The sequence below is a fragment of the Alligator mississippiensis genome, chromosome 7 (genome assembly GCF_030867095.1).
Source record: "Alligator mississippiensis isolate rAllMis1 chromosome 7, rAllMis1, whole genome shotgun sequence".
Taxonomy (NCBI): domain Eukaryota; kingdom Metazoa; phylum Chordata; order Crocodylia; family Alligatoridae; genus Alligator; species Alligator mississippiensis.
Genome location: NC_081830.1, coordinates 33868788 through 33940644, shown reverse-complemented (window position 1 = coordinate 33940644; position 71857 = coordinate 33868788). Strand labels below are relative to the sequence as shown.

The window sequence follows — 71857 nt, the reverse complement described above, 5'->3', positions numbered from 1 at the left end:
CCAGGTTGTACAAAATGTCAGATTTGATAGCATAGAGCTCATTAAGTTAAGTACCATATGACTGCAGCATAGCAAACTTAGTACCTCTGGTTAAAAAGGCAGGGGGAAATGTTCTGGACAAGTACAGGTCCATTAGTCTGACCTCAATATAATGCAAGACCCAAAGAAAGTACTAAGGCAAAGAATAATTAATTAAATGGAGGCAAAGGGGTTAAAATGCAATAGTAAACTATAGTAAATTAGCCTGAAATCTTTCTTTGCAAGGAAAATAGGTTTTTTAAACAAGAGAAAAGCAGTACATCTAATCTGTTAGATTTTGGCAAAACATTTGACACTGTGTGAAATTGAAACTCAGCTGAAGAAGATTGGGATTAGTTCAAGAACTGGGAAGCAGGAGAAGAACTAGCTGAAGAAGAGAAGACATTACATAGCATTGAAAAGATTGCTGTCAAGCTGGATGGAAGTTCCTTATAGAGTTCCTCAAGGATTGGTAGTCTGGTTTTGGGACAGATCTTATTTAATATTTTCATCAGTGACCAAAAGCGTCCGTGAGGGGATGGCATTTGTGGATGATATGAAGTTGGGTGCCATCACCAATGCAGAAGATCAGAATATCATACAGGAAGCACTGGATGACCTTGAGGACTGGATTAATGGAAGTGAGATGAAATTTAACAGCATAAAGTGCAGGGTCATGCACTTAAATATCAATAATTTCTGCTATAAGATGGGAGCTCTTCAGTTGGAAACAACAAAGGAAAGGGAAAGCATAAGGTGCACTGAATGATCACATGATGACTATGAGTGACCAATGCCAATGTGGCCATGAAAATGGTAAACAAGTTCCAAGGATGTTTCGGGCAAAGTATATCTAGTAGAGATAGGGAAGTATTAATACCATTGTTTAAGGACTGGCAATGCCTTACCTAGATTCATGAGTGCAGTTCTGGCCACCCATACTCAATTGCAACTGAAACAGGCTCAGAGAAAGGCTACTAGGGCAATCAGGGGATTGGAGAGACCCTGTTAAGGGAAACAAAAGAGACTATAAGAGTTTGCTTTAGTTAGCTCAGAAAAATGGAGGCTGAGAGGTGATATGATTGCTTACTATAACTACATCAAGGGGGTAAACACAAGGGAGGGAGCAGAGTTATTTAAATGAAAGGATAGCATTGGCATAAGAACAAGTCAGTATAAGCTAGCCGTGAACAAATAAAGTGGGAGATTACAAGGTATCTAACCATCAAGGACTTTCTGCAATAGCCTGCCCAGAGGAGTAGTGAGAGCAAAAAAACCCAAGCAACCTGTCAGATGGAGCTCGACTGGCTTAGCCAAAAGATTCCATGATGAGGCTGACTATGGCAGCAGGGGCTTTGCTGAATGCAGCATATGTAAGCATATGGTGTGAATGCAGGCTGGCTTGCAGGATGACTGCAGGTGGAGGTATGTGGAGAGAATTTGGGTTGTGTTCAGTGGAAAGCAGGTGGTGGAGCTCTCAAGCCTGACAATGGACAACCGAAGATGGGCAAGTTGCTGTGGGCTCCATCAGCTCAGCTCACGCTTCTTGTGCACATGAGGGAGGTCAGGTTTGGAGGGAGGAACTGAAAAGGACAATTCCAGGGGCAGGACTGAGGAGAAGAGCAGGCAGCCAGGCCACAGCTCCTGGAGAAGGCAGGAACTCCTTATCTCCCTGCCCAGAGGAAAAGCAGAGCTAAACACTGAGCTACTGCTTTGTGACTGTGAATAGAAGACTGGCCTGGGAACCTGCCTGTGGTCAGGGGCCCTTCAGGGGTTTTCTGAATATGAGGTTTCTGAAGAAGAGTCCTACCATGGCCTGGGCTTGGTTTGCTTGGATCACCATTCACACTGGAAGGGGTGAACTTTCACAGTCCGAGGCAGGGGGCCAGGGACCAGATTCTCATCCATTCACTGGGCCCCTAAATGGACTTTGGTGCCTAAGTATGATTCTAGTCCACCCTGTTCAAATCTCTGAAAATCCATTAATACATCTACTTTTGTAGCACCCCATCATCTCCTCCTTAAGACGGAGTCACAAAAAGGCAGTGAGGAAGAAGACGACTCAGCCGCCTTTGCATTCATTTTCCAGGGGCTCAAGCAGGGTGAGAAGAATCGCGCTTACGCACCCAAGCACATTTACACACCTAATAGGTGGAATGGCATCTGACCCTAAGTGTCCCATAACCAGAAGCATGAGACTGACCGGGGCAAAGTGAATGCAAGGTCCTTGGCTGTGGATTGCCCTGGGAGGGGAACACTGTGAGAAATTGTTTGGGAACAGTGAGACCCTCATCCCCTTTGATGACGCTGAGAATTTCAGAACAAAACCCATCTTGAATTCTTGATAAAATGGATGTCTTGGAACCAGTCCAGCAGCATGCAATAGACAATAGACAGCTCTGGTGGCAGGTGAGAACCCAACCACAGCAGCAAATCTCTGAACTAGGAGTGAGACACCAGGAGCGGCAACAGCTGGTTCAACAAGCAGTGGCCCTGCTGCAGTGGCAGGGATGGGGACCTGCTGGGGCTATGCCTCAGGACTGTGGGCCACAGTGATGGCTGCTGTACCAGGACGTCTCACAAAGACAGGTCCAGAAGATGACTTGGAGGTTTTCCTCCTGGGAGCTCAGGGTCTCTCTGAGCAATGGGCTGTCCTGGTACATCCTTACCTGGTGGACACGGTGCAGACTGCGCACTAGGGACTGAATGCTATGGCAGCACCTAGATTGCATCTAGGTGGAGGCAGATATGGACTGCCTTGACATAAAGGAGGAGACATCTACAATATCTTCAGGAAGGAGAGTAGGCCTGAGGAGATCACCCTCCTTGTCCTCCCCCCCCCCAGAACAGCCCAGAGGTTGGGGGACTGTGGCTGGAGACGGCTGAAACTAGCAACTTGAATGGGTTCAGGTCCTTGAACCCATGTTGGTAGAGCAGTTTGTCCCCATCCCCATGGCTCAAGGCAGGGGCTGGGTGCTGACACACCAGGCTGAGGTTTTGGTTGATAGTTCTCCGTGAGCTTGAATACATCTGGCAGATGCTGCAGCTTTAGAAATGCCACAGCAGAAGTCAGTGGAAGTGAGGGAGTAGCTGGATCTAAGGGAGGTCAACTTGGGAAGCCCAGTGACTTGAAAACTTCACTCCAGGCTCTGATGTGCAACTCTCAAGGACTCCTTCCTTCTCTTTCCCAGTACATGTGGGCAGTTGACTGTAAGGGGCACTGCTAGAGGGGCTGGCTGCAATGGTGCCCTAACCAGTTATTTTTGGCCAGGGCTGGGAGCATTTCCCAGATGTGATGGGTAGGTTTGGAGGGGCCTGAGAGCCTCTAAAATGCTGACCCAGAAGGAGTCTAGGAGTAAGGGGCAAGACCCCACAGGCACCTTTGGTGGGAACTGGCAGGAAGATGGTCTGGGAAAGGAGGAACCTCCCCCAGATTTCTGCCCAGCTAAGGAAACAGTGCCCATTCCCTACATAGTGTTCTTGCCAAAGAAGAAAAAAGGAACAAGATCCCAAGCTGGGCCTGAGGACAACTAGCTGTGTTAAATGGAGAGGTAAAAGGCTCACAGCCAGGCATTTGGTGCTGCTGGCCTGAGCTCTAGGTAGAGCACCTTCCCTGCTGGGACACCCGATGAAGGAAATCCAGCCACAATTCCTCGTCCCATGACCTCATCAGCAAGAATTTGCGGGGTTGGCTCACAGTGTCCCTGCTGTGAGTTAGCTTGGCCATGAGAAAAGCCCAGCCAGAATTTGGGGCTGTGTCTACTGGCCCCTGTTTTGTCAGGAAGTCACAGACTTCTGTGCCTTGTCACCTGTTGGCCCTAAAGGGGTGACAAGGATGCTTTAGCCCCTCTCCCTCTGCCACCCATCCCCTTTGAAAGGAATGGGTCCACTTGGGCTCTTAGAAAAACGTGCAGCAGGGTATCCATACCTATACGGAATATTTCAGGATGTCACAAGATACCCAGCAGCAGCTCCATTGCACTAGTGTTTGACGAGGACCACCGACAGCAGATTCATGTATGCTCATTCTAATATATGTAAAGTAGGCTTTAATGTGGAGAGTGTAGTGGGTACATGTGCTATATACATTTTCACAACTTGCTCTGGGTTTCTGGTAGAGGGTTTTTTCTTCACATGCTTGCCTCTCTCTAGCAAGCCCAGATTGATCTGAATAGAACAACGGACAGCAAGGAGTGCAAACAGGTAGGCCTCATTGTGCTGAGATCATTATATGGCGATTCAGCAATGATTCATAGAGCTGAAGGCCAAGAAGGTTGCTTTAGTCGGACCTCCTCTACATCACACACTGCAGAATTTCAGCCCAGGTACTTGATAGGAAGAGACATCTACAGCCACCTTTTGCATTCGTATTTGCATTATAGACCTATAGGTTTTTAAGGTACATAGGTTGAAGTCTACTCCAGCATTAGGGAGAATTACAGTAGTAGTTTCTGGAGGGAGTGCTGAAGGACTCCACTGTGGGACCTAGCATATCTCCTCCGATACCTTGCAAAATTTGTCTAGAATGTTCTCAGGTCCTGGAGTTTTGCCATTTTTTTTCAGGCTTATCATTGTCTTGAAGATAGCTTCCTCTTCTGCCATTTCTGCAGCTGAAGTTTCTTTATTACTTAAAGAAGCAAAAGCTTCACTTATTTTCACTTATTTTGACTGCTTGTTTCTAACTGAGGAAGCTAATCATTTATTCTCCAGGATGAGGACTTTGGGCTTGTCCCTGCTAATCCAATATGACCTCCAACAGAGCACAAACTAAACAGCTCCTCTGCAGGTCCTCTACCTTCAATAAAAATGGCAACTGAATCATAATCTCCACGAGTGATATCATTCCCTCTGGTGAAATGCTGTTCAAGAATCTGAGAGGCAGGATTAAGATTATAAACAGGATGGAACCTTCCCTCTGGGCATGATTGGGGTAAGTACAGGGTTTAACACCTGATTCTTCCTGAAGACTCAAAGGTGGCCTGGGAATTTGGTGAGCCCCATGGAGGTTCAGGGTAGGGTTGGGGTCACTGAGTGAGAGCTTTCTAAAATACAGCCCCCATGTAGTTCAAGCCTGGGTGGCAAATGCTATGTGATGTTGTTCTGTGGTAGACTGAATCAGTGGAGGCACCCCAGAATCAGTGGAGGCACTCAGTCTTGGTCACCAAGTCTCTGAGTCTGCACTGGCTGGTGATGGATACTGCTTGCCAGAGGTTTGTTGGGAAGTGCTTCCTCAGGAATTGGGCTGTCTCTTTAAGACCCAGTATTTGACAAGGCTCATACTCAGATGGTCCAGAAAAGGGCTAGCCCTTATCTGAGCAGGAGATAGAGTTACTGCTGTGGGTTTCAAGTCATTGCTTAGATACAGCCTGCCTTAGAGTAAATTGAACTAAGACCTGCACTCACCAAGAGAATACCATGAACACTGGCATGCTGCAATGAGGACTTGGAACAGAGCACAAATTGCTAACGTAGGATCAAGGAACAATCAAGCTATGGCTCTGTCAACCACCAATAGAAGCCTCAAAGCTCTGCAACCCACACACATGCAGGTGAGGCCATGGGGGGAAGTGACAGCACTGTGCAGCTATCTTGCTAGGGATCCTGAAGCTTGAGGCTGAGCCTGGCTCTAGGCTTATGCCCAAGGCTGTCCTTCTGGTTGACTCGTCTGTAAATGGATACCTGGTTGGCCACACTGAGGAGTTGAAGGTGGCTAGACCCGATGCTGGCCACATCACTCCTTTGTGTGTGACTAGCTACAGGAGGGGACATGCCTTAGCCCTACTAGCCAGATGGGTCATCTAGGCTGAAGATTTGAGGTTGGCCTTTGACCTGAGATTACCTTCGACATAGGCATGGGGCTGGGGTATACTTCATGGTGCAAATTAATGGTCCTTTTGTCAATGGTTTCCAAGCATATTGTTCCTCCACAGCATACAGGGAGCTGCTGGACTTTGGGAGGGAAGGAAAGGTGGCATTTCCTAAGGTGAACAGGGCCACTCACACCTGGGGGATTAGGAGGACAGTTGTTGGTGGTGATTCTAAAGTGCCTGTTCTCCACCAGGGTGCTCAGACTATCCTGACCATTGCTGTGCTTCACCAAGGCTGCAAGGCGAGTTTTTCCTCCAAGTTTGGGGCCATTTGGTAAAATGGCTCCTCTAATGCAGCTCCTCCAATAAAGAGCTGAATTAAATATCAAAACTGCCCTAAAGCCCACGTGCCTAGGGAGCTGGTGTGTTCCAGGGGGCACTGTGGGAGACTTGGACCCAACATAAATGGGAAAGGTTTTCCTCTAGAACTGTCTTGGTCAGGAGGATGACTTCTTTGCCAGTAGTCACACAGGTAAAAGCTGTAGGATCAGTGGAGTGATTGGGACTGTGGTGGACCAACAGTTCTGTTGGGTTGACTGGCACTGTTGGTCATAAGAGGAGGGTGGATCAGCTTGTGATGGGTGACAAAGGCGATAAAGGGTTTGGAAGACAAGTCATATGGGGAAAGGTTGAAAGAGCTAGACATGTTCATCTTGTGAAAAAGCCAGTTAAGAGGGGCATGATAGCAGTGTTCAAATATCTAAAGGGCTGCCATTAAGTAGAAGAAGAGGACTTTTTCTCTGTTTCTGCAGAGAGCAGGATCTGTAGCAATGGCTTGAAGCTGCACCAAGTTAGATTTAGCTTGGATACCAGGAAAAATGTCACTGCTGTTAGAGCAGTGAGGCAGTGGAATAGGCTGCCTAGGGAAGCTGTGAACTCTCCATCATTGGACGTGTTCAAGAAGGGGCTGGACAGGCATTGGTCAGGGGTGATTTAGAAGTAGCAATGCCTAGAATGGGCTGTAGAGAGCAGCAGTTGGATGCCCAGGAGACAGTAATGTGACAATGGATGGGCATGTGAGGTGTGAGCCCTGGGTGCTGCCTAAAAGGGGGGTGCTGGAACGCAGCTCAGGGGTGCCTCACCTTCCCATCTCCTATGCCACCTCCCACTGGCACTCTGCACCTCCCCTGCTCTGAGTCCAGCTCTGCCTCTTGACTCCAGCAGCAGGGATGGCAGAAGTAGCAACACACGGAAGAGAAGCAACTGCTGAAAACCATTTGACACTCATGTCAGGGGCAAAAAAAAGGAGGTGAAAGAAGATTCAAGGAGCTGAGGTAAGATCATGGAGGGGAAAGGAGGACAGAAAGATGTGTGATGTGTGGAGCACATCGTCTCCAGGTTGCAGAGCAGAGTGGACGGCATTTGGTTATCTGATTCTTCTGGGCTTTGCTAATTGCCACATGGGGCTGGGATGTTTTTTTTTCTCTTCTGTTGGTATTGATGTTGGGGAAGGGGATTGCCTTTGTTAGAAGCACTGGGGGTTGGCTGTGGCCAAGGGTGGGGATAGTCACTGGGATGTGCTAATGTTCTTGCTGGAACTAAAACCCAGAGGTTTCAGGTTAGGTCAGGAAGGCATTTTACCCTATAGTCAGACTGGCACAGACAGTAGCATTTTTGCCTTTGTTTTAGTGGGGGGCATGGTCCCCTTGGATCTCTCAAGTGTATTTTAACAGCCCTGGGGGTTCAGATTGTAGTGCATCAGGCTGTCAGACTTAAAACAAACTTTTCCTCAGAACTTCACATCACCCCATAAACTAGCAGGTAGAACACAAATTAAAGGCCAGGTTCATCAACGCACCCTGCATACCTCATGCTGCTCTGGTGATAAGAAGCTGCAGGCCTGCCTAATGGGCCAGTGCACTCTGGCTACCACGTGAGCTGATGAAAGGGTCTTGAAAAGATAATGTAAGACTGATGTTGTGTCTCCAACTCAATAGTCTGTTGGATGGAAGCATTCTCTTCGGGTGTGTTGTCCCATGTTCACAGAGGAAATGTTAATGTTCAGAAACGAAGAAAATCCCCAGTCTAAAATTTCTGTTAAGGGAGAGGTAGGGTGCAGAGTCCACGTCAGTAAGTTAAGGATGAAATGCATTACAGGGATGTCAGTTATCTGCAAATCAAGCACAATAAATGCAGGAAATTCCAAGCTAAGGTTTAAAAAGTCCAAACAGTTAAATGCAAAAATTCAAAGTTCGGGCAAACAAACAAGCCTTTAGTGTGCTCCATAAGGAATTCAGAAGGGGAGGAGGAGGCAGGAAGGTGGGGGTGGAAATCAAATGCATCTTTCAAAATGAGTTCAATCAAATCTGCAATCCCAAACCCCAAGACGTTCTGATTGCATTTGTACATTTATAGCACGGCATCACTGCAGGGCTGAGTTAAGGCTATTTAGGGACCTTAAACATTTCTCTCAGGCATGCAGACAGACTCTCTCACCAGAGGATCTGAGCTACTCACAAGTGTTAGGGAATTTTTCTTCACAACGGTAAGGCAGTCCAGGTGTCTCATTTCACAGATAGGGAATGGAGAGGCTGAGTGACTTGCTAGAGCGACTCCAGCCCTTGGGGCAGGCATGTCACCCCCTAGTGGCCCCTCTACCCAAGGTCCACTGTCCCAGAGCCCTAGGCTTTCGGGACCCCCAGCCCTGGTCTCACACTCCGCAGGCTCCGGGCCCCTGGCCCTATCCTGTCCTACCCTCTCATGCTCCCAACCAGCCCTCTGGGTCCCCAAGCCCAGGCTGGGCTGTTCTCTCTGTAGCAGCCCTGACCTGACCCCAGACCAGGCTGCTCTTCCTGAATCAGTCTTCAGCCCTCTGGGTCCCCAGGCTGGTCTTCCTGTCACAGAGTGCCCCACCAGGGACCCCTCTGTCCCTTTACACCTTCCCCATAGCCACAATCTGGTCCTCCAGTACCCAACTTAATCACAACTGAACTTCCCCCTGATCTGAGTTACCGCCTCACCACCGCTATAAGTCCCTCTTGACTCACTCCTTCTGGCTCTATAGGACAGCTCAAGGACCCGGCAATCTGTCTCCTACAGGCACCTTCCTCAGGCGCTTCTCTCCCTGCAGGGCCAGACTGCTGCCTTTATCTCAGGCCTTGGGCTTATATACTGCTAATCTGCACCCCTTCCTGTCATGTGGCTTCCCAGCCACACACAGGGGGTTCCCTTTTGCCTGATGGCCAGCCTGTGCTCCTCTTCTGCAACCCCCATGTCACCTGGCTCCCTGTCACCTTTGCCCAAGATCATGGGTCTGTGACAAAATGGGGTCTTGGAAGCCAGGTTTTCTCCATCCCTGGCTCACACAAGCTCATCTCCACCTGGACTTCCTGGTGGTCAGGGTGGAAGTCCACCTTCCCTGCCTGCTCTGGAGAGACATGAGGCAACATGACCTGACCTCTGCTCCCAGAGTACGTTTTGGGAGTGAACAGCTAGGTCAGCTCAGCATCTTCCTTATCTCAGGTTTGACCTTTAATTCAAAAAGCTCTGTGTTTGGCAATATTTGCCTCACTTCTCTTGCCTTACACTGAAAAAAATATACCTCTGAGATCCCTCATGCTCAGAGTAGTCTCGATGTAATTCTGCGAGAACTGGGTTTCTACCTGGGGTTCCATCTATAGGCTGCAGGAACTGCCAAGTGACCCAGTGGATAGTGGGGGCACTAGTAGCTCATAAAGTGCTTGCAGGTTGCTTGCTTCATGCTGGCAGCCTTTGGGGATGTGAGCAGACAAAAGAATGCCCCTTTCTGGTCAGGGAAGTGTATGTGCCCCTTTAACCATGGTCAGTCACAGAACCACCAACTGGTAGAAACGTTCCAGCCATACTTTCTGTCCAAAGATGCATGCTTTCCCTCCCCACAGTACGAGTGAAAACCAAGTCAACTTTGTCATACTGGAAATAGACAGTGCTGAGGTGCATCCTCCAGACAGCAGATGGAAAAAAGCTCTCTTGCTGAGGGTTCACATTGGCCAATACAAGCTAAGGTGCTGTGGACCAGCTTAGCCCAGCAACAGGAGAAATTTGGTCTCAACCCCAGGCAGGAGGAACTAGTCAGCCTCACGTAGCAGTCAGCATAGGAGGAGGAAAATCTGACTCCAGAGTAGAGCAGATAGGACATCATAACATTGGAGGCCAGCACCCCTGAGGAGGGTTACTCTGGAAATCACCCTGCATTTGTGGTAGTTGCTTGGCTCATAGCAGTTTTTGCAGCAATTGGCTCATGTGACCAAGGGTGGGATCAGGACTACAGGCCTTTGTCCCATCAGAATCCAACCCTGTGCACCGGCCCTTCAAAAGCTTTCCACCTCTTTTGGATACTAAGATCCATGGTGATGAGGGAGAGGTGACAGAAACAAGTAAAAGGATGTTTCTGGGAGAGCCTTGCCACCATCACTGTCAAGAGTGATGGTCCCTTGCTGCAGATTGGCTGGATATGGCATTTATATCCTCCTCCTGCATTCAAGCAAACTTCTCAAGGACAGCACAGCTTGCCCCAAATGGGGAAAGTAGACTAAAAAGAAACCTTACATGTGCCTTGCCCTTCCTAAAGCCTGTCAGATGGCTGTGCATGCCAGGGTATCTGTTTCATCAGTCAAGCTTTGAAACATATAAAATGGGGGATGAGCTTTGGTGTCCCAAAAGGTGCACATGTTGCTTCATGATTATGGAAGACTGGAATGTGGGACGGCTTTCATCGCCAAGCATCAAGGTTTACTGGGGCAGCTTGCCTAGCAGGTAGAGCCAGGAATGGGATTGGGGCTTGTGTGTGTGTGTTTGGGGGGGTGGGGAGGTGTCAAAGGCCAAGAATCAGGAACCAAAGACCAAGCCAGGGGACTAATCAGAATCAGGTCAGGAAGCAGGCCGAGGTCACACTGAAGTCTGTGGGGTTGAAGAATCTGAAACCAAATGTGGAGCTGGAGGGTTAACCAAAAGCAGAGGTCTGAGGAGCAAACCAAGGTCAAACTGGAAATGAAAGTCTGGGGGACAAGGGACAGAGTCAGGAACACTGGGGTGGGAGCCAGAGATGTCACCAGGCAAGAGTTGCTCAAGGACCAGGCACCAGTAGATTGTACAGCAAAGCTCAGGTGCTGGAGAAATTCCTTAAAAACAGCCCCAGAACCAATCAGAGGGAAGGGGCTGGGGATCAGCTGGCCTTGATTAGTTCCTTAACTGTGGCTGACCCAGTTGCAAGGACTGTTGGGCAGGATCCTGACTTAGCCTTACACAGCCGACCCAGTTACTCAGGCATGAGGCTTACAGCAAGGAATTTAAGTACAACATCAACATAGAAGCCCTTTCAGAAAAAAAGGCTTCCAGATAGAATCATTTTGGAGGAGCTCAGGGCAGGCCGTGTATTCTGTTGCACAGGTAAACCCAAATATGAGCCAAGGCTGTCTGGTGTAGGGTTTCCACTTGCAAATCTATTGCATGGAAACTGGACAATTAACCCAGAGGTGTGGTGGATAGATGGACCTGCACCCCACCCTCCCAGGGGATCATGGATGTCACAGACACCACTGCTTAATCATCCACCATGACTCATACAGACAAAGTCAAAGAGGCATTTCATGAAGAGTTGACTCATGTCATTTGTAAAGGACCACGCAGCAACCAGATAACCAACTGGGGTGACTTCAGTGCTTACACAGGCGGTGATCATGCATCATGGAGGCAAGTTATTGAGCACTATAGCATCAGAAAGGTCAGCTTGAACAACTGGCTTTTCTTTGCAAAGCATGCAGAACAATTGCCCACTACTACTGCAGCCATAAAATCATAGACTCATAGGACTGAAAGGGCCCTTGCGGTTATCTCATTCAACCCCCTGCAGAGATACAAGTTTTGCTTTTTCTAAACCTTCCCAGACAGATGTCTTATCCAGCCTCTTCTTGAAAACCTCCAGCAAAGGAAATTCCACAGCTGCCTTGGGCTACTTGTTGCATTACAGTTTTTCCTGAGATTTGATATAAATCTGCTTTGCTGAAGTTTAAATCCATTGCCATGTGCCCTGCCCCCTGTAGAAAGGAAGAACAATATTTCAGCATCTTCTTTATGGCAGCCTTTCAAACATTTGAAAATTGTCATCATCTTTCCTCTTAATCTCTTTTTTTCCCCAACTAAACATACCTAGTTTCTTCAGCCTTTCTTTATATGGCTTGCTTACCAACCTGTTCATCATCTTTGTCATTCACCTCTGGATCCTAATTTTTCTACATCCTTCCTATAATGTGGTAGGAAACCAGACACAATACTCCAGCTGAGGCCTAGCCAGTAGGGCTGTGCAAAGCTTTGGGTGTCGATTCGATTCGGAGGAGATTCAGCCTGATTCAGTGGCCAAATCTCCAAATCCAAAGCAAATCAGGGGACCAATAAAAAGATCTGAATCGATTCGAAGCGCTCTGAATCTTTGGAAAGATTCAGAGAGGTTTGATGATCCCTGCAGCAGGGAGCTGGAGCTGGGATTGGAGTGGGGGAGGAGGGGCCTGGAGAAGGGGACCATGGGGGGGACTTCTACCAGGCCCATCCCCTGCCTGCTCCTGCAGCCCCCCTGAGCACTCCCTGACCCCCACCCACTCCTTTAACCCCTCCCCATGGCTGCCCCACCCACCCCAGCTCCCAGTGCTTTAAAAAAAAAGCCCCTACCCACTGGGTGCTGCCAGGAGGGGTGTGATCCCTGCTGCCCCCCACTGCCCCATGCTGTATGGGGGGCTCTGCCACGAGCCCCCCAACACCCCCTATGTCCCAGCCCCCCCATGGCTGCCCTGCCTGCCCCAGTTCTGGGCCTTTAAGAAAAAAAAAAACCCCAAAAATGCTGGACTCACCAGCTCCTGCAGCGGCCTCAGGGCTTTGGAGGGCTTGTGAAAGAGCCCCCCATGTGGCACATAGCAGTGGGGGGCAGCAGAGATCATCCCTGCCAGGCAGGAACCGGTGAGTTCGGGGTTTGGGTTTTTTTTTTCCTTAAAGGGCCAAAGCTGGAGCAGGCAGGGCAGCAATGGGGGGGTTGGGACAGCGGGGATTGGGGTCAGAGGGCTCGTGCAGAGCCCCCCGCACAGCATGGGGCAGTGGGGGGCAGCAGGGATCGCCCCCTCACTGGGCAGCAGCTGGTTAGTTCAAGGAGGGTTTTTTCAAAGTGCCGGGAGCTGGGGTTGTGTGGGGGAGCCGTTGCCAGGACTGGGAGAGTGGGCAGGGGATGGGGCCTGTGTGATTCAGAGATTAGGCTGAATCAATTCAGGACAGTGATTCGAATCACCAGATCGAATCACTGTCCCCCAAATCGGCTGAATCCGAATCTGAAGTGAATACTAGCCGCTTCACGCAGGCCTACTAGCCAGCACTGAGTAGAGTAGGAATATCTCTTTCTGTCTTGCATATAATGCTTCTGTTAATGCAGCCCAATGCTGCATTTACTATTTTTTTTGGGCCGGGAACAGCATCACACTGTTGACTCTTGTTCAGTTTATGACCTACCACACCTCCAGATCCTTCTTGGCAGTCCTACTTCCAAGCCAGTACCCCCATTCACTATGTGTTCATTTGTTTTCCATAGGTGTAATACCATTTGTGCATCTTTACTGTAGCTGGGTTTTTAGTTGTAGCCGTGTTGGTCTAAGGACATAGGAAGGCTAGGTTCTTTGAGTAGATGTGGTACCTTTTATTTGACCAACTGAGTAGTTGGAAAAAAGTTCTTAGCAAGCTTTTGGGCACAGTCACCTTTCTTCAGGCATCAGGAGTCTCTGCTGGTCTGAGACTCCAAGGAATAAGAGAAGCTAAAACTGTGGCAGGATGTCAGTGAGAATGTATATAGGTAGAAATTAGAAAGACAAATGTAAATCAGGAAAGGAAGGAGAAGGAAAGAATGGAGGGAAAGACCAAAGGGAGACATTACAGTGATAGAATATAGGGTAGAAAAAATGCTGTCTGTGAAAGAGGAAATAGTTGGAGATCAGGAAAACAGCAATGAGTGAAGCTAAAAGTGTGACAGGATGTCACTGAAAATATAAATAGGTAGAAATTAGAAAAACAAAGGTAAAACAGGGAAGGGAGGGAGAAGAAAGCAAGAGGGAGAAAAAGGCCAAAGGGAAACACTACAGTGGTAATTACACAAGATAAAAAAACAAGGCTCTCAATGAAAAGGGAAATAGTTGGAAATCAGGAAGATGAAGGGCAGAAAAGTAGGGGAGGGAAGAAAAGGTAAGGTTGGCTGGATAAGGAGAGGGGGAGACAAGGTGGACAGCAAACAAGGGATAAGCCAGGGAAGGGAGCAGGGTTGCCAAATGTCCCTAAATTTACAGGCAGTCTATAAAAAACAAGGCTAAAAACCCTCATCTGTGAAGTCCATAAAAAAATTGAGCTGTCCATAGAAAAACTAAGTAACTGGGAGATTGATTGAAGATCCCTAGTTGCAAAGAAGCTGGAGGTAAGTTTAATTGCAGGCCGGAGCAGTGTCAGCTGGTGTCTGAGTGGGAGTAGAGCACCCTGAAGGGAGTATTCTGCCAGGGCTTTGTGGTCCACAGGAATGTCCATAGCTGCCTCCCTCCGAGCCACATGCTGCTGCATCCTGTTGTCTGCCTGTAACGTTGCTGGGTCACAGGTAGGCAGACAGTAGTTCTTCTTTGGGGGTCCATGCTGGGAGAAGGAGATGGGACTGGCAGAGATAAGACTGGGAGAGGGCTGGAAGGCTGACATGGTGGTGGTGGGGTGCAGTCAGGGGTGTCAGGGTATGGGGGTGAGTAGGGGACCTCTGGGATTGGGGCAGCCTGGTATAAAGCTACGGATATAATCAAGCACGGTTGTCAACCCAAGAATTCTTTTTTTTCCTGACAACTTGCTAACTTTTTACTGAAAACCAAAGTTTTAAACTATGGTTGGTGTTAAAATTCTGGCCCTGGTCCAGGGCCTGGCAGAAGAGTTACATTTACATTATGTAAAACATGGGTCAGTAAAAATATATGTCAGTAAAACAGTTTGGATGTTAGTAAAAAGTTTCCATTGAAAAAATTGTCTTGGGTTGGCAACCCTGGAATGCAGTCATCTGAGGAGGCACTGCTGGTAACAAAGCTCCTATTTCAAGCCCTGCAGATTGTTTTTAACTCATTCCAAATTAATCAGTTTCAAAATGGCCGGAACTGGTTTAAGATAAACACAGTTGAATGTAGTATCAGACTTAACTGATTTGGGTCAAACCAGTTCATGCAACTTCTGTCCCAGGCCCCTTCCTTGTAAACCAGAGTTCCCCAGCATCCCAGCATGCTCTGCAGCCCTGGGCTGGGCTGTCTGTTGCAGAGAACGGGGCTGGCTCTGCCCTTCTGCTCTGTAGCTGGAGCAGGGGTGGGGGTGGAGCATGGCCAGATGCAAGCCCAGCATGGCCCCCTGAGGCAAAGGGAGCAGAGAAGAGGTTTATTCCCCCCCCCCCCCACACACACACACACACACACGCACACACTGGAGGATTGCAGCTGGGGTCTGCCTGGCTGGGATGTAGCAGCTCCTGTCAGGCATTCCCTCCCTTGCTGCTTGAGTGGGGGCAGGGGGGCATGGCTAGCCCCATCCACAGCCTGAAGCAAATGGAAAGAGGGCGGAAGATTTAATTTCTCCTTCCATCCCCTGTTCTACCATCAGTCAGGTCTACCTGGTCGGGGCAGAGCAGCCCCTGTCAGGCATTCCCCCCTCCTCACTCCAGCTGCAGGGGTGGGAGCATGGCCAGAGCTGGCTGGCATGGCCCTGCCAGGCCTGCCTCAGCTACAGCTGGGGCTGAGCCAGGCTGGCCTGCAGGCATTGCTGAGGGTGGACACAGAGGGGCCAGCCCAGGCTGGGCCACAGAGACCAGGCCCTTCCCAGTGGGCTGTAGTTCAGGCTGGGGCCATGGGACCTGTGCGGCCAGATTGCTCCTGGCTCCCTGCGTCCAGGCCACATGGGGCTGTCATGGAGCTGCAGCTGGCTCGGAAGGGCCCCAGCAGGGTCAGCCCAAGTCAGACCTCAATGGCAGGGCCCTTGCCAGCCAGCTGCGGCTCCATGACAGCCAGGCCTGGTGGCATGAGTGTCAGCTGACTGGGCAATGGGCTGCCCAGGCCAGCTCAGAGGTGCCAGCGGGCCCAGAGCCTAGCAGATGCCACCACACCCCCTGTCCCGTGCAGCACCCGGGAGCTGCAGCCGCACCACAAGCTGTGCCCTGGCCGGGGCTGGTGGGGCTGTTCTGCCTCTCTTGCCTCCAGCTGCCCCTGCCATGCTGCTCTAGGTGGGTGGGCAGGAAGCTTAAGCCCATGTACGGGGCAGAAGCCTGTGGAGTTCTGGCTCCAGCATCTTCCACCCACTCCACCCGCCCACAGGGGCTGCTCAGCATACTGGGCGGGCGAAGCGGGTGGAAGGCAGGCGGAGCGGGTGGAAGGCGGGCGGAGCTGAAGCCGTCTCTCCTTGCGCTGGGCAGAAGCCGCTGGGCTGAAGCTGCCTCCCCTCCTGCTCCCCACTGCTGACTGGAGCTGCGCAGCAGGGGCAGGAGTGGGAGGAGGAGCTGCGCATGGGCTGGACCCAGCAGGGCTGTTCTGCTCCCCTCACCTCCAGCTGTGGTGCCTGCTCCTGCTGTGCTGTGCAGTGCTACTCTGGGTGGGTGGAAGTTTGAGCCCGGTGGCTTCTGCCCAGCTCATGGAGCTCTGGTTCCAGCTCCCGGATGCCTTCCACCTGCTCTGTCCATCTGCAGGGGTGCTCATCATGCCAGGCGGGCAGAGTGGGCACAAGGTGACTGGGAGCTAGAGCCAAAGCTCCATGCACTAGGCAGAAGCTGCTGGGCTCAAGCTTCCCACCCACCCAGAGTGGCACAGCAGGACAGAGGTGGCAGTGGTAGCTGGAGGTGAGGAAGGGAGAACAGCTCCGCCAGCCCCAGCCAGGGCACAGCTTGTGGTGTGGCTGCAGCTGCCAGGCGCTGCACAGGACAGGGGGTATGGCAGCAGCTGCCAGACACCAGGCCTGCCAGTGCCCCCAAGTTGGCCTGGGCAGCAAGCTGGTGCCTGTGCCACCAAGCCTGGCTGTCATGGAACTGCAGACAGCTGGGAAGGGCCCTGCTCCCACAGCCCTGCCCAGGCCCGCCCCTCTGGGCCCTTCCCAGCCGGCTGCAGCTCCATGACAGCCCTGCCTGCTCCCAGCTCCCCATGCCCAGGTCAATCTGGCCCCACAGCTCCCGTGGCCCCAGCCTGAGCCACAGCCCACTAGGAAGTGCCTGGCCCCTGCAGCCCAGCCTGGGCTGGCCCCTCTGTGTCCATCCTCAGCAGTGCACACAGAGTTTTTAATGAGAGAATTTGTGATTTTTAAACAGAGAAAGCCAGGACCCCTTCTCATGAGATTTCCTTTGGCCCAATCCTCCAATTTGTCTAGGTCACTGAATCCTAGCCCTACCCTCCAGTGTATCTACTACTCCCCCCAGCCTGGTGTCACCTGCAAACTTGCTGAGCTCTCTGTGCCATCTTCCAGGTTATTCATGAAGATATTGAACAAAACTGGCCCCAGGACTGACCCCTGGGGCACTCCACTTGGGACCAGCTACCAACTAGACATCAAGCCCTTGAACACTACCCGCTGAACCCAATAGTCCAGTCAGCTTTTATCCACCTTACAGTCCTATTCATCCAACCCATACTTCCTTAGTTTGCTTGCAAGAATGCTGTGGGGGATGGTATCAAAAGCCTTGCTAAAGTCGAGGTATATCATGTCCACTGTCTCCCTGCATCCACAAAGCCAGTCGTCTCATCATAGAAGGCAGTCATATTGGTCAGGCATGACTTCCTCTTGGTGAATCCATGCTGACTGTTCCTAGCCACCTTCTCCTCCAAGTGCTTAAAAATGGATTCCTTCAGGATCTGCTCCATTTATTTTTTTGGAGACTGAGGTGAGGCTGTCTGGTCTGTAGTTTCCTGGATTCACCTTCCCTTTCTTAAATATGGGCACTATAATTGCCCTTTTCCAATTGTCTGGGACTTCCCTTAGTCACCACAAGGTTTCAAAGATGATGGCCAGCAGCTCTGTAATCTCATCAGCCAGCACCCTCAGCACCCTCAGGGTGCATCCCAATCGGCCCCATGGACTTACATATGTCCAGCTTTTCTAAATAGTCCCTAACATGTTCTTTTGCCACTGTTGGTGCTCACCTTCTCCCCAAACCATGCTGCCAGGCTGCTCTGACCTTGCCTTTGAAGACCAAGGTAAAAAAAGGCATTGAGCACTTCAGCCTTTTCCTCCTCCTCTGTCACTAGGTTGTCTCACCCATTCAGTAAAGGACCCACACTTGCCCTGACCTTCCTCTTTAGTCTTAAACCAAATAATATATCTTCGGCCCCTTGCGTATTAGTAAATGTTCTAGTTGAATTTGTACCTGGAGAAAAATGTGTTGTTTTATATGCGATTACGCACTTCATTGTGTGTGCCCATATTCTAGATCTGCATGTGTGCTTGTCTGCTACCTGGAGCTGAGCCCCAAAAGGCAGCCTCCAAACCAGGTGAGGCTCCTTCCCCTTCTAGGACAAGGCTGTGAGTGAATGGGCAGACAGCGACTGGCTGAGGCCGCTGCAAATGGACCCGTCCTTCTGGCTCTGTGTAACACTGCCAGCTGTTTTCAAGTGTGGGGGCTGCCTGCTTGGGAATTGCTGCCTCTATGGTTTTGGCAGCTGACCACGTACACATTTGACCCTACCTGACAGAGCTCTTTAGTGGGGTGAAGGCCACAGGAGATAATGCTACACCAGAAAGGACATGACTCCTGAAATTGTGGAAGTTGTTAATCATAAGGTGCTCCCCCAACTCTGTTTGGGCTGTACATGGAACCTGCTTCCCAATTCTTTGCTACGGCAGCTGCTGCTCGAGATATTGCAGTCACCATGTTTCCCAGGCGAGGCTTGCACATGCCTCATGGGTGCGAGACTGGATTATTCTAAAGGGCAATGTCTGTCATGGTTGCGTATGCTCCTTGTGCAGCCTCAAGGTCCCGTGCAAGGGCATAAAGGCAGAGAAACAGTGCCCGAGTTCCCTGCAAGTTCAATGCCTGCCTAACAAGGAGGCTGTAGAAAGTTGTAATGGAGGGTGGGTCACAGGATCGACACTAAATATAACATCTCAGACAACTATCGTTACTAATGGTTACTTACCAAGGGTAAATAAGTATTCTCTGCAGGTATTCACAAGAACCTCACTGCACTGCAATAGGTAACTGGTAAGTAGCATTCCTTTGAGACAGTGAAAATGAGGAGTTCCAGCTGTTTCAAGCAGTGACAGAAGCACTTCTCTTCCAAACTTGGCATCTGACCTAAGCTAGGACCAAGACGTTGCCTCTGACAACAGGCACGGGCTCTTCCTTTATCTTTAGAGCATGCAGGTGAGGTTATAAACAGAGGGGGGGTGACAGTCGGACTGGGTTAGTCCTGCCAATCTGAGACAACAAAGACCTGAATACACCCTGCATGTTCTTCTCCCATAGCGAAGTAGTGAAGGAAACGTTATTCCCAAAGAGGCTCCAACAGAGACTCTGTAGCCTCAGGAAAATTACATGGAGGTCCAAGGCAGAGGTTCTCTGCTTGGTGGGTAGCATGTAGGATTACCATGATGAGAAAAGACCAAGCAGGAGTGTCCAAGTGGGTGGCAAATGGAAATTGAAACAAGGTGGATTTTAGCAAAGCGAATCAAGAGTCTGATTTGTTTCAAAAGCAGTAGAGAGAGATGGATATTCAATGCTAAACAGGGACAGGGTCCAGAACATGCTGGGCCACCCACATCAAAAGCCTTTTTTATTTGGAGGAGTGTGTCCTTCCAGTAGGAATTTTCCTACTTTGATCCAAGATTTTCTAGATGCAAAGGGATCAGCATTTCTCCATATTTAACCAGCCATAATCACAGCATCAGGTGCAGTGACTCCAGGTATGGAGAAAGTACCTGGCTACACTGTAGCGAGATCAGAAAGTGACTGTCTGAAAATTAAATCAGAGGCTGAACAGACATCTGTAACATGGCGGTGAATCAATTTGCCTTACCCAGAACAGCAGCTACTGTGACCCTTTCTCTCCCAAACTTGGAAGTTAGTGTGGAGAATTGGCAGGAGAAAACCAGGTCTCTGGCTCCACTGTAGGAGGCAGTAGGTAAAGATCCAGTCTTCCTCTGGACCAGCAGACATCTGGTGTTGTCTCTGGTGGCAAACCAATCTATTGGGGGAAACCTTTATGGTGGACTATCAGTCTTATGTGCAAAGACCCTGTAACTTGCCAGCTCAGGAAATCCACCAATTATTGGTGACTTGCAGAAGCTGAAGAGTAATCCAGGTCCCCCTGCTCAGAATAAAGGTCCCCCTGTTATTGCCAGAGCCCCCTGAGAGGCTCCAGTATACTTTCATTTACAGGAAATCATGGGGTCCAGGTATCAAAGAGCTTGTGCAATGGCTCTCATACAGCTGTTTGATATTCAGGGTTTTCACTGTACAAATCTTGGGAGCCCTGGAATGCTTTGGAGTGACCGACCATCACACCATAGGTCCAAAGTCACGGTCTCATCAGATGTGAACTTCTTTGGTGGAGCCTGGGCCTATGTTCATTCCCTCATTAGTCATTTCTTCGGCAGCGTGAAGGGTATGCGCTCTCGTCCCCACCCCTTCTCATCAGTACTACCCCAAACTACTCCTCGTCCTTCTCACCTGCCTGATTTGCTGGTAACCAGTGTATCTGGAGGCAGGCTGCTCTTGGACTCGGACAGTCCTTTCTGAGGTGCTTTCAGTTACTGGGGGCTCCTTGCCATTCCTGTTAGCCACACCCATGCCTTACCTCCTCTTTCTCTACCTAAGAACCCTCAAGGCAGGTCCACTGATTCAGGCCCCAGCCCTGCAGAGAGTGCCTGCCACATACCCACTCATGGCTTCCTCAGCTCCTATGGCTATTCCCAGTCTTCTGGCCTTAAAGTTTAACAACACAGAAGAAAATAAGAACACCAAAGGTTAACCTTCCAGTTATAAGGCAACTACAAGCCCCTTGGCAGTCATAACAATTGCCACTCACACAAGGAGCTGCCTTGATTCCTTCCAGTCCCCAGGGTACCTTCTTTTCACTGTTACTCAGCTCTGTCCTCCATTACTTCCCCCACTGTCTGCAGGCCTGAACTGCCAGCCCCTGCCCAGTGGCTGGGTTTATAAGCAGCCAAGCCCTGTCCCTTCTGGTCACCTGACTGCTGCCCTCAGGTGCAGGGCACTTGTGTTGATGATCCCTCGAAAGATTAGTACAGCCAGGGAGGCATAGTATGGAGCTGAGCTGATTGGTTCAATGCCACTTGCATCTCTTGTGCAGCAGTGCCATTAGAGGAACCTCTGCTACCGACTCTAGGTTTGCTCCCAAGAGGGGAGCCATTGTTATCCAGTGTTGATGACAAGGTATAGGTAGGATTCCTTGGATTCAGAAGCTTTAGCATAATGTCTCAGTTTGGGGACTTGATGCCATGTTTCTAGGATGCCCCCCAGAAAAGATTTCAACCATTTATTTTATGAGGGCAGTTGGACCAGTTGCACAGAACATACAAGACGAGGAGTGCTGCTAGGGCCTCTGCCCAGGGGGACAAGGCTACCCGGGGCTGGTCTGAGGCCTCCACCCAGACTGAGCCCATGGGGGAGCTGATGTTCCCCTACCTCCTGGCCTGTGGGGGATCCCCAGCAGGGCCGGGGGGGCAGAGATTGGGGGCCCCCACACCTGTCCGGCAGGAGCCCGTCTTAGGGCTCTGGAGGCGCAGGTGAGGGAGCTCCGGGAGGAGGTTAGCAGGCTGAGGGGGATCAGGGAGGCGGAGGATGAAATTGACAGTTATTTCCTTTTCCTGCAGGCCCAGGCACCGAAGGAAGAAGCAGCCCAGGGAGTACCCTCCACAACAGAGTGGCAGACGGTCACAGCCAGGACCGGAGCAGCTCGCAGCAAACCGGTACCAGCTTCTCCAGTCCGACTGGTGAACAGGTACGAGGCCCTGGCGACCCTGCAGGAGATGGAAGGGGAGGAGGAAACCCTTGGGCAAGAAGAAACACCACGTTCTTCACACTCCGAACAGATCAAGAGATCCAAGAGGACCCAGAGGAGGAGGCGACGAGTGCTCATCATAGGCGACTCCATCCTGAGAGGTACGGAAGGACCCATCTGTCGCCAGGACCCCTCAGCACGAGAGTTATGCTGCCTCCCTGAAGCAAAGATTCGGGATGTGACGGAGGTAATCCAGGCCAGGATCAAGCCCACCGATTATTACCCCATGGTCCTAATCCATGTGGGTACTAATGATGCGGCCAGGAGAACCCCCGATCACCTGATGGCGGACTACAGAGTTCTGGGTGGCGTGCTGAAGGAGTTCGGTGCCCAGGTGGTTTTCTCTTCCATCCTACCAGTGACCGGACGAGGAAGACGGCAGGAGAACTGCATCCGAGAAACCAACTGGCGGCTTCGGCACTGGTGTCTCGAGGCAGGCTTCGGCTTCCTGGACAATGACCCGCACATCACGATGAGGGACATGCTCAGCTGGGATGGGCTTCACCTGTCCCCCAAAGGTAAGCGTGTGTTTTCTTCTAGGTTGGCGGATCTCCTCCAGCGGGCTTTAAACTAGGCTCGTTGGGGCGAGGGGAGTACGAGGGCAGGGGAAGCTGTGGACCACCAAACCATGTGGCACCCACAAGGACAGACCAGCCTGAAGAAAGAGAGCATTGGAAACCTGAAAGCCATGGGGAGACCAGCACTACAGAACAGGTAAGAAACAAGGTAAGAAACAACGGGCCCCTTGGGACTCAGAGCAGGGGGGCAGCAAAGGCACCAGTTGCAGGGCTCAAGTGCCTATATACTAATGCTAGGAGCATGGGGAACAAGCAGGATGAACTAGCGCTCCTGCTTGCACTAAACACCTATGACTTAGTGGGGCTAACAGAAACCTGGTGGGATTCATCCCATGACTGGGCGGTACATATTGAGGGCTATAGATTGTACAGAAAGGACAGGGTGGGGAAGAAAGGGGGAGGGGTTGCGCTCTATGTCAGTGAGCAATATACATCAACCCTCATCAAGACAGAATCCAAGGTTGAGGAAGTAGAAGGATTGTGGGTTAGGCTATATGGGGGGCAAGGAGAAAGGGATTTGGTGGTAGGGGTCTGCTACAGACCCCCACACCAAGGGGAAGAAATAGATACGGGGCTCCTGAGGCAACTCTCGGAGACCATAAAAGCTAAAGAGGCGGTAGTCATGGGGGACCTAAACTACCCGGACATCTGCTGGGAGACGCAGACAGCAAAGTCCCATCGCTCACGCAGGTTTCTAACCTGTGTACAGGACCTCCACCTGACACAGGAAGTGCATGGTCCCACTAGGGGGAATGCCATACTGGATCTGGTATTGGCAACAGGGGATGACATGATAGGGGACCTCCAGATCGGCAGCCATTTGGGAGACAGTGATCACCTAATAATAGAATTCAACATAAGACGGCGAGTGGGTAAGGTAACTAGTAGGGTGAAAGTGCTAGACTTTAGGAAAGCTGATCTCAATGCACTCAGGCAATTAGTCAAGGAAGCACTGCAGAGTAGGAGTTTTGAAGGGATGGGAGCCCAAGAAGGGTGGCTGTGCCTTAAGGAAACGATCCTTCGGGCACAAAGCAAGACGATCCCCGAGCGAGGCAAAAAGAGGGAAAGGGGCCAGGAGGCTTCCATGGCTGACCAGAGAAATCCAGGGCAGCCTAAGGGCCAAAACGGGAGCACATAAAAAGTGGAAACAAGGTGAGATCACTAAAGATGAATATACCTCCTCTGCTCGTGCTTGTAGGGAGGCAGTTAGGCAGGTCAAAGCTACCATGGAGCTGAGGATGGCAACCCAAGTAAAAGACAACAAGAAATTGTTTTTTAGATATATTGGGAGTAAAAGGAAGGCCCAGGGAGGAATAGGACCCCTGCTAAATGGGCAGAAACAATTGGTGACAGACAGGGGGGACAAGGCTGAACTTCTCAATGAGTTCTTTGCCTCAGTGTTCCTAAGTGAGGGGCACGACAAGTCTCTCACTGGGGTTGTAGAGAGGCAGCAGCAAGGTGCCAGACTTCCATACGTAGATCCTGAGGTGGTGCAGTGTCACTTGGAAGAACTGGATGCCTTTAAGTCGGCAGGCCCGGATGAGCGCCATCCAAGGGTGCTGAAGGCACTGGCCGACATCATTGCAGAGCCACTGGCAGGAATATTCGAACGCTCGTGGCGCATGGGCCAAGTCCTGGAGGACTGGAAAAGGGCTAACATGGTCCCCATTTTCAAAAAGGGGAGTAAGGAGGACCCGGGCAACTATAGGCCAGTCAGTCTCGCCTCCATCCTTGGTAAAGTCTTTGAAAAAATTATCAAGGCTCACATTTGTGAGAGCCCAGCAGGGCAAATTATGCTGAGGAGAAACCAGCATGGGTTTGTGGCGGGCAGATCGTGCCTGACCAATCTAGTCTCTATGACCAGGTTATGAAACGCCTGGACACAGGAGGAGGGGTGGATGTCGTATACTTAGACTTCAGGAAGGCCTTTGATACAGTATCCCACCCCATACTGGTGAACAAGTTAAGAGGCTGTGATGTGGATGACTACACAGTCCAGTGGGTGGCGAATTGGCTAGAGGGTCACACCCAGAGTCGTGGTGGATGGGTCGATCTCGACCCGGAAGGGTGTGGGCAGTGGGGTCCCGCAGGGCTCGGTCCTTGGACCGATGCTCTTTAATGTCTTCATCAGTGACTTGGACGAGGGAGTCAAATGTACTCTGTCCAAGTTTGCAGATGACACAAAGCTATGGGGAGAAGTGGACACGCCGGGAACAGCTGCAGGCAGACCTGGATAGGTTGGACAAGTGGGCAGAAAACAACAACAGGATGCAGTTCAACAAGGAGAAATGCAAAGTGCTGCACCTAGGGAGGAAAAATGTCCAGCACACCTACAGCCTAGGGAATGACCTGCTGGGTGGCACAGAGGTGGAAAGGGATCTTGGAGTCCTAGTAGACTCCAAGATGAACATGAGCCGGCAGTGTGACGAAACCATCAGAAAAGCCAATGGCACTTTATCGTGCATCAGCAGATGCATGACAAATAGGTCCAAGGAGGTGATACTTCCCCTCTATCGGGCGCTGGTCAGACCGCAGTTGGAGTACTGCATGCAATTTTGGGCACCACACTTCAAGAAGGATGCGGATAACCTGGAGAGGGTCCAGAGAAGGGCAACTCGTATGGTCAAGGGCCTGCAGACCAAGCCCTACGAGGAGAGACTAGATAACCTGGACCTTTTCAGCCTCCGCAAGAGAAGGTTGAGAGGTGACCTTGTGGCTGCCTTTAAGTTCGTCACGGAGGCACAGAAGGGAATTGGTGAGTATTTATTCACCGAGGCGCCCCCGGGGGTTACAAGAAACAATGGCCACAAGCTAGCAGAGAGCAGATTTAGATTGGACATTAGGAAGAACTTCTTCACAGTTCGAGTGGCCAGGGTCTGGAACGGGCTCCCAAGGGAGGTGGTGCTCTCCCCTACCCTGGGGGTCTTCATGAGGAAGTTAGATGAGTATCTAGCTGGGGTCATCTAGACCCAGCACTCTTTCCTGCTTATGCAGGGGGTCGGACTCTATGGTCTATTGAGGTCCCTTCCGACCCTAACATCTATGAATCTATAAGTTAGTAGCTACTCTTTTGAATGGGTTGGAGTCTATCTGTTTCAAGCAGAGCGCTTTGGACAGGCACCTGCTAGATGTACTGTGAAGGACTGCCCTACGTCATCTGTGATGGGTTCACTGAGGAAGGAACAGAGAGACAATATAAGCTATGACTTGGTACAAAAAGAAGGATCAATCAGCCCTATGTCTCATCTGCATTGTGTATAAGCTTGAAGCACAGACATTATTGCAGAGAGACTTAAGAGATTGGAGGCCTTTCACACAATTACCATCATCAGGTGCCTGGTAGAACATGGTATGACTTTGTACATATTACAGAAGTCAAGCAAACCACAGGGTTTGAGAATGCGAGCTTTGATCAGACATCAACAGCTGTCTGGACACTTGGATGAATCTATCCCTGCACACAGCCCTGAAGTTTGCCATTGCCATCTGATCAGGCAGATATCCCTCCCTGACTGGGTTGAGACCACTTTGTCACATACACCCATCTTGAATTCATCACATTGCTGACCAGTTTCCTAGCTTGGTTTCCAGGCCCCATAAATATTACGTGGAGTAAGACCACCATAGGTGGAAGTAATTGTGGATACAAGCAACAGACCCTTGCTGCCCAAGTGAATGGAAAAAGAACGAGGGCATACTGTAATCGTGCAATTAGTGCAAATGTTGGGTATGGGGCCTTCCCTAGGTAGTTGGCACTTTTTCTATGACCATGAACAAGGGAATGAGACCACAGCAGGTCAGGCAGGGTTTAGAATGTCCCACAGGGGTTTGTGTGGAAGCAGCCCACTTCACTGTAGATGCATCTCATTTTCCCTCCATACCCACGTTAAGAGAAGGGGAAGAGGGAGCAAAGGGATTTCATTACACTCCAGGCAATCCCCACTGCCCCACGCTATGCAGGGGGCTCTGCCACAAGCCCTCAGGGGCCCCGATCCCCACTGCTGCAGCCAGCAAGTGCAGGGGCTTTTAAAAAAGTGCCCAGAGGCTGGGGCTGGGCGCAAGATGGGGCCAAGTAGGGCAGCCACGGGGGCTTCTCCCACAGTTCCCCTGGCCCAGGGAGAGGCAGGCACAGCCGGAGGAGCTGCAGGAGAACCTGCAGCCGCTTGGCTGTGCCTGCCTCTCCCTGGCCAATCTGAAGCAGCATCTAATCTCCAATTCTGATTTGGTCGACTCAAATGGGGACAGTAATTCGAATCATCAAATCAAGTCACTGTCCTCTGAATCGGCTGAACCCAAATCTAATACTTCTCTATTTGCACATGCCTAATGGACATGCAGGTTTGTAAGACAAAGTGTAAGTCTCTCAGAATAGTGAGCTGGATGCTTTGCTGTAGGAAAAAATGGGTCAAAAAGTGGCAAGCTAAGTGAACATGAATGCTTAAAGCAACGCAAAAACTAATAGGACAAAAATGACCAGAGGTTTAAATAGCAGCTTATAATGGAGTAAGATGTAGTATCACTTCTACATTTGGTGTCCATGCTTCAGAAATGATGTAGCGAAACAAACTGATGCTATTGTGTCAGGCTAGCAAGTAACCTTTACTAAAAGAGAAAAGATGACAACCTTCCATTTTTATTCTTTTCAGTCTTTTCCACAACCCTGCTTCTTCCTTCTACTGCCTATCTGCTAAGTTCCTCAAATCTTATGAAAACCATATGCTCTCTTCCTACATCGGGTGTAGGTGAGAAACCAGAGATTACCTCACTGGCTACTGTGAGCAAAGAAAGTATTTATCGAGTAAAAAGCATTGCGAAAATTAAGAGCTAAGCTAATTCCAAAAGTAAAATACTAGTAGATTTAAGCCTTTTGCAAATGCTTTTAAATGAAGGATTTTCTCTCTTTCCTTTTACCAAAATATTGAATCAAGAATTTGACTGCAGTTAAAACAACTTAGCTCGCTACCTTTCATAAGCAAAATTGTTGCAGGAATCACAGACACTTGGTCTACATGTCAGAGACCTTGGTCCTCCTTCCCAGGGAGCCTAACCATGCTTCAAACCTTTAGGGGTGGGGTGGATGCATTCATACCCTGGGGGTAGGGAAGGTGGTAGAACCTTATTAGTTCATGTTTAGGATTGAGAAACTGAAAAGATGACAAAATCCAGCAGGGAAATACAAAAGCAAATACCAGAGCAAGGTGACATTAGAGGGATGGGAGTGAGGAGGGGAACTCAACTAGGTTACAGAAAATAGCCCAACACTGCCAATGTAATAGTCAGTTACAAAAAAGCCTCTCCCAAACTACATTTCTATTCAAGTATATTCATCATCCTTGCTGCTGGTTGGTTATGTATCAGGGCTTGATTAATTAGATACTGAAATCAGCATCTCCTGGTACATATGAAAAACAAATTTTATATAGGCAACAGCAATATGGATTACAGTGTAAACCTGATGTTTTATCCACCAGCTTCATGTTATGTATATTGACAGGCTGTAGACGGTCTTCTTTCAAATACTGTTACTATACTAAAGAGAGATGGATGAGGAAGAAATAAAATGGCTAAAGCACAAGATGAGGTTGTAAAGGAAGTAAAAATCAAAATGTTTATTTTTACCATTTGAAAGCATTTTACACAGGTTTTGATCTTCAGAATACCCTGGAATCAGTAGAAAAAACTTTAAATGAACAGGTTGTTTTTTTTCCTTTTTACAATAGAAACGTTTTAGCAGTCAAAATTGAGACTAAAAAAATACATGCAAAACATACTCCTCTCAAAACACAACTCTGAACAAAGCACCAAACTACACAACAGATATGCAGAATGAAACAGCGTTTTAACATCACCAAAAAGTAGTCTTCATAAAAGGTGTCAAAGTCACCTATTCACTAGGCACTGTTCACTTTTGAAACAGAAGAGACAATAAAAATATTGTCCACAAGTCTGCGATTCCAACTCAAGGGCTGTAACCAGAAATTCTTTGAAATTCCATGTTTTAATAGCGACCTGTAAAAAAAATTACACATCTATTAGACTTCTAAGGAGCAATGGTCTTTAGCCAGCATTTTTAAAGTGTACCTCATCTGCATCTGTGGAGTTGCCCTGCTCAAAAAGATACTCAATTTGAAGAGCTACAGATTGGGCTGCACATGTGAACTCAGTGGACACCTCCCATAGGATTTGGGTTGGAGGTAGTCAGAAACAGGAGGAGCAATGACATGAGTTATTACCTTACAAGCCAGTTGAAAAATACAGATCTACAGGCTTACCTGGGGTGCCATGGCAACACCGGACAGGTAAGATTGCCCCATGCTCTCCCACTGAAATTAGGGCTCCCTGATCAGCCTAATGCAGACAGCAAACTGCTTCCTGCTGGGCAGCACTTCTTGGTCCAGTACCCCTTACATTTTCCCTGGAACCAGAAGCAGCTGAGACAATGGACCAGGAAGGGTTATGCAGCATGAGGTAGCTCCCACCTCCTTTAGGGTGATGAGAGAGCCCTAATACAGAAGCAGCACATGAACAGCCCTCCTCTGGCAAGCTGTGCAGCAGGCCGTTTCACCTGGAGGCAGAGACCTGGCTGAGGAGCACAGAGGCAAACTGAGACTGCACCAACAATGGTTCTTACTTAGGAAAGGAGGGGTTGCCACCACATTCAAAAGAAGTGGAGGTGGGGTGCTTTGACCATAAAACAGTTTGAACCACTGCAGTAGATAAAGGGGGAGGTGGGAGGCAGTGCATGTGAATGGTACAACCCATTTCTCAAAATCCAATTACTTTAAAATTAAAAGAAGGCACTGATGAAGTGATTTAATCATGTGTACCAACTCATGTGGGAACAGCAAGCTCTCAGTCACTTGCACTTCACTTGGGGCACCTTGCCTGGAATAGCAGCCTTGAAATGGACAGGGCTTACTCAAAAAGCAGACAAGGAAGGCAGACATGGTTCTAAAGGACTGAAGTGCCAACCTTACATGTTAGTCAATTCTGACTGCCAAATAAGCCAAATTACGTGCAGTTATATTTCAACTGGCATTCTGTACAGGAGATAAATGTATGGCTGCTATATAAAAAGCAAAAACAGATATTCGGAGAGCCCTTTTCTAAAACGTGCAAGATCTCAAATTTAAGATGTTGTACGCAGTAGGCAAAGATCATCATGTTGGGAACCTCAGCTACCTTTTAAATGCCTGTTGGGACTAAAAGGTCACTCCTGACATGTACAGAGGCATAACCAAAGCTGTAAATGTGACAAGACAGCACATGGCAACTGGGCTGCCCACAACTCTTTAAACAGTATATTAAAAAACCTGAAGGGATGCTTTCGTAAAGTTCCGAAGAATAAAATTAGCATTGGTCTCATCTTTAAACGGTGGAGAAGCCAGTATTCATTTTTCCAATGGAATATGCATTACACATTCAATATGCATTTGCCCATTCAAATAATTGTTTAAGTTAATTGAAGTCCAATCAAACCACAAAAAAAACAAGGCCAAAAGGGACCTCAGAAGGTCAGGCAACATGACAGCAAGGTAGGCAAGGGAGAAGAAAACAAAGCAGTTCAGCTAGGGAGCACAGGGCAGAGCACCAGAAAGCAGAGCAGTTGATCAGCCAGGGGAAGGGGATCAGAGTGGCACACCTGCCAAAAAGGTCGTTCTCCACTGTTCCTGTCCAATCCTGCTCAAGGCAGGATCATCTCTATCCAAAGCATTCTACACAAGCACTTAACAGCATAGCTGCTTTTGAACTGCCAGTTCTAAAACAAGACCACTTACGAGGCGAATAGGATCGAGATCGGGAACGAGATCTGTAACCTCCTCGGCTGTAATATGGTGATGGTGATCGCCTCCTGTGGAAAGAGTCAATTCCAGTTTCAGAAGGTTATTAATATTTATGTTAATTGATGTGATAGGGAAAGATACTGCATTCTCTAATTTTCCTTTGGCACACAGACACCGGTGATTACTGGATGTAACCAGTTCCTGACATCAATTATTAACTTTGCCACACCCACAGTCCACTCAGCTGTTTAACAATGGTAACTTATTCACTGAAAATACACACTACTTCAGTTATAGAACTATCCATACAGTGTACTAATAGATAGTGTGTAGTTAGTTAGCCCTAGTACTAGATGGCATCTATGAAATCAGTAGCACACGGAAAAAACAAACTTGTTATACTCACTCTTTCTAATGAAAACGCTATTTTTGCATTCTATAACCCTTTTATGAATAAACCAGTTACAGAGACGATATTTTTTTAAATAATTTAGTTTAAATAAATTTCCTGCTATATGACTCATTACAGACAAGATTAACACCCACCTCAAGCAGCATTCCATAACATGAAAACTTCTTAAAGTTAAATCTGAGATGGACAGCTAACAGCATGAAATCTTTGTACTGGACTTAACTGGGGATCCCCTTCTTTCTAGACTAAATCCATACCCCCAACCCAAAGCTCAGAGTATCTCAGATTTTTTCAGTAACTGCTTAACCCCTTGGCATAGACTGGAGCATTATGGAGGGAAAATGTGCAATGCCAGTTTATGCTAAAAAAACCATAGCACCCATCTATACACCTTTCAGGTGGCAAGTGGTGTTGCTGACAGAAATTAACTAACTTCCATGTCTAACCACTTCCCTTTAATGCTTTGGAAGATGCACTAGGCTCTGGCTGTTTGATTCTTATGTAGCCTTTTTTCCCCCTGAACATTTCCACTGTTCTCTGCATATTAAATCATTTCCTAGCATACCTGTAAAACTGATCTCTGTCTTGGACAGCTCTCCACCCTCCTCCTCCTCCTCCTCCACCTCCTCCTCTGTGAAGACAAAAGCAATAAATAAATGCAAACGTCATTTTACTTGCAAAGACATAAAACAAGAGAAAGGCACATACACAGAGAAACCATTTGCAGGTACAATTCTAGTCTGATCACACAGGAGAGATAAAATGTCTAAGAGTGCTGCATAAGATAAACAAACTACCGTTTTTCATTACACTTAATTTGTGTAGTGTCACTTGGCTAACGTCACAGCATTCAGGAAAGTGAAAAAGGGCTCATGTTTCAAGTGGCTTAAACTGTATTTTACACTTTTCTATCCTCCAAGCAGCAGCTCAAGACTATTTTAACATAAAGCATACAAAATCCAGTGATTGTCAAGATGTGCAAAACCTTGTACTTGCACATCCAGCTGGGCATCTTGTTTTATTTGTTTCCTTCCCCCTCCCCCGCCAAGTATGACATGTGCAATCAGCTCATTCCTATGTGGAAACATGAGCAAACAGATTCAATGCATGGGAGAAGCTTATTAAAAGCAATAATGAGACTTCTTAAACACAGCAGCCAAGCAAGACATTCTCCATAAGGAGGAAGAGTCACTCACAGTGCACAAGACATCCAAAACAGATGTTATAGTTTTAAAGCAGTGGCACTCTGGTTAAGAATCACAGCAACTTGGGGTTCTCAAAGAGCCTTTCAGGGGTGCCACAACGTTAGAAATGCTATGTACGCCAATGATTAACAAATTAAATCCAGAGATTTCAAATAGAATGCTGCAGTGTTAAGAAAAAAACCTTTCAACCCGTTGTGGTCTTTCCAAGTTGTTATTTTTCTGTAGTCAGAAAACAAGTGAAAACTAGGAGCTAGCACTTTCCTAAGGGTGCCTCAAGTCTATCAAAGGATACCTTGAGTCTAAAAGGGTCAAGAACTACTTTTCTAGAGCATCCAGAAGCATGTCAGATACCTTGCAATGCAAACAAAGTAGTGCCAAGCCCATGCAACAAAGCTTGCAATCCAAGCTTTAGACAAGAGAAAAAGAGTGTTACAAAAATAAGTTTCACAGTTACTTAGGCATGTCATCTTGGGTGTGAACATTTTTTATTCTGTTGAGACAGGTGGTATGCAATTAAAATAGCTTTGCCCATTCTGTTGTCACCCCTAGCCCATGCAAATCACTAGAGTCTGAGAGATCATTTCTAGCACACATGGTCCTTAACTCTGCCCCCACACAAATGATCCTCATGCCTGACAGAATTAAGCTCAAAGAATGCACAGAAAGTTTGAAAAGGTGCCAAGTGCTCCAAATTGCTACTGGAAGCAAAGAGCCCTGTGAATAATCAGGTACTGATTCACATTATTCAAATGACAGCAAAGTGCCCCGACTCAGCTACTGATTATTCACAGGGAACTGGGAACACAGCAACCATGATTAAAAGGTAATGTGAGTGCATCCTGAGGTGGTGGTATAGACCAGTTTGGGGAGATTCTCAACCACTTTAAGTTCAAGACTCCTCTTAGAAAATGTCAGCTCTGAGCCCTCACTCATTTTTTGATTACAGAAAAGTAGAGCAATTTTTGTTGCAAAGACTACAACAGGGCAAAATGTTCTTGATACTATAGATTTCTTATTTAAAAGATATTGGTTCATCTTGTGAATGGCATATAGATGTTTTCACACCTAAAGGTGCAGCCTGGTTCAGAAACACTGGTGACAACAAAACCATTTCACTGGGACTTGGAGTATGAATGTAATTTGCATAGAGAAAAGAAGGGGTAAATGGATGCTAAAAACCCTTGTAAATACAGCAGGTCTCAAAAACCATCAGTTAGCACTTTTAATATGAAGCAAGAAAAGATTTCACATATTGACAATTTCTATTTGGGAATTCCTTTTCTAAAGGCTGAATGTAGTTTCATTTTACCAAGATCTCTGTGCACAGTTCAAATGTATACAAATACCCTGTTTGTAAGGGAAGGGCTTACAACTTGTTGCAACACTTTGCAGTCTTGTTCAGCTAAGCATTATAGGTCCCATACCACATATTGAGGGAGTAAGCTATAACAGGCAATTCTTATTTGATACTGGATTACAAGTAAGATTTCACTGTTCAGATGAAAGAACAATGCAACACACCAGATGGCACCAACTGATTTTTCAGCTCTACTCCAGTGTTGGGTGCATTAGAGTACAGCATGTAAAAGGGCTTCAAGTTGCTTTTACACAATATCATTACATGCACTAAACCCAATGCAAATTTACTCCCAAATGACAGTAAAGTGCCCCAACTCAGTCCAATTTTTCAGCATCATATTTGGAAGTTTAGGTGAGGGGATTCAGTACTCAGAAAACTGAGATGTGGAAGTCACTAAACCATGCCTTAACCTCAGCCTCTAGGAAAAGAATACTATACAATAAAACAAAGACGAAAAGTACTCCCCTTATTCGTAAACAAGGAAGGGAAGAGGTAGGATAATAGATGGAGGGCCAATTACCCTTGATGAACTTATACAAGGTCAGACAGACCTTCTTTAAACTTGTTGAGTACGACCACGCTAAAAGCATATCATTCTAGATCATTTAGGGCCAGATCTAAAAAGGTATTTAGATGCCAAGCTCCTATTCAGAAGGTTTCCGATTTAGCCCTAAGGGGAGAGGAGGGAAGGAGGGGGAATGCCGAGTGCAACTCCAGCTATCCTGGAAACAGCAGAACAAAACCTGCTGCCATGCTCTGTTGTGCTGCCCGTAGAGAAGATACGGCTCACCCCTCATGTCTGCCACAAAAAGAACTGAATGTGCATCTTACTAGCGAGTTTTCTAAATATGGGCTGCCATTTATTTTCCTGTGTGCAGGCAAGATTGTGCAACTAGCTGTTCTCATTGGTATAAGTAGTGAGCAAGTGAAAATGCTTCTAGTCCTACTGATGCATCATCCTACTGACACATCATGGTTAGGCGCAGCAGCAGGACCAGTTTGCTCAATGGAACTCTCTTGCGGATACTGCTTAGAATCTTGCCCATCTTTCCGACTGCCCTTCACCTGAATTCAAACTCTTGTTAGTCGAAATTCAATGAAGGAAAATCATGGACAGATTTGTGGGCTTCTGAATAGACTTTTTAGATTAAAAAAAAAAAAAGGGAAAAAAAAACCAAACTTACTTTGTTTATTCCACATGAGATTAAGGGGGGAGAGGGAAGGAAAGGAGGAAGAATTAATGGTAAATAATTGCTCCTCTAAGATTTTCCTGAACTAATACTCTTGGATTTAAGATGGAGTTTGTGATAAAATTCCAATGTAAAAAACAGGAGCAAGAGAACTCTGAGCCCTTAAGCTAATTACATAATCAGCATAGGCAGAATTAGTAGTGTTCCCTATGAAGGTTGCCCAACACCCCCCAACTAAGACCTACTTTCAGTTGCTTAGAATTTTGCCAGTGGTTTGGACTAGCTTATATGCTAGTTAACTGTTTTAAGCTTACTTTTTTTTTTTTTAAATGCAGCTGAAGCAGTTTCAACCTGAGAATAAAATTATGGAAAACAGATTATTCTGTCATGTTAAAAGTGATGATAATCATTTTGTTGGAAAATACTGGTGCCAACACACTCTAGAACAAGACTAAAAACTTTGCCAAGATGTGGCCTTTGTTCCAGGAATATGCCTTTTGCTAGTCCTGTAAAATCTATCCAACAATGGCCAACGAAGCTTTGAAAAGAGGTACAGCTCAGATGTATTAAAAGGAGACTACACTGTAGCTACTAATACTATTTTAAAAGGTTTGGTCTTAAGTGGCCACATTCCAAGCTTTCAAAAATCCTTGTGATGACCCAACTACACATATGCATTCTCCGCTGTCTCAGAGGGACTCTCTCAGTTTTGACTGTCCTCACCTACGAAGGGCAAACAGCCAAAAAAACAGAGTAGAAAGCTCATTTCTTCTGTACCCCCACTATTAAATTCCAAGCAGCATGTATTAAAATCATCTGTTTCAACAGATCAGAGAACAGAACAGATTAGGCCAAGAAGTATGACAGTGTTGGGACTGGACAAAAAAGTAGCTGAGTGAAAGCTGGTGAGGGAAAAAAAAACAAAACAAAAACAGGGAGAGAGAGAGAGAAGCAATGGTCACCATCTTTCAGTACTGGGAATGATTCAGATGGTATCAGTGCATCAAACAGGATTCCAACCCCCCCCTTTTTTTTTTTAAAAGGAAACCTAGAGAGTAACACTAACTACATTTAAAAACAATTACTCTAGAGTCCAGCACATGAAAGCCAGAATGAAGGGTATCCAATCTCAATGCAGCCTCCTTCACATAAGCATTAAAACTACAGCAATGTATACAAACAGGCAAGTTAGAAAACATCAATTAGCCTTAAGTGCTAGATTGCAACTTTAACCATTTCAGTAGTATAGTTATTCTGTAAATATGCCAGAATGAAGAGCTCCTCTATGTATAACATGTTTTTTGTTTAACCCAGCTTTGTGCAGGCCAATAACCTGAAGATTCATTTAATAAAAACTTTCTACATTTTCATCAAAATGATCAAATGACAAAACTAGCAAAAAGGTCAACTTTTTTAAAATCAAGTTCCAAGTAAGTTTTATAGTATCGTTGTAGAGATATGTAATCAAGTAAATGCAGACAATTCTCCCTCCACCTCCCCAACAAATTACCATGGTGTTGAACAGAAAATGCAATTTAATGAAGACAGACAGGATCTTATAGGAACCCAAATTTCCTAAGCAATTGGAAAAACACAGCACCCCAGCAAGAGGATTTAAAAAAAAAAAAAAAAAAAAAGAGCAGCTGAAAAGAGTGAGATTAAGGTAGGGCAAGTGTATTGGATTTCTTGAAATCTAGGTTTAACTGCATTAGATGTCAGGCAAGCTGAACTTGTCTGTTCAAAGGGACCTGGATATAAATGGAGTAATAAGGACAACTTGAGATAATGAAAATTAGATGGTATCTTCAAGGGTTCTTTCATTACAAAATTTCATCCCATTACTATGGTCAGCCAGAAAGCTTGATTCTCTGGACAGACTTATCCCCCCCACAACTCAATCCTTGTGTGGAAGCTAAAATGCTACCTGCCATTTTGATCAAAAAATCATTTGATCCCCAAATCAAACACCATTCATGTTAGCCAAACTATCTTTGAGTCATGCTGGGATAGGCCTTCATATTTAAACCCTCTGCAAAAAGAAAAAAAAAAATCATGATGTTTCATCCACATTGTTTTTCCACTAATTGTCTTCTGTTCTTTTATCTTTACCACTGTATTTAAAATTCCTTGACTATACTTATGTTAGTGTTGTAGGTACAATTCAGTAATAAGCACTGCATTTAATTATTTCAATTCCTCCCATTTAAAACTTTGCATTTCCTACAGCTAATTGTGCTGGTGGATTCTGGAGCAGCTGTTGTCTGGAACAGATTTTACAGCAAGAAAATCCAACTCTGGATGCCCAGGAGTTAACAAATAGATGCACTGTCTTGGAATATAGGTTAACCTTGTTGTTTTCTGTACCAGCCTGACACTGTCCTTTTATGGGACACGTCAGACTAAATACCGTGCATAAGTGAGCAACTGCTGCTTGGTATTAAAAGAAAAGGCTCGTTACTTTTTGATGCTGCGTTACACTCACATAAAAAGTCTTCCACTGTCATACTCCTACTACTGGTAATAACAGTGGCAACAGTTTGAACTCTTTTGTTACAAGTCACCTTAAAACACAGTGGTAAAAACCCAAGTGATGGCCTCTCTGATACAATTTGAACATTGCTACCTCTGGTGGAGGTACAGCTGTGGTAGAATTTTTTCAAACATATAACTGCATCAAAGATGTCTTACTCTTAACTCAAGATAAATCACCAATATTGAAGTACATGATATGTATATTTGTATGCTTAGTTACAAATTTAACAAGATAGCATCTTGGACTAATCTTAGGATGAACTGAAAGTTCTCCTTGAACAAGAGTCCATTCCAGGTTTGACCAACAACAGTTCTTCCTCTTGTGCAGTCAGAGTCAACACAAAGATGTGTAGTAAGAACCAGAGATTTCAAAACCAGAATTTGAATATAAAATTAAGTGATTTTACAAGAATTCCAAGGCACAAAGCATAGTTAGAAGAAACACAGGTAAGTTATTTTCATAAACAGTTTTTAGAAAGCTATATTGCAAGATGATTTGAAGGCTTTTTTCCTCTTTTTGGAAGTACTAGTTAATACCAACTCACCTATATGACCTGCTGTAATAATCCCGATCATCGTACCCTCTGTCATATCCCCTGTCATAGTAATCTCTCCTTCTGGAGCTGCCGCTATAACAGTAAAACAGTCACAGTTGCATTTAATACAATACAAAAGAGTACATTCAGTTAACACAGCTGTAGAAGTTTTCAAATAACATCATGAAATACATGTAACAACTGCAAACCCAACCCAACTATTCTTTGCATTTAATCATCCAAAATGGGTTCTGGGAATAATTTCTCCCCAAGCCAACTTTTTCTTTTCTTCTACCTTGAAGATGTTCCCTTTGGAACAATATATCCTTGTTAGGCCAAAGATGACTTCAAGCATAACATTTCAGTTACACAGGCATTATTTTAAAAAGCCCAATTTAAAAAAAAAAACCGCCATCAGCCGAAGGAACAAGTCTTTTCAGTTTGTTAAGAAATAAGCATTTGGGTTTAAAGCCTAATGTCCAAATTTTAACTATCCTATTAAGCAGCGCTGTACAACTAAAGCTTGCTATTATAACCTCCTGGGTTTTCCAGGGAAAGTGACACTTGCACAAATGTAAGAAGCACACTCACAAAACAGAACTAAATTAAGGACTGACTAATTTGGAGATCAGAAAGGTGAATCTGGAAAATGCTTCAACTGTTCCCTGATATTTTGCTTTCCAATTAACTCTTATTTCCATTCCTGGCTATGGAGATAGTGATATATATGATTTAACTTACAATAAAACATTACAGTATATTGTAGAAACAAATGCTTCTTTAAAGTAGCTGCACAGATTAGCACACAAATGCCTAAACTTTATAGCCATATGCCAGGTGTTGTACAAGTAGCATTCAAAAAGGGACCCTGATCAGGGATCCTGGTTCTGACAAAACCCCCCAAATCCCTTATTAAAATTAAAAGCCCCCTGCAGCTGTGCTGGTGCCCCTCACTTGCCCCCTAACAACTCCCCCCCGGTGCCCCTCACTCACCCCTAAAGCCATCCCAACCCTGCTGGTGCCCTTCATTGCCCCAACAGCCCCCCGACCTACTCGTGCCCCCAGCCACAGGCCCTGCCCCCCAGCCCTGCAGAGAGGGCTCCCAGCTGCTAGGGCTGTGGGCTCAGGGCCATAAGTCTGCAGCTCCCTGCCCCTAGCAGCAAGCAGCTGCAGCAAAAGCAGCATGGAGCCAGCTCCTCCACTGCTCTGCCTGCTTCGGTGGGGCTCGTGAGGCTGGCTCCTGGGCCCCCCAGTCCTGCCAGTGCCCCCAACCATGACCTGCAATCCCCCAGCCCTGCCAGAGGGGTCCCCAGCCCCCTGCAAGCCCCACTTACCTCAGGCTCTGGGAACAAAGAATGAAGCTGAGCTGAGCTGAGCACAGCTGTGGCTGATTAAGAGCCTCAGACCCTGCCCTTCTGGGCAGGGCTGGGGGTTTTCCCCACCCTGTTTGCAAACAGCTCTCCTAGGCTGGAGCTCAACCAGCTTCCAGAGATGTTTGCAAGAGCAGGGAATCTGTGGGTTTCTATATAAAAAGGAGAAATCCGTGTTCTCGCTGATAAAAAAGGGGGAAATCTGTGGTTTTGTTTTTCCATTGGAAATGGAAAACCAGGCTCCCTGTTGATGATTAAAAAAGAAACCAAAATGCAGAGCATGACAAAGTAGGAACATACAGAAGCAGAAATACTTTGTGCTCTTGTAGACAAACAAAATAGAAGAGGCTATTGGGTTTTTTGGGGCAAGGGGAGGGAAGTGGGGTGGGTACTGGTGCCACCTTATTTCAGGGATAACTTACTAAGTAGGTCTCCCCATGTAGATTCCAGGCGTAGGAGTATGAGGTCTTTTTGTTATGGAGAAATCTACTCGGATCCTTCTCCCATCCAGTTCCATTCCGTTGGCACGCTCTTTAGCCTATACAGAATAACATTGTCTGAATTGCTGTTCTAACTTCAGACTGGTAATAACCTTATGCAACCCATCACAAGTTCTAGATACTCCAATTTAAAAAGTGTCCAAGAGACAGAAGAATGTAAGTGTGCGCGCTCATAGGCTGCTTGCAGACATTTAAAAAAAAAAAAAAAAAAGGTGCTTTACTTTAAAAGTGCATTTTGCACCAAGCTCAGCGCATGCCCAGAAGACAGCGCATTAGCTGGACCCAGCTCACCCAAGCTCTGCACAGATCAGGTGCCCCAAAGGGGGCTTCCTTGCTGCCTCTACCCAAAAGCTGGTCAAGTCAGCTTTAGATAAAAGGGCCAAAAAGACCTGCCAAAGCACCTGATCCATACAGATGCTGCAGAACTGGGTCAAAGTAACCTGCTGCTTCTTCTGGTAAAGCAAAGGGTTTTTTTTATTTATTTTTTAACGTCTGCAAGCAGCGTTAATGTTTTAATTTCAGCAAATATGCTTATACATCCATTAAAGTGGACCTTATAGGTATGGAATACTTGTATGCACGTTTCAAACAAAGCTCCTATGCTGTGCTGAGAGATCTGCAAATATGATTCAGTAAGTGCTCAAGAGTACTTGTAGCTTTTTTACAACGAATTGAGAAGAGCTTGGCAAAAAATGTAAAGTGTACGAGAACTATTTCTTCTGTAGCTGCAGATAAACAGTTTCTACTTTATAGCATTAAGTAGCTAATTTGATATACAAGGCAAAAAGTCTACTGGTTTACTGCTGACCCTTGAAAAATTGTGCATGTCCATTAAACCTAGTATGATTTTGGCTTTGGACACAATTAGCTATCATTCCAATATGAAAACTAAAACTTTTTAAATCTTGTTTTAAAACTGCCGAATACTTTCCAAGATAGGAAGACCACCCCCCTAAAGAAGTAATAACTTAAAAAGGCAAGTTGTTTAACTCTTCCAAGTCAAATTGTGAGAGCTAGAATTTGCGTAGTTTTAAGTTCTGTTATATATTGAAATATTTTCCATTCAACCATCTGCTTTAGAGGCTAGTACGCAATATTTAATACATATATAGCACTTTTCATCCCATGCAATTCCAAAGCAATTTCCAAATTATGCTCAGCAGCATTAGTCAAGTGCTGTTCTTATCTGACTGGTAAGAACTTCCATGACTATACCAGGGGAAACAAACAAGCAGTGTGGAACTTTTTCAGACAGAGGTAAAAGTGAGTTAGCCACGATGGAATTTTATCTTGTGGTATTTGAAACCCAATGCTTAGATCACTAGACCATCCAAATTCAACCTGGAAAGAAATGGTCCTCAAACCTCCTGGCCAAACTGGTTTAAAATAAATGCAACCATAATCTCTTCACTTTTCCTGCAGAACTTGCTATGCCTGTTACTGCTCAGGCACTCAATATTTATTTTGCATTTTGACTGTTTCACATCTTTCCTTGTATTCCTCTTCTACACTGGCCTCAAGCACAGGAGAAAGAACCATAGTTTTGCAGAGCACTGTACAAGAACATTTCAGCAGCTGAGAATGGCAAATGTTCCAAATCATACATATTCCAACTTACTTCCTTCGCATCTTCAACATTTTCAAAATATACGAATGCAAACCCTCTTGAACGCCTAGACTGCTGGTCGTACACAATGGAAACATCTGCAATTGGGCCATACTTGGAGAACACTTCTCTGAGATCCCTTTCAGTCGTATACAGGCTCAGTCCAAACACACCAAGACAGCAGTTTGGGTCAGGATTTGCCTATTAGAAAGAATCAAAATATTGGAGTTTAAAAACTTTTACTTTTTGCAAAACCCAATACAAACATGAGCTGCTTTCAGAAGATTTCAAGGCAGATCCTTAAGTTAGCTTCCCAGCTACAAGTACAACAAGCCCGTACGTTTAAGTCAGCTTTTTATAACGAGGTACTAGCCAATTGCTTGTCAAGAGTAGACCCTCCCCCCCTTCCCTCTTGGGGTCCAGCAAGGGGAGAGAAGCAGGTGCAGGCCTGATGTGGGGAGGAGCGGGCCCACTGTGGCAATGGGGGGAATGGGGAGCAGCAGGCCCAGGCTGATGCAGCAGCGGCGAGCAGACAGGAGGAGTGGGCTTGGGACTGATGCAGGTGCTGGATGGAGAAGTAGGAGTAGGCCTGGGACCAAGGTGGGGGGGGGGGGGGGGGGGGGGGAAGAGCTGCCCTCACCCCCCACCATAGTACCCCACCCCACTCCCCCTCACACTGCCACCCCTACCTCCAAGGAGCAGGGGGGAGGAGCGGCGGCGGCGCAAGGCCAGCTCTGGTGGCCTCGCCCCCACACCTCCGCTTCCCATTACCACTGCCTGCAGGGAGCAGCGGGGGAATATTATAATGACATTACAAGTTTATTTTCAGAAGTGAGTAGTGTCTGAAAATGCCTAATCTTCTACTTTTAAGTGGCATGCTGACTGGTTAATTTGGATATATACCAGGGGTGGGCAAAATATGGCCCGCGGGCCGGATCCAGCCTGTGAGACCATTCTATCTGCCCGCAGGGCCCTTAAAGAATTCAGAAAATTAATATTTCTCTGCTCTTGGTTCCTGTCAAAAACGACAGGAACCAAGGGCAGCAGGACCCAGGCAAAGCCTGGCAGGCTCCCGCAACCCCCGGGGAAACCCATCAGAGGCTTCTGGCCTGGGGCCACATGGCTTAAATAAATTTATAGTTGGAAGATTCAAAGATAAAGGCTACTAGTTTATTACTTACCCAGTGTTCCAGTAGCCAAAAACCAAGAACTTGGAACATGTACAAAGATTATTAAGAACTAGCTACAAGCACAGCAGCTTCCTTGACTACCTCAATTTTTGCTGTTATTCAAAGGAATTTACTTTTTACAAACCAGAAAAATGGAAGCGGATTTGAAGGGAAAGGAAAGGGAATGTTATAACCAACTACTTGCAAGGCAGTCGTACCCGATTTCCAATATGACGCCTGCGAGTAGACATAGGGGAATGACTATGACTGTGTCGTCGTCGATAATCCCGACTGTAAGACCTACTCCGGGACCTCCGGTGAGAGCGGGAGCGGGAACGGGATCTTGTATAGTGTCTACGAGAACTCCTCCTTGACCTAGACCTGTGGGGAGAAAGAACTAAGTTACTTCTAAAGAGTTTTAAAAGTTGCCAATGCATAATATGCTGAACTGCAATACCCATGCTTCTTGTTTAAAATAGTTCATAACAGTCATGCTATACCACACCTTATAGGATCCAAGTACTCAATTCAGCTCCAGTTCTTAGGATTAAGTCAGCTCAGAAAGAATTACAACTTTCATTCTAAACCCAAGCATTTTCTAACAGTTAATACTTTTCTTAAGTTTATTTTGATTTGAAGTAGTTTATACTTAGTTTAGTCCCAAAAGATAAAGAAATATTCCTGTCAGGAGACTGAAAATAGCATTTTTGGCAGAGATATTATTGAAAAGAGGAAGGGACTTGAGATTTGACAGAATGCAACTATCTCTGCTTATGAAAACAACTACAAGCATATGAAGACTTTTATATCATGGGAGAATGAAGAAATATTTATCTATAGGACAACATGATATTCAATGAGACTGTAAAAGCTCAGTTCAAATAAAATGAATGAAGGAATCTACCTGAAGGCCCAGAGGTTAGCAGTTAAGGAAGATTAAAGAAATAGACTTTTAGACTGGCATAGAGACCCCTGTGATTTTTCTCCTTATTAAGAAGTGACCCACCATTAACTGGAGCTGCACATATTGTCTTTGTACATTCATACTTGTGGTATGTACCATGAGCTATGACTTATCCTCTGGAACCTTTCTATAAAGTCTCTGGGAAAACAATGCTATGGCCCTCTCTCCAGCACTGAAATGTGAAAGGCAAGGTCCCATGAGTCCAACTGCTTCAATTCTATTAAACCAAAGAATTCTATGATCTCAAAAACTCTGGGTTAGAAGGAATTGGGGAGACGGTGCAAGCTAAATATGACTGAATTTCAACTAACACACACCAAACTAAGCAGCTCAACTAATATAGCTTGTCTTTTTCAATGCTGATGTCAATACAATGACTAACTTTTTCTTAGCTTACTGAAGTCTTCAGTCATATTTAGCAAGGCAAGTTAGGAAAAGCCCTTGAAGAATATATGTTTTTAATCACACCCTTTGGAGATGTTTCTGCACATTCCCACTTGTGCTTCAAATGGTCTCCAAAAGCAGAGGAAAGAACAGGGTAGTTATGAAGGCAAACACCCTCCAGAGTAACCTACTAAATCTATGCTACAGCAGACCTTTCAAGAGAGATTCTACTACTTTTCTGTTTTGAGATGCAAAGAAGGAAACAGTAAAAGAAAGGCAGAGGGAAGGAATGCTTAACTTTATCATGACAACGTTTCAAGCAACATTTAACATGGCATGGCAAATCTAGTTCTCTCCCCCTCTCATTGCAAACAAGGAAAACTTTTCATTTGAAGAGTGATCTAAGGATCTTCCCTTGAATTTCAGCAAACAAAAAAGAATCTTATCCAACTTTAGCAGACAGCAATGACAGATATCACAGCTCTAAACATATCTGATGTGTTTAAGTAAAGCACAGAGGATGGTATCCTTGGAAATGAGGTGTTCCTGAGCAAGTGCCTTTGGGACTCACTGAATATTAGCCATGATAACCAAATATTTGGTGAGTTTGAGGAAGTAGCCTGGTTTCCCTCCATGCTTTTTCTGAGAATGCTTCCATGCTTTACTTAGTAACACCAGATATGCAGAAATCCTAGAGGCCTTAAGTGCTCTGGTATAAAAAAAAAAAAAAATATTCACATTCTTACTGTGGAACTTACTACAAAAAATCTGGATTCTTGGTGACAAGTGAAGGTTGCTAAGTTCAGTTAAATATGAAGCAAGGTATATAAAGCTGTTGTTGGCAGGCCAAGTCATCCGTCAGTGAAATGTCAAAGTGACTTGTCTCCTGGATTGTGATGGCAAGCTCTGAAAACTTTAATACCTGCACTGACAAATCCCAAAACTTCTTGGGTATTAGACAGTGACCAAGACATGGAGATCACAATAAAAATAGAAGACAGAGCTGTGTTATAATTAATGGCAGGGACACTAGTGCATGCGTTGTCCTAATCAGAATCTGATAAGCCATCACAGACACTGCTTAGAGGAAGAGACTACCTTTGTGTATATATTGGGGGTTTGGATAAGTTTTTGAATATTAAACTGCTACTTTATGGGTTGGATTCATTAATAAAGTTAAAAAAAGAAGGAACAAAAATTGGGAGTCTTACTCTCCAACCCATATGTTTCTCCAGCATACCTGAGAAACCCTTAAGGAAACAGCTCCAGCTGCAGCCTGAGTAACACCCTCTTACAGAAGCCAAACTCCCCTGATCTTGGAGAATGCTCCACCTCTATACTATGCAATCCTTATGCTAAGACAGACCCCCTTGAAAAGGCCATGAATCTGGAGACTGGCAAACAAGTATAAACAAGTCTTCCTTGCCCCGATCTCTTAGGGAGCCACGGTCACCATGTTGAAGCAAAAAGGGTCTCAACATCAAGAGGAGTTGAAGAACCTGGTCCTTGCTAGACCTGGTATTGGCAGCAGGGGATGATATGGTAGGAGACCTACAGATCGGTGGTCACCTGGGGGACAGTGATCACCAAATAATAGAATTCATCATAAGACCTTGAGTGGGTAAGGTAACTAGTAGGGTGAAAGTGCTAGACTTTAGGAAAGCTGATTTCAATGAACTCAGGCATTTAGTCAAGGATGCACTGCAGAGTAAGAGTTTTGAAGAGATGGGAGCCCAGGAAGGGTGACTGTGCCTTAAGGAAATGATCCTTTGGGCACAGAGGGAAACAATCCCGATGCAGGGAAAAAGGGGCCAAGAGGCTTCCTTGACTGACCAGAGAAACCCAGAGCAGCCTACAGGCAAAAAGGGGGGCATATAAAAAGTGGAAACGGGGAGAGACTACTGAAGAGGAGTATACCTTCTCTGCTTGCGCTTGTAGGGAAGCAGTTAGCTTTGGCCGATCTACCATGGTGCAGAGGATGGCATCCCAAGTTAAGGATAACAAAAAATTGTTTTTTAGATATATAGGGAGTAAAAGGAAGGCCCAGGGTGGAATAGGACCCCTACTAGATGGGCATAAGCAATTGGTGACAGACAGGGAGACAAGGCTGAACTCCTCAACGAGTTCTTTGCCTCTGTGTTCCTAAATGAGGGGCAAGACAAGTCTCTCACTAGGGTTGTAGAGAGGCAGCAGCAGGGCACCAGACTACCAAGCGTAGACCCTGAGATGGTACAGAGGCACTTGAAGGAACTGGATGCGTTTAAGTCGGCAGGCCCAGATGAGCTCCATCCAAGGGTACTGAAGGCACTGGCTGACGTCATTCCCACTAGTGGCTGTGCAGTATCTGAACACTCATGGTGCACAGGCCAGGTCCCAGAGGACCAACTGGAGAAGGGCCAATGTGGTCCCCATTTTCAAGAAGGGGAGGAAGGAGGACCCAGGCAACTACAGGCCAGTCAGTCTCACCTCCATCCTTGGCAAAGTCTTTGAAAAAATTATCAAGGCTCACATTTGCAAGAGCCCAGCCAGAAAAATTATGCTGAGGGGAAACCAGCACGGGTTCATAGCAGGTAGATCATGCCTGACTAATCTAGTCTCTTTTTATGACCAGGTTACAAAACACCTGGACAGAGAAGTAGGGGTTGATGTCGTTTACTTAGACTTCAGGAAGGCCTTCGATACGGTATCCCACCCCATACTGGTGAACAAGTTAAGAGGCTGTGACTCGGATGACTGCACGGTCCGGTGGGTGGCGAATTGGCTAGAAGGTCATACCCAGAGTCGTAGTGGATGGGTCGGTATCGACCTGGAAGGGTGTGGGCAGTGGGGTGCTGCAGGGCTCAGTCCTTGGACTGATACTGTTCGACGTCTTCATCAGCGACTTGGTTGAGGGAGTGAAGTGTACTCTGTCCAAGTCTGCGGATGACACAAAACTGTGGGGAGAACTGGACACACCGGAGGGCAGGGAACAACTACAAGCAGACCTGGACAGGTTGGACATATGGGCGGAAAACAACAGAATGCAATTCAACAAGGAGAAATGCAAAGTGCTGCACCTAGGGAGGAAAAATGTCCAGCATACCTACCGCCTAGGGAATGACCTGCTTGGTGGAACGGAAGCAGAAAGGGATCTTGGAGTCCTAGTGGACTCCAAGATGAACATGAGTCGGCAGTGTGACGAAGTCATCAGGAAAGCTAATGGCACTTTATCGTGCATCAGCAGATACATGATGAACAGAACTAAGGAGGTGATAATTCCCCTCTATCCGGCGCTGGTTAGACCGCAGTTGGAATACTGCGTCCAATTTTGGGCGCCGCACTTCAAGAGGGATGTGGATAACCTGGAGAGGGTCCAGAGAAGGGCCACTCGTATGGTTAAGGGCTTGCAGGCCAAGCCCTATCAGGAGAGACTAGGGCATCTGGACCTCTTCAGCCTCCGCAAGAGAAGGTTGAGAGGTGACCTTGTGGCTGCCTATAAGTTAATCATGGGGGAACAGAAAGGAATTGGTGAGGCTTTACTCACCAAGGTGCCCATGGGGGTTACAAGAAATAATGGCCATAAGCTAGCAGAGAGCAGATTTAGACTAGACATTAGGAAGAACTTCTTCACCGTTAGAGTGGCCAAAGTCTGGAACGGGCTCCCAAGGGAGGTGATGCTCTCCCCTACCCTGGGGGTCTTCAAGAGGAGGTTAGATAGGCATCTAGCTGGGGTCATCTAAACCCAGCACTCTTTCCTGACATGCAGGGAGTCGGACTCGATGCTCTATTGAGGTCCCTTCCGACCCTAACATCTATGAAAGGAAAGCAATAAGTAACGTATGCCTCCAATCACAAAAAGAGCAAAGGATTCCTTTACAATGGAGGCCTCTAGTCTGCCCCTGTGCTCCTTTCTCCCCTAGTCCTGAGATAAAGATTCTTCTTGGTTCTCTGGCCAGCATGCCCTGATTCTTTGCCCCCTGAAACACTGCTCCTTTTTCTGTACTTGAATGAAGTTAACCTAGCTAGAGATTTTGCAGACTGAAGTAGACTGGCAAGAAGGATCCAGCTCTTATGTAAGTGGAGACTCCTTTCAGACTACTGACAGAGCTCCATACTCATGTAGAGGATATTTAACAGGTTTGGAGTGGATAGTGTTGCCTGTTCTGGTACCCGTGGCTTCAGAAAAAAGCAATTCACTCCATTCTTAATAGACTAATGACCTGACCTGAGGAGAGATGGGGGCCTTACGAGGAATGATGGACCCGGTGTGGAACCACTCACACTGGCCCAAAGACTAGCAACCTGAACATTCTAATGTTAGCCTCCCAAGACCTCAGCCAGGCATGTGCATCTTAATGCAAGATCAGGATAAGATATTTAACCTGCCTCTTCTCTGGGTCCTTGAGCACAAGACTGTGCGATTCAAAATGGAATCTGAAGATCAAAGTTGTTTACCTTTGAACCACAAAAAACCTTGATGAGGAGTGAAGAAAAAGAAGCCCTGTTGGGAGAAGAAAAAAGCCCCAGACCCAGAAGTTTCAGGGTATTTAAAACTTCCTGTAACAGTGGCTGCAAATAGTCCAGCCTAATAGGGAATGGTTATCAACTATGCTCACATGTAGGAACATATTTTCCCCTTGTTCAGAGTATATTCCAACCGTTAAATTGACAGTTATGACATAAAAACCTCCTCTAAAAGTAGGATATCACAAAAGAGTGGGATATCTACATGATTTCTGCACCTTCATCTAAAGTATCTAGTAATGCCCACTACCTATATGGGAGGATAAATAGATAAGAGGTTTTCAAACCTCCATTATACAGAACATTCATTTTACAAATTATGGGCTTTTGTTTTTTTAAAGTTTGTTTCCAGCCTTCACAGTCCAGAAGAAAATCTTTAAACATGCTAATTATAATAAAGTGGGAAAAAAAACGACAACAAACCAGCCACATCAATATACAGTGAATTTGGGATAAAAGAAAACCCTGTTTTCTTTCTCTAATTAAATGTCATTGCAATACTAGCATGAAAACTTAACTATATGTCATTAATGTCAAAAAATCTAATGAAATTAGGAGGTGAAGTAGGGAAGCAGATAAAAAGTGTACAAGCAGTTGTTGCAGGAAAAGGAAATGACAAAAATCAACTAGAAAGGGAGAAAAAAAGGGAGAAAAACAGAAACAACAGCAACCAACATTTACTTTCCCAACGAATGTAACAATAAGGTCATAAGTAAGTTAAATGTATAGTTATTATAAAGCCATATTTCAGCCTCAGAGAGAGCTCTGCAGAGCAGGAGTACTTAATTCCAAATCTGTACACTACCTCACAAATCATGATTACAGATTTAGTCCTCCTCACAGAATAAGCTGGGACAATTCTGGACTAGTAGAACAGTGATTCATCTGCCATGACTAAGCCTTGTGATAGGACTTCCTTTCTTCCAAGTACTGCTAATTTTATTCTGCTTGTACAGTTAAATTCTATTCCTTCTCATCAGAGCTGTTTAAGTTGGATGCTTATCTTGCTGGGATCCTATGACCCCAGCTGACTTCCTGCCCTTTGGGCAGGGGGCTGGACTCGATGATCTTCTGAGGTCTCTTCCAGCCCTAATGTCTATGAAATCTATGAAGTTCTAGTTCCAAACCTTTAAAAAACAGCTATGGACAATATATTTGCAGGTCTACAAACAATGCTTTTCATTAAAGTGAGGTTGTACAGTTATTACTAAGGGAATAATGTGTGCAATTCTGTGCGACTATCATGCTTGAAACCAAAAATCCAGTTTTGTTCTCAGAACCAAAGCGAAGTCAGCAGAGTTGATTATCAAAATGTTTGCTGTAGTAATTGAGGCATGAAAACATGATTGGTATTTTTATGGGCAAAACCAAATTTCAAATTGATTTTCCCATGATCACATTTGTACTGCGAGAGAACTGGACATAAAGTCATTAACTTGGGTATCTATATTAACGCACGGGTATACTAGTATTCAAGTCTGTGAAACCAGTGGAGTTTTAAGTTCTGCGAAAAGGATACTCTGAGTTCAAAGCATTTACTATTTTGTATATTTGTGAAACCAGACTGCCATAAACCACCTAGTGAACAAAAGTCAAGACAGTAAAGCATGTAGTCCTCAGGGTATGAACAGTTCTGTTACAAAGCCTCTGACTTCCACAAGAACCAGGGCTAACATTTTAAGATTGTGACATCAAATGTCCAAACTTTAGATGTTTGAAAGCTGTACTAGTTCCTTTCAAAATTCTTCTGGGTACATTACAATATGCGCAACAAAATATGCAGCATATGTAACAACCGAGTCACAATATCGTGGGATAGTGTGACCTGTGGAATATCAAGCCAGGAAATTTCAGCAGTGAATGGCAATGGCTGCACCAGGAATTTAAGAGCATACAGAAGGCTTCAGAGAGACAAATCCACTGCAGTCAAGTTAGTATAAGACACAATAAATTGTCTCAAAACCGTGACACCTGAATTCGTGACTATTTTTCTCTGCCAGAGTTCTCACAAGTATAACAAAAGGAACACAGTGTAAAACATAGGATTTGCTAAATAAAGTGGACACATGATCTAGCTAGTCCAGTTTTCCAATTCATGCTGACAACTAATACCTCAGAAAAATAAACAGAAATAAAACAGAAGAAGTGAATAAAACTACTGATAAAACCTTACAGTGTGAATAAATAGGAGAATTTCTTCCCACCTCACCAGGCAATAGGTTAGGCTTTGAAACAGAATTATTACTATCTATATGTATCTTAAATGTAACTTTCATCTTTATCCATACAAATGGCTAAACTTTTTTGGATCCTCAAACTACAATCCTTGGATCTCTCGTGACAAGGAGATCCAAAGGTTAATTACACACTGTGCAAAGTAGTTATTTTGTAACTAGCTTTCAATTTTACTTTAACTTCTTCTATTTCTTTTGTTATAGAAAAGACATGAATGCATAATTTACTATTCTATGCCATTCATAACTTTGTGGTTTTTTGTTTTGTTTTTTTACAATCCCCATCTCATTCCATTCTCAGGAAGAAGTGTAAAGTTTCAATGATCGGAGAAACCTTTCTATGCCTTGTTATCCATCTCTGATCTGCTCTCAGGTATTAGTGACCACACCAAAACACAACAGCATGCTAGGTAAAGGTGTACCACCAACTAAATATGACATTTTCATTTTTTTTTTTAATTGGTTCATTTTACAACATATCACTGCATTTTATGCAGTAGAGGCTACACTGAACAGCTCAAAGAAAACCTCTGTGCAGTGACATCTGAACATATACAATTAAATTTAGAAAGTATTGAGCAATGTGTTTCCTTGTTTTAGTCAGCATTGATTTACCTAGGTTACTAACAATTCATTTAATTCTTAATTCATTTGTGCTGACTCTGTGTTACATAAAGACAAAAATAAAATGTTGCCAGCGAGGACCCAGATAGCACTTTGGGTGACTACACTGGAGCACAACAGTTGAACTCAAAGTCTGGAATTTCTATAGTTTGGTATCTTGATTTCACCCCAGGAGAGTACCAACCTTTCATAGCCTATGGAACTCTGACTTTAAAAGCAGGCCAGGTTATACTGAGATATGTAATAGGAAGTGAAGTTTATTTTCTTGTTTTTATGTACAGTAATTGGCATGTTTAAGGGGTGTGCGTTAGCTGGACCTGCAGATTACCCAAATACTTATTTTAAAAGGCACAATAATTAAAAGGGTGTGGGCTGTGTGTATAAATTATGAGATTTTACCCTTTCATCCCACAACTAGTTCTCTCAATAGCCCTGTGCAAAACTGTCATCAACCGCTCAGATTTTTCAACAGATGGATATACAGTACTGTTTGAATTAAAATGATCCCATATTTTCAAGTTCAATTTTAGAAAAAGTTCTCATCCGAATACAAGATGAAAACTACAAGTGAAGACCTTTAGCTGCAACTGCCCTTTCAAAACCACATAGAAGCAGCAAGGAAAGGACACAGAGTTAAATACACTAAACACACTACAATAATAATGGCATGGATAAAGTTAATTTGGTATTTTACTGCATGCAAAAAAAAACCATATGGTAAGTAGCAAAGGCAAGACAGTACCGGGAACAATACTGGTCGACCCCACACAAGTGGAAAGGGGGGGGGGGGGGGGGGGGGGGGGGGGGGGAATAAAAGCAGATTTCTAGTGAGAACAATATACAGGGCACTAATGGCATTTTAATATGCTTCAGCATTTTTTCCAGTTACTATTTTATAACATTATTTCACCCTAGGTGTTCAAAAGCTCCACAGAAGTCTAACTTTTTACAGTTAATTATGGCAAACAATAGTAAAGCATTTTTCCAAGTATAAGCATTCAGGTGGTATTTATGCATTTGGAGGGCACAAAGAATACTTGTTATTCATTACAGCAATTCATATTTAAATACCAGCTTCTTTTTGGGGTGAAAAATATACATCAGTGGCCAAACTAAAAAGATTACTACTTAAAACATTTAAAGTATAAATGCTGCTCCATAGAACAGTATCCCACATAAGCCACATTTAAGTGATCCCAGTGTATGTAAACCATGACCTGCAGAGGAAAAACTTGGGCTTGTGGATTTTTTAATGTCTTAAAAAAGCCTGAAAGGTGTGATTTCCAGCACCTTCCTGTCAATGAGGCTCGTTTCTGGTTTTTAAAATTAAACAATTAAAATGTCAAGTCATCTGCCCTGGAAGTTTTTATGGTGACTGACAAATTAGTGTAACGACATCACAAGAGTGAAAGATGACATGGGGAAGATTTTTAATTAGGGCATTTTGAACTACTTGTGTTAATGTTTAAACTGGAGAACGGCATCATTTTTATTAGGTTTTTAATCCCTTTCAACATTTGAATGAAGATGCAGGGCCACCCATACAAATGACTGCAGCCCTCTCAGGAAAAGAAATAGCAAGCCCTAACTTGGTATTTTAGCTGCCTTATTAAAAAAAGAAGTTCACACCTTTCAGACCCTTTGTATACATCAGAGCACAACAGAAATGGTACTAAGCCATTTCCTTTCAAAATGTCTACAGGTAACCTTTACCCCTTAAGCCCAACAGTGCCAAAACAATCCAACTGACTTTGGGGGTGAACTCACCTAGATTCAGATCTGGATCTAGATTTTGACCTGGATCGCCTTGAGTCCTCCTTGGATCGAGATCTTGCAGGAGTATGCCTTCCAGACTTGCCAGACCCATGAGCACTTCCGCTTCTGGAAGCAGAACGGGATTCCTGCATGCAGATATTGAAAGTCTAATTTGTACACAATTTCTGGGTGATCTGAAATCTGTAAACAAGCTCCAGTGAAATAAATGGCAAAATCTCAATTATGTGTCCGGGCAGTTGGAATTAGAACTGCCTAGATTTTAAGAAGTTTTTTTCCTGGTAGGCACTTCTTTACCCTGCATATACTTTTGCTGTTAAACAGATAATGCATGCATGTTTAGCAAAATATACAGGGACACATAAACAGACTAGTAATTACTTAGCGTAGTGCTTTCAGATTCCAGATTACTTCTTATCTTAACTTCATTTTTATTCCTTTTCTTCATTCTTCCGTTTCAAATTCTGACTTCTTTCATCTTCCCCACTTCACACAAATTGCTCAATATTCTATAAGTGGGACTTCTGGTCTGATAATTAGCATGCATTCACATTCTTTTTTTTTCAAATTTCAGCTTCACTTATTCCTGAGCTTCAAATAATTCTCATTTATAAAACTTGTCAAATGACGACTTCCGCATTTTCCTTCTTCAACATTAACCTTAATAGAAAAAGAACAGGATGAAGAATATTTAAAAACTCCAGGATAAAATCTAGTGCCAAAACTGAAACTAGAAAAAAAATGTTGTTTTTGGACTTTTTATTACTAGATATGCAGTTCAAGAACTGAAACTATTAAGTTTTTACTACTTTTTTTACATAGATGTCCATTCAATCTAACTTAGCACTGGGTAATTGTGCAATTTCTATTTATGCCTAATTTAATATGAAGAATGGAAAACTTACTGGTCATTTTTGACATTTCAAGCCCTATTATATTTCACACAACTTTAGTCATATTTAGACATCAACAAGAAAGGCTTAAGTGTCAAAAGGTCACCATAAATATTTAATACTGATCAACTGATAATATGTTTTAATGCAAGGGTACAATTCAATTGTACATTAGATGATTTAATGCGATACTTCTTTTTTAAAGTTTTGTTATGCTTCTATTGTCACTATGCATTATTAAAAGAATTTTGAAGCCTGGTTTTAAAAAGTTAGGCATGTATTCATTTCACTTGCCTGCATAACTAGTTACACATGCAAGCTTTGTACTTTCATGTTACAATGATTTTAAACACAAATTTAGGACACAAGTCTGTACATCAACATTTTAAAGTCTCACTTTAAAAATCTAGCTGTCCTATTTAGACCAGTTTTTAAAACTTCTATTTTTTCTTCTATCTAAGAAAAGAACTATCCTAATTAGTTACATTCTGTAATTTAAGTGTCTAATCAGTAACAATGTTAAATGTTCTCAGACAAGATCATAAGTCTGCAATTTGTATTGCAAACACTGGAAAGGTACTATTTCGAAATATCAACGGGGAATTTAATTCTGAATAGAAATTCCTCTAACTGCTCTTCAGTCAGTAAAAAAAAAAAAAAAACCCAACAAAAATACAAAACATAAAAGCTAAATATTGAACCAAGATTGCTCCCAAGAATGCAGCATTAAATGCAACATCTTGGGGCCAAAACTTGTTCTCATTCACTCTTGTTTTGTCATTTCTAAAGAATGTTGCTCCCCCTTCCTTTTAACCTCACATTCTCAGAATTTTGGAAATTCATCATAAAAGGGAGTTTAAGACCATCAAACAGTCATTAAATGAAACATCAGGGTTTAGTTTTAGTTTAAACTGTTTCCACACAGCCCAGAGAAATGTTTAGTCTTATTGTAAGTTTTGCTAGTGATTTAGTTGCCTGTCATTAGGTATTAAACCCAGTACTCTGAAGTGTAAAATGCAAGCACTTAAATCAATGGTATTATCAAGTGAATAAAAAAAGCTGATCTTAAGTTTTCTACAAGTAATTTTGCACTGAACTCTTCCACAAATTCATTCAAGAAGGGCTAGCAGGATTTTTTCCTAGTTATTTAAATCTTCAGTAATGACAACATTCAAAGAAAAATGCTCAATCCATCAAGAACTCATCTCAGGTTAAAAGTTCTATGAACTAATACAGCCAGTCAAAATCTTTGCTCTAATGCTCTAAAAACTTTGATACAGTAACCCTGAAAAGGGATAAAACTAGGAATAACAACTTCCTGCCTATGAGCACACTATTTCCTTGTATAAAATAGTACATTCACAATGTTGATAGTTTAGAGATAAGAAAGTCTTGGCTCCCAACTTGTCTGTCAAAAATGTTGATGAAGTTATGCCAATATACAATCCAAGTAACAGAATTATAGTGAATATTCAAAAAGGTACAGTCACTAAACCCTGATTTTAAAAATCACCAGACGGCAGAACTTGATGGTCTAGTGACATCTCTGTCCTAAAGGTGTAATCCAGTTTTTACACAGAGGCAGCCAAAAAATCCTACATGTTCACAGAAATGAGGAAATCTCACATTACAATGCTATTTTGCTCTCACAGCGTGCCTCTCATCAAGACTGCAGACAAAAATCCCAAATACTGTGATGTGAACTTCCAACATCTCCTTAACTGCACAATTTCAAAGACTACATTTTAACCAAGAAAAATCTCTCATTTTAAGCTGGGGGTCACTTTACCTATTAACCAGAGTGCAGCCATTTTGTGGCTGTACATAGCAAACTATGGTAAGAGCCAAACAACTGTAAATGTTGGCAACCCTGGTTCAAATAAATGCAGAGCTAATCCCTACCAGATAACTGCTGAATATCTACATTCCCAATTAAATGCCTGCTTCTCTTTCATCTCTTGCCTTTTGATTTTGCATTTCTCTCAGTGCTCACTTCCCTATATCCTTCTCCCAAAACCTACTTCAAATGCAGTTTTATAGAAATCTCTCCCAAAGTCCCTTTTGTGAGCCTTTGAAGAATTTATTCAACTCTCAAGCACATGTAGTACAGTAATAATCTAAAAACTGAGGAAAGCAGGAAGTGATTGCAACTGATCTGGACAACACTACACCTTCACTTGTTAAAATCGTAAAGAAAGCACCCAGTTTAAGGCAAGAGCTTTGCCCTAAGGAATATCTTACCAAATTTCTATACATTACCTTTCTCATGCCTTCCACAGGCCACTAAAGCTTGAAAGGCTTTCAATTCTGCCTGGGTTTGCTCTTCCCAACCTGAATTTTCCTCTTTCTATGTGCATTGCTCTTTTTGCTGCTATATGTCCCATGTGGCAACATTTACTAATAGCTTGAAACCCAAGAAGCAGCAGAAAAAGACCAGGCTTCTGCAGCAATGAGCAAGAAGGGGTCAGAAGAGGAAGCTTGTTTCTACTTTCTGCTCACTGCCCCCATCCTGGTACAAAGCGAACAAGCATCATCTTGGGTTGATAAAACAGGTCAGCTTTTGTGGAAACAGTAAAATCTTGACAACTTTACTGAGTATTCATCTAAACAAGATCTTCTAAATCAGAGTTTCAGAACTGGCTGTTTTTCTTTCCATCATGCAATGCTGGATTTAGACTACAAGAGTCCCTTGAGCAGCCCCTGCAACATGTAGGAGTGATGTTGTAGCCAAGACAGTCCAGAAATGTGAGGCAAGGATTTCTTACGGTGGTATCTTTTATTGCACCAACTGTATATAGCTGGTGCAGAGTTATACAGCCTTTCACATTCTTCCTCATGTCTGACCAAAACAAGTCAACCACAGCAGCTATAAAGAGGAGCTGAGAGAAGTTGCCAGGGGTAGCAAAAACTCAATTAGCAGAAGAAAAAGGTTATATGTGAGTGATGTTGTCGCCCAGTGGGCCAGAACATATGTGAGGGACAAGGATTTCTTAAGGTGGTATCTTTTACTGACCCAACTAAGTAGCCAGGATAAAGCTAGACAAGCTTTTGAATGCAAGACATTCTTTGTTGCATCTCTGATTACAGGAAGCCAGGCACAAGTCACTGTGTCTGGTATCAGGGCTGCAAAGAAAGTTTCATATTCAAAAACCTGGATATAACTTTATCCCAGCTACACAGATGGTACAATAAAAGGTATCACCCTAAGAAATCCTTGCCTCTCCCAGAAGAAAAAACTGATTTACCAGGAAGTCCAGGCCTATCAAAAGGGAGGAGGGTCATTCTCACCTTCAGGGTGTGTAAATAATCAAGAAGTCAGGTAAACTGTAACATTAATATTGATACGGCCATCAATTAATATTATAATCACATCAATATTAATATTGTCTTCATATTAATATTGGTGGCACTTCATAATCCATCTGACTCCTGAATTCTTTCCACACCAAAAGGTGCAAATGAGCCTCCTCCCTTTTGAGGGGCCTTGACCTCCCAGTAGTCAGCTCTGTCTTCTGCCAATTGAATGCCTGCTAATTTAACAGATGACAGAACAATTAAACAACTGTTTAGTGCCGATTTTCTGAATCCTGAGTTATGCTAATGAAAGCGTTGCAAGTAGCAGAAGACTAAAGGCATAGAAGAACTAGGAAAAGAGAATTGTTCCGAGGAAAGCTGATTTTTATTTCTTTAAAATTCTCTGTGCCATGAAAGAAGCTGCAAGAGATAACAACAGCTTGACCTTTTTTCCACAGTACTATTTATTTCTATCAGAATTAAAATAGAAGTGGTGAATGGACCATGTAAAATCACCTAAAAAACCTTCCAGTTACAAACAACATTTACTCTTAATAGTCTAAATACAGGAGGTTAATTAGGTGCATTACACAAATGGTACACACCTATCAGTTAGAGTGAGCCATGCCTGAAGTTCAGCATTTTAACTTGTTAGAATTAGCTTCATGTGGTTAAAGATTATGAAGAGGCTTCTTGTGATAATGCATTAGATACAACTGCAAGATTAACTTGTTCCATATTTTAAACAATGCAAGTTGAAAAAACATACTACAGACAAGTTGCCAGTAGCATTAAATAATTCAAAGAAGGCAGAGGCATTTGGAACATCTAGAATAGCCTCATTCTTCAACAGACATCTGCACTAGGAAAAGGTATTCTAAGATGATCTGGAAATGTGCATCTTTTTCTACTTGGAGATAAGGCCAGCAAATCCAAATCCAAAAACAACAAGTGCCCTCCACCTATACTGGTCAAGAGTCAGGGTCAGTATTTGCAAGTCTCAACTGATTCCAAATCAATGCATGGCAACTATCCATTTTCCAAAAGTACCCTCTCCTGTCTGAATATTATTGTTTAGGTGAAGCCATATAATCTATGAACATATGATCTAAATCATTATCACAGTGCCTTCTAAGCAAGCTGCTCTTATTTAAACTTCTGTATTTGGAACAAAATTCACACACTTGTATCTTGGAAAACTAATCAATGAAGCCACACGAGGGCCTGATTATGCTGAGAAAGGCAAGCAGTGGCAAGACTAATGACAATGGAAGTCAATTACATCTCACTCACTGAGCCCTCCATCTATGAAATAGGGACACCACAACTTCCAACTTGAGGAAGAATGACACTAACCCTGCAACATGTCAAAAATACATCAAATAAACCCTGGTTAATTAACCACTCCTGGAGAATGCAAACAAACCTTACTCAGCAATGATGAATTAGCATTAGTGGGGGGGGGGGGGGCCCCCCACAGGCAGAACAACAGGAAACTGCAATCATAGCAGTATGTTATTCTGTAGACAAATTAACCTCATGAAAGCCACAACCTGCAATCTAGTTTAACAATAGCAAATCTCTTGTAACTAGTTATCTACACTCTCCATTTTTAAAGACACTTGTTAATACCAAGCATATTTATGAATTTCCAAGAGTCCAAATGAGCCACATGAGTAATACTAGCATGTTCCAAACACTGCCTACAATATGACTTTCTGGAAAACCCCAAAACCAGAAAGATTCATAACCTGATTTTTAGAAATTGTTACTATTCCCTAATGTAAGGTCCTCTTGCCTCTACTGCTTCATTTGTTCGTTTGTTTTCGGTGTTTTGGCAAACAGCTTTCCTAGAATACCCTGCCAGGTCATCCCAAGTAGGGTTAAACGTGTGCTTACACAGTAGCCAAAAGCAAAGTATAGCTACCGCCATTTTTTGGATGGTTCACTGTAAGCAGGACTTAATCCCACCTCAAATATACTCTTTTCTTAGTAGATTATTTAGGATGAGCATAGGATATGGATGCTCTTGAAAAATAAAACAAGTCTGAAATGTTACTAGATGAAACATCATCTAATTATGGCTATCACTTTTACCTCCAAGGGCACCAGTTCATTCAAAGAGCACAGCCTTTAGTTATCACTGCTGATTACCTCAAAACCCAGCGCTGCCCAATGCAGCCAAATCTCTGCTGAAGCTAGAAAACGCTACACCTGCTATTGCAAGGGCAGTGCCAGGATGCAATGAACAGCTAACACCCCAGACTGATTTCTGGAGTTAGCCTAATCTCACTAAGAAAAGCAATGCAAAACCTCCATGAGAGGCTTAAAAACTGTTCTACCGACTGACACCTAGAATGAAGACGCTTGGTTTCTGGTCAGGGAGGATGCTGCACTGGGCAGGGTGCTGGACTAGGTGACCTTGGGAGGCCCCTTGCAGCCTCTTCCCTAGGACCCTACCGACTACACATCCCAGCAACGGGAGGAAGTGAAAAGCCTCTTTCAATCCTTTTTCCATTTGAACCAAGCGGCTCCCTGGAGAAGAGGCTGGCGCGCTGTCACGGGTGACCGGCTCAGCCCCTCTGCCCGTGAGTTGGGGCAGGATCTCGGCCCGCGCAGGGCTGCCCCAGGGGGTTTCTAACGCCCCCCTCCCTCGGCCCGGCCTGTCTGCGGCCCCCAAGCGGAGTGCGGGGTGAACCAGGAAAGGGGCCCCGCCGCACACGAGGCCGGCGCCCCGGGTCGCTGCACAGGCCGCCCGCACCGCCCAGCGGCCCCGCACCCGCCGCCCTGCAGAGGCGGGGCGGAGGCGGCAGCGCTGAGGGGCGCTCGGGGCCGCGCCCCCACGGCCCTCGGCCATTTTGTCCCTCCGCCGCGCGCCCGGGTCCCCAGCCCAAGATGGCGCCGGGCGGACTCACCACAGAGCGCGCGGGGCGGCTAGAGCGCCCGTGCCGCCCCTCCCCCCCCGGCCGGCCCGGCGGCCATTTTCTCGCGCCAAACCCAACCCCGCGGGCGCCTCCCGGGGCCCGCGACCACCGAGGCCTCCCCGCGCGCGGCGGGCCGTGGCCTTCCGCCTCGCTTTCCTGGCCCCCGAGCGGGCCGGGCCGGGCCGGGCCGGGTCGCGGCGGAGCACAGCCCCGCGCCCGGGCGGGCGCCCGCGCACAGCTCCGTGTATTACCCGCTCGCCGTAGTTCTGCTCCCCGCTGTCGCTCATCGTTTCCCCCCCGCGCGAGCTCCGGGCGACCGCGGCGCCGCCGACCCGACCCGACCCGACCGTCCCAGGCGCGAGCGCTCTCCGCAGCGGAAGTGACGTGCAGGCCGTGCGCGCGCGTCGTCACCTGACACCCCTCAGCTCCACCCCCTTCCTGTGAGCCCTCGGTCCCGCCCCCGCGCGCCGGGAGGGGGAGGGGGAGGGGAAGGGGAAGGGGGCGGGGCGGGAGCGGCGGTGTTGCTGCTTGCCGGGCCTGCATCAGTGACAGTAAAGGTGTTCCATGTGGACCGTCCTTTTAGAGGCCGCAGGTGGAAACCGAAGCAGTGACACTCAGGGAGGCTTAACCGCCTGTGGGGTCGGCTGTCAGCCCTTCCTCCCCACCAACTGGCTCGAAATAAACGCCTCAACTTGAACCCAGGTCTCACTCACTGTGAACAAGAGAAAGCAAATAAGGAGAAATTTATTTGCATGTTTTTTCAGTGTATGGTATTTTTTCAGAAAACACAATAATTTTGAGCTTTTCATATTTAAGACCTGGCAGCGCTGCCACAGAGAGCCTGTGGCTGAGGCCGTGGGAGCTCCCCAGCGAGGGGCTCAGTCGCACCTGAGCTGGGGCCAGAAGCAAGGGGCAAAAAGGATGCCTCTAGTGCGGCCAGGCCAGCCGCAGCTCTCTGGTGCACGCCACGCCCTTCTGCCGAAGAGTTCGTGTCTGTGGAGGCACGGGGATGAGCTGAGCTGCCCCAGGCACTGGCACTGGTGCAAGAAGTAGAGGTTCCCTGGGGAAAAAGGGGCCAGACACGGGCTTGGAGGGAAGGGGCATTGGTAGCTGCTGGGCACAGGCATGAGGGCACCAGAGCTCCCCAGACCTTCCCTACTCGAAGCTGCAAGTGGGAGAGGAAAAATCCTGGTCAGTCCCAATGTCCGGTGTGACCCCGTTTCGAGGTGCCATTGCCGAACGTGGCCGGAGCCCACCAAGCATGGCTTTAACCACAGAAGGAATGGGCCACTAAGGGCACATCACTGATTGCATGGGACAGCCAAAAGACAAAACAGGGATGGGAGTGAAGGTCAAAGGTTCAGAACAAGCTGTGTTGATTTTGGGGGACAACTAAAACACAAAATAGGGATGAGAATGAAGGTCATACGTCCAAAATGAGCGGTGTGACATGGGAGACTGGGCGAGATGGATATAGGGTGTTTATATATGTGGTCTGGGAATAGGGGAGTCCGTGAGCCACTCTAAAGCCCCCAGAACAGGGGTTGGCAAAATGTGGCCCACCAAACCATTCTATCTGGCCCATGGGGCCCCTAAAAAATTTAGAAAATTTATATTTATATGCCCCAGCTGCCTGTCATGTGGCCCTCAATGGCTTGCCAAAACTCAGTAAGTGGCCCTCCACCCGAAATAATTGCCTGCCCCTGCCCCAGAGCATCTCGTGTCCCAGTGCTCCGATGCTTCAAAATGGAGGCGCGGGCGCTTTATCTAAAGCTCCTCAAATGAGCTTTAGATAAAGCATCTCTGCCACCATTTTGAAGCATGGGGGCTCTGATACACAAGACGCAGGAGGCTGCTGGAGCGCAGTAATTATCAGGCTCCAGCAGACTTGATTAATCAAGTATGCTTTGACGCACTGGAAGTAAAGCATGTTGGAGCATCCTCCCTGCTCATGTATAGGTACCCCTAGTGTCTGACCCAGTCAATGCCAATTCTTATGTTCCTGCGTTGAATACCAATGAGGCCAGAACTAAAAAGAACACATTTTTTTTATTATTTTTGCTTGGCACACTGTGATGTATCCTAGAGGAAACAAATGTGCATTCCCTCACAGCTAGTTTTTTTTCTTCAATCTTAACATGGTTTATACAGCCTGAGGCCCGTAGCTTATTAGTAACACTCCTAGTATCTGTGCTTCAAGTAGGAGAGGAACAGTTGGAAAATCACTTGGTCAGACTTACTTTACTCTCTCTTTCAGCACCCGCTCTCTCTGCCATTATATGTCACCGAAGACTGGGCAAGATAGACCTGTGGTTCTTATGTTCTTAGCTCTGGAGGCACTGCCAAGATGCTCAAGAAGGCTTGATCTTGCTCTGTGAGACTGAAACAGCATGGGAGCTAGTGAGACAGCCTCTGAATCAGATCTTCCTAGACTTTAAATCCTGGAAGCTGCAAGTGTTGGGGAATCCAGAACACCCCTCACCCCTTTTTGCTGTGCTGGGTTTGTCACTACATTCCTTCTCCCAAATTCTCTGATCCCATAAGCAGTTCAGTCTGAATCACAACGATTAGCATGTGAGAAAAGCAGATTGTGAGGGACAGTTTCAAGGGAGTTGAAATACATAGGCCAGTGATCTCACACCCTATGCTACTAAGGTGACCCCAGGAAAGAACAATGGTCACAGGCCATGACTCAGTTTCCCTGTTCCCTACTGAATTGGCCAAGACATCCTTATCTCAGAGGAATGGGTGGGAATACAGAATAAGCATTTTTCATGTTTCATAAGTTATTTTTTCTCCTCTTCTAAGTTGCCCTAACCATGTCTTGGGAAGGGTGGCATATAAATCAAACATATGTACACACACACACACACACACACACACACACACACACACCCTAGTCTACAGTAAAAAGGTTTTGCTGATATAGCTAGATCAGTAGTTCTTAACCTTTTTGGACTCAAGGCACCCCTTGGAAAATATCAAATCTTAATCTTGACTCATTTTTTGACTACAGAAAAATAAAAGAGCAATTCTTCTGGTGCAAATAACTCAGAAAGACCACAACAGGTCAGAATGCTTTTAACACTGAATTTCTATTTGAAATCTCTGGGTTTATCTTGTGAATCATGTTTGCACACCTAACAGTGCTAAGATCGTGTCAAACCCTGCAACACCCTTGGAAGGATCTTAAGCCACCTTGACACCCTGGTTGAGAATCACTGAGCTAGAGAGCCAGGCAGAGCCCCCTAGTGGCTATGCAGTTTACACCAGCAAAAGAAATGTGTTAATCTGTCTTGTCAGACATACCATTTACACCCAGAGGGCAAGGGGATCCCAGTTTAGGTACAGTGGCATGGTTTGCCTTTGGGGGTGGGGTGGATCAGTGGGAGGGGAGTGTGGGGGAAGCGAGGGAGCCCTTAAGATCAGGAGGGAGGAGGTGGCAAGAGCAGGAAAGGGTAGAGGACCGGAATCTTACCGGCTCTGGGGACTCAATAAAAGTCTCTGTTTGCAGCTGCTGCTAGGGCATACAGTCCCCAGAAGAAGTGTGTACTGTTTTGGGATCCCCACTATGTTGGTACTAGCGGCTGGTGTGCCGTTAGCTCCCTCCTGAGTTACACTACTGCTTAGCTATATCAGTTATTAGGCCTGTTGCTGGAAATGGTTGTAGTGTAGACCCAGTCTCAGTCCTGGAACAAAGGTTTGTGGAGTGCTTACATCAATATTTATAAAGCACTAGTTAAATAATCAGTTAAGCTGCATTAAAGCAGAACCACACAATCTTGTCTAGATGTACCTCACTGCAGATCTCTAACAGCCTACCACAGACAGCATCTGAGCTCAATCACAGGTCTAGGTCTTATCTTGACTGGCAGGGAAAAGGACATCTGGAAAATATGAGTTAGTTAGCACCTTTCAATTAAATGCACTTTCAACTGTGTTTGCACCTACTGTAGAAAGGATTTGCTATTTTTCAAATCATGTTAACTAGCCATTGACACCCATTTTGGGGGTATATCTCCTACACTGTCCAAACCATGGTTTAAAAATAATTAGCTTTGTGTTTTAAATGGAATAATAAAGCAAACAAAGGAAATGCACAAGAACAAAACTAAAGATGCAGAAACTGAAAATGTTAGGATGAGCTTACAGAAGTCAAGACACAGCAAGTAAGGGAAGGCAGATCCTGCAATATACTAACCCAGTAAGTTGTTATTGCAAATAATCATGTTAAAGGACAGTTCTTAATAAACAGTTTTGAAGGTCTAGGTGTGGCTTGGATTACCTGTCCTTTAGGCAGTTTCTTTCTGAGTTCACTTTTATTAGTAAATGTTTAGGATTGTGAATCCAAAAAAGCTGACAAAGCTGGTATGGAAATACATAGCACCTGAGCGAGGGACTAACAATAGAAGGATGGGGGTGTGACTAGGTTACAGGAGATACAATGTTAGCCAACTAAGGGGGGGGGAGGGGGGAAGTGTTAAGGGGAGGGAGGGGGTTCGCAACACTGAGAGAAAAAGAAGATAGATACACACAAACCCGTTACAATGGTCCGCAATGGTGGAAGAAGCGGTTCGAAGAAAAAGTGTCTCAGTCCATATAGCATCTCATCACAGGGGTCCTCTTCGGGTGGAGCAGGGTCATCCGTAGTTGAAGAATCCTCTCGAAGTGAAGGTCCATCTGGTGCAGCTGGGGAGGGGGGGGGTTCAGGCGGTCCCCTCTGGATCCGGTCCAGCGGCGGTTCGTCTGGTGGGGTCAGTGTACTGGCGGTGGCCCGTGATGTGTTCCACGTAAATTTCACGGGACCAACAGATGGTGTCGGACACCATGAGGCAGCGTATCAGCTTGGCGTAGCAGCGAGAGACACGGCAGGCACACAGGACGCTCTCGTTGCTGGGGTCCCAGGCTCCAAGCATTCCCACGATGAGCACGTCAACCGTCACGTCGTAGCCGCAGCCCGTCAGGGTGTCAGCCAGTGGGGCATACTTCTCCCGCTTGTGAGCCCGGGCATCGGCGAAGGCTTGGTGCCGGTTCTCGAAGGGGATGGTAACATCCACGATCACGACCTTCTTGGCCTCCTCGTTGGTGATGACTATGTCGGGATGCATCTGGCTCTCGCAGCCCGGCACGGTGCGGTTCACGGAGACCACCCCCGCTGCGGCCGGGATGGCCCTCACCAGGCGGTCCTGGACAGCGTTGTGGCAGAGCTGCCAGGCTCTGGCGTGCGGCTTGCAGCTGCACAGCACGTGGAGGAGGGTCTCTGCTGCGTAGCTGCACTGTCAGCACCTCTTGTTCCAGTGGCCGAAGTGGACGGCCCTGTTCAGAGGCAGGCAGTTGAGGCGGGCGCGGTGGAGGAAGCGCCAGTCCGCAAAGCGCATGAAGCTCCCGCTGGGCACGAAGTGGTTGCTGGAGTCCCACTTCAAGGTCACGTCGAAGACGTTGCCCTGGTCGGGTTTGGCCCTCAGGTCGCCGGAGTACTTGTTTCGGACGGCGTCCTTCAGGAACCTCTCCAGGAAGGCCCTCGTCCGGGGCGTCACTGTCACGGGGTCAGTGTGCGGGGCTGGTTGCAAGGAGACTCCCAGCTCCTGGTGCTCCTCGGTCCAAGTCCAGGCGCAGCCAATGCGTTTCCCGAGGCGGCGCATGGCGTTGCAGGCTCGGCTCCACAGTGAGGCAAAGTCTCCACTGTCTCTGTTGAACTCGCCCTCTAGCAAGCCGCTGAGGAAGGTGGCCAAGTCACGTCCGGTTGGCTGCCTCCCGATCCTCTTGCCGGTGGTCTCCTCCAAGGCGCTGGCGGCGATGGTACTTACCGTTGCATCCGAGCAGGTCAGGAGGCAGAAGGCATGGGTGACCACCACGATGTCGCAGAGGTCTCCCATGCGGGGTACGTTGGCACCTCCCTGCCATTAGGAGATGTGCAGGACCTTGTTGCTGGCCCTTAGCAGCAGGTGCAGCCACTTCTTGAGTAGCTGCCGGATCTTGGCGTCTGCCTTCTTGAGGGGGGTCTTGGGGACCGCCAAGCCTCTCAGGACGAACACGATGCAGGGGATGAGGAAGGTGTTCACGGCGTCTATCTTCTGCCAGGGGGCCAGCAGGGACAAGTCCAGCTTGTATAAACACAGCCCTAAAATACTTCATAGGAAAAATAGCAAAATAATAAAAAAGCTGATGCAAGGTTCAAAGAATAAAGAATCATAGAGTTTATAATTAATGTCAGTCAGCATGTTTTATGGCAAATGAGCCTTATCAAACAAGATTTTATACTTTGACAAAGATACAAGTCTGGCTGACTGATAAGATCATTGTATAGTTGTAACAGATTGTATATGACATTTGACTTAGTCATACATGGCACTGTTAAAACTCTGGCACTGGACAACAAAACAGCAAATGGATTAAGAACTGGCTAACTGACAGTTCCTGGAAAGCAGTTGTGGAATTGTCATCAACTAGCTGTATTTCTAGTGGTGTTCTTCACTCCAGGACTAGGCCTATACTATGCAATTTTTTCACCAGTGTTTTGGAAGTAAATATAACATCACTGCTGGTAAAATGTGCAGATAAGCCAAGGGATTGGCAGAATGGTAAATAATCATGAGAACAGGGAAGTGCTACAGAGAAATCTGGAACACTTGATAAACAGGCAAAATTCATTTAAACTCACTCAAAAGTAGAGTGATATGTCTATGAAAAAAGGATGTAGCTACAGAATGAGGATCACATCTTGGCAAACAGTGAACTGGAAAGATATAGGGGTCCTAGTGAACAAGCAACGTCATATAAGTTCCCAGTAGTATGCTGTGGTAAAAAGGAAAGTGCCATCCTTGGATATATAAACAAGGGAGTCGGGAGAAAGAGCAGGCAAGTGCTTTTACCTGTACATATGACACTGCTGAAAGTATTTCTGGAATAAAGTGGAGTTCCCATTTTAAAAAGGATACTGAAAAATTATTAGAGATGGGAGGAAAGAGCTGCAAAATGATCTGAAGCCTGGAAAAAATGCCTTACAGTAAAGAGCTTAATCGATTTAGTTTATCAAAAAAGATTGAGGTGACCTGATTACAGTGTAAGTGCTGCCATAGGAACTACCAAGAAAGGTCTCTTTCACCTAGCAGAGAACAAGAACTAGAAGCTAGTGGCTAGAAGCTGAAACCAGACATATCCAAAATAGAGATTTAGTTGCACTTTTTTTCACAGAATACATTGAAGATGGTGTCAAGATTCAAATAACCTAGCTTTGGGGCCCCAAAAAGAGGGGGCAAAAGCAGAGTAGCTAACAGGAACGAGGGAACAGAAATGGAAATTACTGCATCTAAGGTCAAAGTGCAACTCAAAGAGCTTGACATGTTCAGGTTGGGAAATCAAATGATCTCCCTCTCAGAATATTGACATGAAATCACAGGTATGGTGACTTGTAATAGATCTGTCAGCCCAGGCATGGCACTGTATGACTGGGGCATGGTAAAGGTAGATCTTACATATAAGAAAGAGCAAAATAGTGATGTAAACAACTACAGGCCTGTGAGGCTGGCCTCAGCAGAATGCAAGGCTTTAGATCCCTCCTCAGACCCAGCCTCCACCATGTCAGGCTGCTGGTGTTTGCAGGGGACCTCTGCTGCGACACTTCCCATTCCTGGCCCCGACTATTTCAGTGCCATCTTGAAGCCTATGCTGAGTGCAGCCAACACCCGTACCTAGGGGATCCCATCCATCTCACTAACATCCCTCAACAACCCTGTATAAGTCCTGAAAGGTTAGTGGGAGAAAACCTGGGGGCTGGAGGGGGTGGGGGGAGTTGGGGAGGAAAAGGATTCTCATATTTTAGCTCAATAGCTTAGGAGCTAGGGTACTTGCCCAGAAAATGGGAGACCCAGGTTCTAATAGAGGGTTTGGATCCTTGTTTTCCACTTGCTAGCAAAGCTAACAAACTACAAGGCACTGAGCTATGCAATTCCCAGAGGCATAACAAGGAGATTCTGTGCCCTGAGTGGTGGCAGGGGTAGTGGTAGTGGCCAAGCTGCTAGCAGCAGCAGTGGCTCTTGTTTCACCCCTCTAAGTTGGTGCCCTGGTCACATGCCCCAGTTGCTCACACATAGTTGTGCTAATCCCTCCATCCCTAATACTGAAGCTTGCTCTGTGGGAAGCCAAGGGGAAAACACACCTGAGTGTAGCAGGCCTATCTTTCCAAGCGGGTTGAGTCCCAGGCTGGGGATTCTGCTGTTTTGATTGGTGGGGCCCATCCACCAATGGGGAGGCAGCCAAAGGAGTGAAGCTGTGCCCTTTTCCTGAGGGCGGGGGAGGGGAGCTCCACAGACCTAATTGTAAACTGCAACCCTGGCAAGTCCCCATGACTTTAGGGGGCGGGGTCCTGAAAAGTATATAAAGAGCAGCGTGCCTAGCCAGATGGGAGATACAACAGGGGAGCTGAAGATGGAAGATGGGAGTGAGAAAAGCTGGGGATGAGCTGCCCCAGTGGGGATTAGCCCTGAGCTCCTGAAGATCCCTGGAGGAGGGTATGAGACCCTCAGGATCAACATGGCATGCATTTCAACACATGGAGCTTGGGCTCTGGGAGCCGTGAATGGCAGCTCAAGCCTGCAACCCCGGTGGGCCAGCGGACCACACGGTACATGGGGCAAGACCTTGGGAGCTGCAGTGAGGCAGTTCAGGCCCCATCTCCCGGCAAGCGGCCGGGTCCCGTGGTGCGCAGCGCGGCACACAGGGGAGCGGTGCCAGGAGCAGCGGAGGCTGCTTAGGTTAGCGACCTGGCATGAGACTAGATGGCCAGAGCCTTAAGGGCCCGGCCTTTGCTAAAAGAGCCCTCAGTGCCAAAGCCAGGGCACAGGGAAAGAGTAGTGCTATGGTGCGAGGCCCAGCACCCGGGAGCCAACGGCAGCAGCACAGCAGCTGAAAGGAGCTGAGCCCTCGGTGCCCAGAGAGGGGCACAGGGCGGGGAGGAGTCCAGCGGCACAGGAAGGCTTAGAGGGGTGCTCCAGCAGCAGTGCAGAGGAGACCCCTGCGAGCTGCACCTTGACCACCACCACCTGAAGGGAGTGTGAGTCACTGGGCCCTTGGGTCCCACAGGGGAAAGACAGGTGGGGCAGGGGGCCCAGAGGAGGGGGCTGGGTCAGCAACCCCTCACCCAGTCAAGGCCCTATGGGGAGGGGCCCCATGTCCTCCCTTGCCCCCTCCCCCCCCCCAGGGTTCCCATTGGAAGGAGGACTATCTCTTGCCGTGGGTCATGGACTCTATTAAGGAGCAGATGTTAGTAAGATTGTTAATGATTGTGCCTTATATTGAAATGTTGTATTATGATGTTGTATAGGGTGATGCTGCTGAAACTGTTTATTTTTGATGAGTAAATACTGCTACCATAGGCCAGAGTAATTTCTGAAAAACACCCTCTGTTGGTTTTTTTGAATGGTAAGTTCCCTAACTGGGTAGGGACCCATTTGATGCCTATTATTCCGCATTAAAGGAAGAGGGAATGGTTCCTCTGTAAGGGTAAAATCACATTTCCACTGCCATATTTTGCGTGACCCTTTAATTGAGTATGGGTTCCCCACTGTGGGGTGGGGAAGCTGTGGGTTCATTGTGGATATATATTGTTTTCCCTGGGGGTTGGGAGTGATTCTCCCACAGTGTTATTCAGGGTATGACCTTGGTTATTGGTTAATGTCCCCTGTGTAAATATATGTATATGATATTTAATTTTATATTTATGTATATTATATGTTAATAAATACTGTAAGTAGTTAAGAGCCTGTCTCGAGTCTAACTGTCTATAGAGATAGGAGGAAACCATAAGTCAGTGGTGGTGAACCCTCCCACAGCACCCTCACCTCTCACCACTCCCTTGTGATTGGGATCAGGGCATACTTTTGGGTGTACCCATGCTACATGAGCTCAGGAGGCAAATATGGAATGGAATGACGCTCAGTGAGAGACAGCACCCTGAAAGAAAGTCTTCTTACAGGCAGTCCTCGGACTTAGGACACAATTGGCTCCAGAAAACTGCGTCTTAAGTTGAAACATCGTAACTTGGAACCGATTTTCCCATAGGAACAATGTTATAAATGGGGGATTGGTTCCTAAACCAAGGCCTGATACCCTATTTTCACCAAAAATAAGCCAGAATTTTGTACTCAATCAATTATAGATGAGTAATATCTATGTATTTATATTGTATATTGTATACAATACTGTATATTGTATTTATGTATATTACATTTATATTATACATTAATGTAATTATATTGTAAATGGCAATCATATTGATTTGGAAGGACTTCTTTGAGGTGACTTTGCTGGACTCTTTGAAGGGCTCTTGGTTGGACTTTTTGAAGGGTTCTTGGCTGCAGGTTTTTCTGGAGTCTTGTCTGCTTTCTTAAAGAAAGTGTCCAAGGAAGTTTGGACAGATGTTCTCCAGGGAGATGAGTGACTCAATGAACTTGTTCACTGGTGTGGCATCAGATCAAGCATCGTAAAGTCGAAATTGATATCAGAAAGTCAAAATGGGTGTCAATTTATAAACATCATAAGTGCCATTCATTGTAACTCGAAACATCTTAAGTTGAGGACTGCCTGTATTCTGTTCCCTTCCCTGCTCCCAATGGGACAGAAGATAACCCTCTGCCGACTATTAAATGCATACTACAGAAACAGCAAGGCACCCATTTATCAGCACTGAGGTTGGAACTGAACAACAATATTTAAAATGCTAATCAAAGCCCTTAAAGGACAGTGAAGTAACTACCAGAGAAAAGATCAGATATCAACACAAGCTAGGGTCCTATCTCTCATCTTCCCATTACCGGGGTTTGGACCAGAGGGAGTTCTGGAAAACAAACCAGAGTCCCACAAAATAGAGAATGAGTGATCCCAAACTGGGGGAAGAAAGGGAGAAACACAACTGTGGAAACCCAGAGACAAATGATTATGTATCTGGTATGGCAGAAGAGGGAGAGAAAATTAGGTAAGAGCATAAGAACTGCCATTTACTGGATCAGACCATAGGTCCATCCTGCCCAGTGGCAGAGAGCAGATACTGAAAGAGAGTGAGCAGGGTCTGATCAAGGTTTTTTTCCCCACTGTTCTTCTCTCACTTGTAGCCTCCAGTATTTAAGATACTATTAAGATACTATTTTGCACAATGGCTCAGGGCTTTAGGCATGTGGAAGTGAGTTCCTCATACTATCCTTTAGCTAAAGATTTCCCTTCAAAAAGGGAGAGAGCAAAAATTTGCCTAATTCTGGCAGAAAGAAAAAAGAGAGAGCAGGCCACCATACACTCCGATGTCATCCTTATCAACATGAAGCCCAGCACTGTGAAATTACAGAATAACCTGATCAGCACTACAAATGAAAGGGATCTGGGGGTAACAATAGACCCCAGCATGAATATGAGCCAACAATGCAATGCAGTAGTCATTGGGCCAATAAAACTCTGGCATGCATCAATCGATGCATCTCCAGTAAATCCAAAGAAGTGTTTCTCCCGCTTTACTCAACATTGGTGCGGCTGCAGCTGGAGTATTGCGTCTAGTTCTGGGCGCCACACTTCAACAAGGACGTCCTAAAACCCAAGATGGTCTAGAGAAGGGCCACCTACATGATCAGGGACTCGCAAGGCAAGCCATATAAGGAGAGGCTGAGGAATCTTGGACTCTTCAGCCTAAAGAAAAGAAGGCTGAGAGGGGACCTGATTGCAGCTTACTGCTATGTCAGAGGCGTACATCAGGGACTAGGTGAACAAATGTTCACCAGGACGCCCTGGGGAAAAACTAGAAACAACAGCCACAAACTCTTGGAAGATAGTTTCAGGCTGAACATTAGGAAAAACTTCTTTATAACTAGGGTGTCCAGACAATGGAACAAGCTCCCCCCAGAGGTGGTGCAATCATCTAGAGGTCTTCAAGAGAAGACTGGATGGTCACGTGGCTGGGGTCATCTGACCCCAGATGTCTTTCCTGCTCATGCAGGGGGCTGGACCCAACGATCCTTCAGGGTCCCTTCCAGCCCTATGATTCTATGATTCTAAAAATTGTATTTAAGAGGGAGAGGAAACTTGGGCTGAAAAAGTGGTCACAAAGTGGCTGAGACTACAGCCCCATGGCCAAGAGAAACAC

At 45.9% G+C, this 71857-nt stretch overlaps 1 protein-coding gene across 3 annotated transcripts; it reads right to left on the bottom strand.

The window, feature by feature from the left end:
* Positions 1-28053: 28053 nt before the first annotated feature.
* Positions 28054-60113, bottom strand: TRA2B (transformer 2 beta homolog). Of its 3 annotated transcripts, none has more exons than XM_019489855.2 (9): positions 59985-60113; positions 52617-52750; positions 42359-42521; positions 40984-41172; positions 39288-39403; positions 37505-37588; positions 31238-31303; positions 30255-30328; positions 28054-28485 (listed from the first exon to the last, which is right to left on the bottom strand). In XM_019489855.2, the coding sequence occupies exons 1-9, from the start codon at positions 60018-60020 to the stop codon at positions 28475-28477; spliced, it is 873 nt and encodes a 290-aa protein (XP_019345400.1). In that variant the 5' UTR covers positions 60021-60113; the 3' UTR covers positions 28054-28474. The 3 variants fall into 3 exon arrangements, with proteins under 3 accessions (XP_019345400.1, XP_019345401.1, XP_019345402.1); XM_019489856.2 differs by having other exon boundaries at positions 52617-53282; positions 59985-60069; XM_019489857.2 differs by lacking the exon at positions 52617-52750 and having other exon boundaries at positions 59985-60069.
* Between the last annotated feature and the right edge of the window lie 11744 nt (positions 60114-71857).

Bases quoted from the DNA above. Each gene is read 5' to 3' on its own strand.
- TRA2B (XM_019489855.2), bottom strand. From the start codon at position 60,020: ATGAGCGACAGCGGGGAGCAGAACTACGGCGAGCGG. The intron at 37,589-39,287 runs GTAAGTTATCCC...TTACTGTTATAG, and splicing joins TACATGGGGAGACCTACTTA to CGGCAGCTCCAGAAGGAGAG. The intron at 31,304-37,504 runs GTGAGTTGGTAT...TTGTCTTCACAG, and splicing joins TATTACAGCAGGTCATATAG to AGGAGGAGGTGGAGGAGGAG.